This window comes from Poecilia reticulata, chromosome 4, assembly GCF_904066995.2.
Source record: "Poecilia reticulata chromosome 4, P_reticulata-male-v2, whole genome shotgun sequence".
NCBI lineage: Eukaryota > Metazoa > Chordata > Actinopteri > Cyprinodontiformes > Poeciliidae > Poecilia > Poecilia reticulata.
Window position 1 is genome coordinate 15,173,783 of NC_088833.1, and position 57,349 is coordinate 15,231,131.

Below are 57,349 nucleotides of genomic sequence, written 5' to 3' on the forward strand. Positions count from 1 at the left end.
ACTGCTTTTAGTTTTGGTCATTTACAAAACTAAATTATTACATCACATATGTATTATGAACATGAATAATTAATGCTTGTCACATAGTTTCACAGTGTAAATTTGTTAAAGAGATTTATTCATTTAAACAGCGACAACGCTCTTTGATATCCAGATGAAAATCAGTGAAGGAAAAACATTAAGTCAAGTCTGTCATCACGTACAAACCAAAGCTTATATATCAGGTCTTTGCTGTCAGAAAAAGGTGTGATCAACAGTATTAAAAACTCTGTGAAGATCTATAAATAGAAGGGCAGCAAAATTACCCCTCAAGTCGTGTGACTGATAAGCTGGCTGCTGGATTCTTACTTAAGTAGAACAGAGGCAGCTGATCAATTTCACTTTCATGCTGTTTATTCTGTTACTTCATCTTTTAAGAGTATTTATAAGTTTGATATTGTTCGCTGATTGTTCTAGTATTGTGAAATTTCTTGATCCTTGAGCCCCCTTCAATGTATTGAAATAGAGTTACTCCAGCATTTGAAGAAAATATGTGATGTTAAAAAATGTCTGGCTTATAAAAAAAAAAGAAAAAACATTGAAGTATTTTGTGTACAGATAAACGCATTCTAATTAAAATAGGTTTTAATTAGTTTATATTAATTGTAAGTTACTGTTTGAGTACCACAACTTTTAAGCATACCCAGAGATGAAGTTAACAAATACATTTCGTTTATTGTGCATTTTAGGAAATAAGAATACATTTCATAGTTCTAACTGACCTAAAGCAATAAAGATATAGTTCAAGACTTTGAAAAAAAGATATATGAAGATGTATGAAAAGTTAGGTTTCAACTGTACGTGTAACTTCAAAATCCAAGACAAAGCGACTAAAAGTAGGACTTTTTGTTTACCCGTGCATACCTCATACATACCTTATGTATGTATAAAGTACCTTATACATACATAAGGCATGTATAAGGTACCTTATACATACCTTATGTATGTATAAAGTACCTTATACATACATAAGGCATGTATAAGGTACCTTATACATGCCTTATGTATAAGGCATAAGGCATGTATGCCTTATGCCTTATTCCTTATACATAAGGTATGTATAAGGTATAAGGTACCTTATACATAAGGTATGTATAAGGTACCTTATACATACCTTATGAATGTATAAAGTACCTTATACATACCTTATGTATGTATAAGGTACCTTATGCATACCTTATGTATAAGGTATGTATTCATAAGGTATACCTTATGTATACATAAGGTATTCATAAAGTATATATACCTCATACCTTATGTATACCTTATGCATAAGGTATACATAAGGTATAAGGTACCTTATACCTTATACCTTATGTATAAGGTATACCTTATACCTTATGTATAAGGTATATGTAAGGTATACATATACCTTATACATAAGGTATATGTATATACATAAGTATATACATATACTTATGTATATACATATGTATATGTATATACATAAGGTATATACATATACCTTATGTATAAGGTATATGTAAGGTATATATACCTTATGTATGTATAAGGTACCTTATAAGGTAAGGTACCTTATACCTTATGTATGTATAAAGGTACCTTATACCCGTGCATACCTTATTAATCTCATTAGTAAATATAATGAGAAATCTCTAAACAATGGATTTACCTGCAAGCCACTACAACAGCATAGGCTGGATATAATCATATCATCAAATAACCAATATTATTCATACAGCATTTGGAATAGAAAGTAAACATTCACTGATTCAGCTGAGTTTGCAAATGTTTCACACAATGTAATTGTACTGGAGTCCATTTGTGCACATGGTCTTTGCATGATTTTTTCTTTTTTTTTTTTTTTGCTTAATGCTTACCTTAGTGAAGACAATTAGGGGGAAATACAATTAGCGACTCGTCCATTAATTGTGAACATTGACGCACAAAATAATTACAGCCGTCTAAATTTTTGTTTGTTTTGTGAGGTGATTTGATTAACTTGCATAATGTGTGGGAAACTGATATAACTGTGTGGGTGAGATTTTTGGTTTTTAGTGGGGTTAAGCCCCAGCAGTGAAAAATCATTTGATTGTTTTGCTCTCTGTAAATAATGCGTTTTTATCTATGCAAATATTTGCTTCTATTTTATGTATTTACCTGTCTAGAAAGGGATGAGGTGCTCTGTGAATAAGAAAACCAGATAATACTGGATTATTATGTACGTTAACCACTGCTGCAATTTGTGTATATTTGCAGCAAGTTTGCAGCTTAGGACTTGTGCTTTGAAGCACTACTGTAACTCATTGACTGCACATTAAAACAAGAAATCTGCTAATTCATTTCATCTATGAACATAAAAACAAGACCTTGAAAGCAAATTATACTCCCCAGATTATTTCCTAAAAAGAATTGTGATTTTACTGTGAGAACTACAGATCAGACTTGTGATCTTGTGAGTAAGCAATCACATACCCTATGGATCCAGTTGATAAAAATGTATGGATTTTTTTTTTTTAACTTTTCTAGGCAATACAAATTTGATACAAAAGAAAAACAGACAATGCTCACTTTAACTGCAGTTATGCTACAAGGAGTCAGTGTTATGCATAGTGTTTTATATACACTTTTATCTGAACACAGTTTATTACAGCTGTGGTTGAACACAGTTCATGTTACGGGTGACATTAAACAAAAGTCTATTCTTGATTTGATTGCTTTAACCTGAGTAATTGGGAGTTTAGCTATCACAGCATTTTTCCTGGCTGACCAGATCTGGTGTTCTGTGGTCTGCTGTGAGTGGGACTCATCCAAATGTTCCTATATTTGAGGGGACCTTCCCTTTGTTTTAAACCAACAATGACCACAGGAAAGAATCACCATCAAAACTGAAACAGTTACTTACCTCTGCATGCAACCTATGTGAACACAGTCCTAGTCCAGATCTGGTACTGTGTAGCCTTGCAGGAGAATACTGGAGATTTGTGGCGTTGTGGTTCATATATTTTCTTTTCTCTTAGTACCCTACAAGTAATTAAAACCTAATCAGCAGTGGAGACAGTATTTTCAAATTATGTAAATGTACAATTTGTTGACTAACACCATGCCTAAATGAAATTTAGCTTTTTAAAAAAGACAGTGACTATTGCTAATGAGCTGATCCAATGTTTACATTTTGATTTTCAGACTTAAAATGCAATCGGACAACACAAACAGAAAAATATGTAAGCGAGAGAAGCTTTTGTGTTACTGTGGCTATATTAAAATACGTTATTTGGAAACACAGAGACAGCGGGATAATTAAACGGACAGCCTCTCTTTCATTTTTTCCAAACCAAAAATGATTTTTGTCATTCTTGTAGATTTATTCAAATAGTAATGGCCATGCTCTGAATGTCATAGGAAAAATAGCTTGAGCCAAAGTAATATGTGAATGATGTCTAGTAACTAATGTCAAAACAGTTGGGTCTGAGTTTGTATGAAAAAGATTAAAGGGTCACAAAAGGCTAACTGGGACACATTCTTGTAATAGCAAATGTTTCCTGGGAAAAAAATACTCCTCTTGTTTACAAAGAAAAAAAAAGTCACATCTCTACTGTATTCATTTATTTTTTGCTGCTTCCAAGAAACTTACATTTCTGTTTTTTATACTTTGTGACCTTTACATTGAGCACCACTAAAAGTCTTTAAAACTAATAGAAATGGAAATACAATGCAAACATTTGATCACAGACACAAACAACTCAATATGTGACAATAATTGTGTCTTAGATATACATCTGAGCCTATTTTTCACCCACATCGTATTATTTATCTACATTTTCCAAGGGGAGGCCATCAATGTTGTCACAAGAAATTGTCAGCTTATGAAATTTTGAAGGTATCTGTTAGCCTGTATAAATTTGCATAAGGTTGCAAGAAATTAAACAGTCTCAAAGACCCCATTTGTTTTTCTGTATTTGCTTGACTGTCTAGTTGACTCTTTAAGCCCAGGCAGCAAGTTTTTGTTTGTATCAGCCAGCAATGTTTCTTCAGGTACAAACCCATATTTTTGTCAGCAATATGTGCTGTACATGTTGACTTTATTTGCCAATGACAAAAGTTAACCTTGTTTGAGTCATTAAAAAGTAGATACAAACAAAATGTGCTTTTCTAGCAGAGGAAAAAGTTTTGCTAACTTTGGCTAAAATAATATCCTTCCTCTGCCTGTCTGCAATATCAGTCTGAGCAAATTTTGCCCCACTCCTCAAGGCAAAATGATTTCAGTTGTCGATGTTTCATGGGTGTCTTGTGCAACTTGCTTCAAGCCAGCCAATGCCATCTCAAAAGTAGATGGTCTGACCTCCTAGAATGAGGTCAAGTTTTGACCTCATTCTAGGAGGTCAAAACTCCTAGAATGAGGTCAAAACTTGAATGAGGTCAAGTTCTGACCTCATTCTAGGACCTCTAATTTTTTTCGTTTTCAGTGCGACCTTTCTGGCTATACCTTTGTGTTTTGGATCTTTATCATAATGCAAGGTCTAGCTCTGCTTAAGTTTCATTTATTTATTTTACATTTTCAAAATTTCCTTGCCCACTCTCTCATATATGGTACATTTCAGGGTGGATTATGGTGACCATGCCAGTCCCTGCTTCAGAAAAATAATTTCCACCTTCACAGCTTGTATGAAATTATTTTCTTCAAATTATGTTTTTTTTTATCAAACGTGTCCTCTGTTCTGGTATCCAAATAATTCAATTTCACCCAAAAATTTTTTTCAAAACTCTTTATTTGCCTTCTCTTTGTTAAACATACCAACATAGCTCCACAGAAACTTGTCTTCTCTCTCAACTACATTGTCATACAGAAACAGACTATGAATAGATGGTATAAAATTACTTTAAGTCATGATCATTAAAGAAAATGTTAAACTTCCCAAAATGGGCATTAATTATTACATGATAAGTGCAAAAGGTAGTGTGACAGACATTGACTTTTAGGTACTCATAAGAAAACAGAGTGTAAAATGATGAAGGTAGGAAATAAACGGCAAGACAAAACCACAAGAAGAAAAACTCTATGGATCCTTGTTTTGACGAAATGTAATGTGAGGAAAATAGCTGCAAAGGCTTATCGTCGGACAATTTCACTCTCACTCAAAAAAAATACATCAAATTCTGATGAGAACTCCCATCCATTGATTATTGCCACCTGATGGGCTGGAGTGGAATTTCTTCAGCAGCTGAATCAAAACTAATGCTCTCAATCTGAATATGAAAACGGCCATGTGCATGTTAGCATGAATCCTGTTGATTTGCACTCTGAGACACGGGAAAGCAATTTAAGCACTTGAATCTCAGTGCACTAGACAACTTGTCAGTGGGACTGATTGGGATTTGAACTATGAATCTGTAAGAGACACATTCATGTTTATTACAGAATGTAGATGCTGCTTAGCTTTGTTTCTGCAAGAATGGAGATTATGAATACCATACAGGAAAACAAAACAACCTGATGGGATTAAAACAAAAAAATCAAGTGCTCACTGTCACACAGTTGATTGCCTCTTTTATATGCCTAAATGGTGTGCTCATTGTGCCTTTACATTGTGTAAGAATATAAATATATCTACGTGTCAAGAGGTTTAGGTGGGTGTTTGTTTTGCTGTTTTTTTAAAAGTTACCTTGGTGTGAGTATTTTTTTCAGTTCAAACCTATTTACGTCTGCGCTAGTGCCACAACAGTCAGCTTGTCAGGTTGTTGTCATGAGTGTTATTTTGCTGCTTCTTTAATCATTCTGCTTCACAGAGAGCAGACATGACAGCAGACCTGCGGTGAGATGCCAGCCACAGTTCAGATTAGACGCATCTTTCAGCGTGTCTAAAAATGTTTGCCAGCTACAAAATTGAAATTCCCTCATTTATTTTTTAAATGGGTGACACAATAATTTATGGTGCTGGTTCTCATTAACTCCGTGTCAAATGAAGCTGACTTGTAGAGCATATTTGTAGCATGTTTGCATCGCAATATTGTTTTGAAGGTTGTTGCTGTCTGAAAATGGCAAGCACACTGTATTTTGCCTGCGCTGTCAGCTCACATTTAAAATATTTATGAAGATTGTAAAAGAAAAAATGCAATCTGTAGCAACTCGAAAGGGCTGCCACCTGTCTTACCTGTGACGAAGAGTAAAACACTTCATATCTTCAAAGAGACGTCAGGTTTCAAGCTTGTGAGGCTAAAAATACTGTAATTTCTGTCAATTATGCCATATTGAACACCATTTTTTTCATTTTTGTGACAAGACTAAGGGCAAGAGTCCTTCTACAACTGCTATGTTAGCTGGGCTTCCTCTCAATGCAAGACTGAACAAGAAAGGAAATCGGCATTTGTTCTGAAAACCTTTCAGGAAGAAGGGTAAATACTCCATACAGGTCTCAAAATAAATACCTGAGTGTGTTTTCTGAGCCTCAATCTCACTCCATTAGCTGTGAGCTGAGCAGCTCAATTACTGCGAGATGAACTCAGGTGTCACACTGCGAATGCCCGTTATGCTTGTCATGCTTTTTCGGTGATTATTTATTTCTTTTGCCGTGTAGAAATGACAAGGAGCAGTCACACTAGTTATAGTGGAGTTTATACTAAAAGTAACTCCCACACAGAAAGGAAAATACACAACAGGGTGTGTTGTGTGTGTCTGAGAAATAGAAAGTGGGAATGCATTCGACATGCTAACAGAGAGCAGAATCGTATACATAGTCTTGTAAAGACGAGAGCTTGACAGAGTTTGGCTGTCTGTGTCCTCCTCCCCTTCTTCAGTGTGTTATTGCGTCTTACATATGCTTTATTTCTGGTTATTTGTATCTGTCTTCACCACAAGATTGTTGGATGCATGCTTGCAGATATAACACTATCTCCAGACTGGTTGTGGAAAAAAATTCAGCAACAGTTTTCATAAAGGGCTAGCAGACAAACCTTTGATGCATATGTGAGCATGTAGCATTTTTTCACACACTCGCTAATCCTGTACACATTGGAAGCACGTTTCTTATTGTCAGAGAAATAATACCCAACAGAATTATAAGAGAAATGTGTGTTGTTTTCGTTTCTTTGCTGCAGCAATTCTTCTTGGCAATAATTCATACATTATTGAAAACCATTTAATTGTTTCCCATTAAATGGTGCTTTATTTGTAAGAACATCTCATTTGTGGGCTTATTTATATGGTAGAGTATGTGGGCTGTACCCATGAAAACTTGCCAAATCCTTTTTTTTTTACTTGACAGTACCTTAAATAGAAACAGGTTTGTCATCACAAAAAGTAATTTCAATCCAGAGATGTTGAGATGCATAGCAATCCCACATCTCCTCTCTTAGGGATCCCACTCTGTTTTTTAAGATGCTAAGAATTTGGGAGTGGAGAGGCATAAATGACCTGAAGCAGTTCTGGCTTCAGCCACGTTAAATACTTTTGTCATCTATTATGATCCATAGCCAGTGTGAATTGGTTGCGCTTATTTGCTCCACACACACACACACGCATGCACGCGCACCCATACGCACACACACACTTCTGAGGGTCTTGTTTATCAAATGAATAGAATGCCAAAATGCCTTGCTTCTTTAAAACTAAATCATAAAATTCAATAAACAATACCAAACAAGAAAAAAAAATAGCCACAGTGAGATTTTTGGAATTGGCATCAAAGTTTTTAATGGGCAAAATATCAACCCTGAGCACATAAATAACATTTTCTTTGATAATTTCAAGAGAAATAAGTTTTGTAATAGTGTCAACTCCCAAAAAACCTTTATACAAAACATTAATATACCGGACTCAAAGTTCTTACTTTTTGTCTTAATCATTACTGGGCAAAACTCCACACAAAGCCTAGTAAAGCGTAGCAAGAAGACAGCAAATAGTCAAAGAGTTTTGCAGAAATACTTCAATTTTATTATTTCCTGTAGCAACTAGTTTTGCTGCAATTTTAACTTCTCCATAACAGAATGAAGAGAGATTAAGTTCAGTTCTTTTTTTTTTTTCCAATTCCCCTTTTGCCCTATTAGAGTTAGAATCTAATACTAATGTTTTTTTTTCTGCTGCTTGTGTGAATTTTCTGTTGAATTTATTTAGCTCCTTAGCCACCATAAATTGAACTCATAATCTGGAAGCACCACATGCCATGCTAATGGTGCATTTCCAGGGGAGATGGTGGTGATCAGCGATAGGTTCACCCCTTAATTGGTGGGTTGCTGGTTTGATGCCCTGCTCCGTCCATCTCTGTCATTGTGTCCTTACGCAAGATGCGTCATCTGCTGGTGGTGGTCAGAGGTCCCGGTGGTCCTGGTGTATGGCAGCCTCGTCTCTGTCGGACTGCCCCAGGATAGCTTTGACCACAATGTACCTCTCCACCATCAGCGTGTTAATGTGTGCACAAATGATTGAATGCCAGGTGAGCACTTTAGGGCCCTCTGAACTTGATAAAGCAGTGATTCCAAAACTTTTTTTTCTGTCCCCCCCGCCAGTGGTTTTCAAACATTTTCTGGGCCCCCCCTACGGATTAGAAATAGCTGTCTGGTTGAACAACGTGGGGGGGCGGGGGTAGGGGAGTCGACTTTTTTGGTGGCAAAATGAATGTAGCTGAGCATAGACAACAGCATCAGTAGCATACAGGCTACTTGTTAGGCTTAAGGTGATGTATTGATATTAGCTTGCTAGTCATCTTTTAACTAACTTTACCTGCATCCAGCAACTTTACTCAACTTAGTCGGTTAGTTTGGTGGAAAAACTGTGAAAAGTTATTTGCTTTTTGCTGGTTTGCTGCCATGATTCTAACACACACCTGTGCAGCTCTGCACAGCAGCAGTAGGTCTCCTTCACGGCGCACAGGTGTAAACCCAGCGCGAGCGTCGTAGCGCTCATGTTGCGTTTAAAGGCGGCTCGGAAAAACAGGTTGTTTACCACAAGTTAACGGATTAAACTGATTTAACTACTGATAAAAGTGACAGAGGACACAGATATGGGAAGTGCGGAAGCCCCTACTGTATCAAATTGACATAGGAATAACAGAGAGTTGGCCATTCTAAGGTAAAAACCCAGCGCATACAGCGTTCAGGTTTTGTTTTTTTCATCCAGACGGCTTCCCGCGCCCCCCCCTGCAATGGCACGGTGCCCCCCCCCCCCCCCCTCCCCTCCTAGGGGGCACGCCCCACAGTTTGGGAACCTCTGTGATAAAGCAACATACAAGTACCGGCCATCTTGCTATTTTTGTCACTTGCTTCAAATACAAATGCACATTTCATTAATAGTTGTGGCACTATGCTCCAATAACTACATAAGGAACTTTAAACAGAAAGATAAAACTTCTAGCCTGACTCAACTGTAGCTTTTATTAGATAAGACATTTGGTATAGCTGTTGTAGCAATTTAATGACCTTCTCTTGTTATGGTATGACTAAATGAAACACAACATTAGCTCTCTATAAGTTCTGATCTTCGCAGGAATCAGAGCCGTAAGCCTACACTCATAGCTAATCTCTAATCACCCTGTCGCTCTGCCATCTGCTCAACTCAGTATGTAAATGTTTACTCACTACAATATAAGCTCTTGGATAGAGTTGCTGATATATTTCAGGAATACAGTCATGTTTTCGTTTACCGTCTCACATGCTGAACAGAGAGAAAGGGTAAATCCATAATTTACAAAAAAATGTTTCTCCAAGCATTGCTGCTTGTCACCGTAGCCCACATCCTGTATGTGTGTGTGTGTGTTTGGAACATCAGTACGCTCTCTTTGCTGGTTTGATAAATTGTGAGGGTGCTATGGTAACCACTCCTCACAGTCACAGAGATCAGTGGCCTTCTTTTCCCGAAGACACTGAGCTAATAGAACTGGACTGAATGAATTGTTGTGTTCTTGGCGGCTAAAAGCTTAAAGCTTCTTAATTCACCTTTACTCTTTCACAGGCTTTTCTATTTCTGTTGCTCAGTTATCAGTTTATCTATGAACCTGTGTGTTTGCAGAGAGGGAAGGAAGATGTTGTAATTTTCATTTTTTTTCTGGAAAAAAAAATCAGTAAAACAGCTTTACAGGATTATCATACTGACTGATGCTCAAATGTATTCTTAGTTGAAATGAACACATCTTGCAGGGATTCTCTCTAGATTACTGATTAGTCACTGTTTAGGACTTTCTAAGACACTTGTTTCATCACGTATACACGCATTTGGTGGGTCAAACTGGTAAAAATGGAGAATGGCATTGTGTCTGGATTAAAGAGATTGTATTTTCACAAAAAGTAAAAATAGAAGAGAGGGCTGCTGGAGAATAGTGTTGCATCACTGCCAACATCAACAGTGCCCCCTCCTGGTCACTTGCACATTTAAATTGTCCAATCTATTTAAAGCCACCTTCTTTGAAATATTAAATTACCTTCTCAACATTTTTCCAGAAAGAGTAACATTTAAAAACAATATGCTTACACAAGGCTAAAGGGATTGTGGATTGAAAGTTAAAATCATTCAATAACTGCTAACTATAAAAAAAATCCTGCATTTTTATTTTTGAATTAAAGATACTCCAAAGAAATATGAGAACAATTCTGAATTCAGTGTCTGATGATGAGAAACTCAAACAAAATAACTTTAAACTAGCGTTGTTATGTGTTTTCCAGGCTCATAGTGCCATTTTATGGAGTCAAGATAAATTTCAGTAAGTGTTTGAATCCTCCCAGAAATGTACTGGTTTGAATTAAGAAACTCAGACAGCAGCTGTGTAGTGAATGAGAGCCTGAGAGAAGAAGTGGCAAGGAGGTCAAAAAGTAAACTCACAAATAACACTCTATATTTCATTTTCCACTCCAATTTTTCCTTTAGATTTAGTTGTACTTGTTGAATATTTTGTAATACTGCATTACTGACCTGAATTACCGCTGCCATTGTAGGGTCTTGAGAACATACTTACTATTTGAGAGCTTCAGTGTTTCTAATATGAATAGTGATCTGTCATCTAGTTATGTCTGAGGTGTCCATGGCTTCTTTTCTTTTGATATTACATGCTTTATGGATTTTCTCGTAGGAACTAATGTCGTTCTCTTCAAACTAGCTGCAAGGCACTTCAAAGTTAGCCTGACCACCGGGAGGGTTTTTAGAATCATGATCTTCTTTCTGGATAGCCGGGGATAATCCCAAACTATTACAGTAGCTAAAGCTTCCTTGGAAAAACTGTTTATGGATTTACTGCCTCTAGATAGGATTCAGAAGCCATTCACACAATAAAGTTGTTCAAAACTGCAAAAACACATTTTCTCAAAACTCACACCTTTTTCTCTGAACTGTAGGTTGAAAACATACAGTAACTGTCAAACTGCTCTCACAAAATCATTTCTTGGAAAATCAAAGTAAACTGCTTCAGAGCTCTTGAATCTGTTCACAAAATAAAAATAATGATCTTAGACTGCTCTAGCAAATTTTTAAGAAGGAAACACTCCTCCTGTCAGTACATCCATGTTTATCTCCTTCTAAGACTTTGACTAAATTTCTACATCTTGATGTTATTTAACTTTATCTAATTAAATTTAGGCATCTTTTTTTCCAGTCAGATGAGTGATTCAAAATATATACTAGGTGAAAATAATGCATAAAGAAAGTATAACTCTATTTTATTCTGGGTTTCTTAGAAAACTAATTACTGCAACAAAAAACACTGACAGTTCACAAAAAAAAACTGTGATTGTATTTTTAATATGGAACCAATTATATAATTTGTCATATTTGGTGTCTAAATAGAAAATGTACATTCCCTCTATTTTAACTATGAAAAACAAATTAGTTCAGTGTTCCTTAAGCTTCTTTTTTTATTGAGGATTTTATTGAAGGAGAAAATCTCTTTTTTTCACGGTCAATTTAAAAGGATGATTCATGTTTTTATTACATTCCAGTACAACTATTGTAACCATTGTGGTATCGGTGAGGTTTTCCTATTATTAATTAATCATGTAGTTAATCTAAAATGCTTCAGCTTGTCTTTTAACACATGCATTGTTGACATGCAATGTAATGGACAGGTTCATGTCAATCTGATTAAACTCCTGCATCTCTCTTATAACTTATATTTAATCTGTATTTATGTTCAGTTGTACCACAGGCCAGGCTGGTTCACAAGCTGCCTACAATTCTGCCACATTAGTTTTAGATCCATGTAAGCCACTGATTCAACAAAAATATATTTCAGAGTTCTAGATTTTCTTAGCTTGTCCATATGTTTTAATTGGACTCTAAAACTCTCAGTGTTACATTTAACATTCAACTATTCATGAGTCAAAAATAATCACTCAAAGAAAAAAAGGAAGGAAGCACAGTACAGGATTGGCCAGGATGGTTCACACACTTTGTGAACCATCCTGATATGGTTCACAAAGTTTATTATTAAAACAGTTTACTTGTAAACTGTTTTATTATTATTATCATTACTGTTAATTTTTGCAGTTGAATTAGATTCCAGTAAATGTTAAGCTGGTAAGATACAATGATGTAATGCACAAATCCAAATCAACCTTTGCGCTGCCTACAATCTCATAGCCTTTAGCACAAGATCTCACATTAAACTCACTTCTGTTGCCAACTCTGTTTATGTAAAAGCCCTAAAGAGGCTGCTTTATGAAATGAAAGCAGCAGCATAGTTGCCAAACAGCATAAAAGTGAGAATTGTGTCATTAACATGGTCATAAACATATAACATGTTCAGTTTCCTTCAAGGACCTGTGCGCTTTCTGAAGCTTTTCTCAGTTTGAATTTGCTTTTAATCTCCCCCTGAAAACATTGGGACATCTACTTCCCATTATTGTTGGGGAACATGGCAACAAACTCATTTTGTGAATGTGGCAGTAAAACTATTGAGGGAAATGATGTGCATGCAGAGAACGGCTCACAGCCGACTGTATTGGGTCAGTGTCAACTTCAGTTAGAATGTCAGTAATACTGGTAAAAATGAGAAAAAAACATATTACAGGTTATGTTATTTAATATTCTAAGTCATTACATTCTACATCATTATAAGGCAGATGTAATGTCGAAAAGTGTGTTATATATATATATGTGTGTATGTATAATTATTTTTTTCATGACTGCATTTGTTCAGACTGTGTCCTTTCACTAAAATCCACAGAGAGGAGCACTTTGAATATGCCAAGTCACATATTTATTTATTCTCAAAATGTCAACATCCTCAGCAGAGCCCTCTCTGTGAACTGTGAACAAATACTGATGGGATCCAAGCTCTCAACAACAGTGCCAGCTGTGTTTTAAGACTTGGAAACCAGCGCCCTCTAGTGTTTGTATTCTAAACCACACCCATATGTTCATGACTCAGATGCAGACTTAAGTAACGCAACAACAACAAAAACAAAGTCTTCATTAAATTGATGGGTATTTTAATGTAACGCTCGCTGTCCCCTATGATATGAAATCATTTGACAACATAATAAAAGCTTTGATTAATTTCTGTGCACAAAGCATGGAGCCGCAATTGGACTGAACATTTCCATTGTTCTCCTATCAGCTCCTCTCAGATGGGTTTTAATGTGGATCCTATAGTCAACCTAATGAGGCTTGCTACAATTACAGAGGGAGTGGCAGTAAAAAATAGAGGGGCAGTCAATCTCGCCTCCTCCAAATGACCAGATCAATCAGTCTCAGATGTTCTCCACCCGGCTGATGTTGCCTGCTGAAGTTTTATCAACGCAAGGTCAGGCTGCCATGATCTGTTACCTAACCACAAGGTGATGTGCATCTTGCCCTCGGCGCGACAGATTTCTCTGTCATCTTTATAGCCCTTTGGATATAAGAGATGAAGATAGGAACATATTGTTGTCGTTATAATTAGGCTCATCCCGTTCTGCTTTTGATGGCGATGCCTTTGCTTGCAATTCAACACCATCTGGCTAAGTCTGTGCAGTCGGGAGCTGGAAGCTGTTGGAACAACCAGTCTTCATTCAGAATGCAATCATTGGTTTTGGCACGTTGATATAACCCATTTGTTATGAGAGTGCCCAGTTAATGAGTTCCACTTAATGTTAATCTCATGTCATCTATTCCCAGAGTTATATGACTAGTTTTAGAAAAGACAAAAAAAAAAAAAAAAACATTCTGAAAATTATGCTGATATATGTAAGTCAAAATGTCCACTTTTTGTGTATTTGCAAAAGGTCAATATGCACCTTTGTTGGCAGTGAACTTTCAGGGTATCTGTATCTTGTTTGTTGTACTCCAACAAACAAACAGTCGTGTTGGGTCATCCTATCAGACAAACACGTTGGGTCATGGAGGCCTGGCAAACATTTAAACTGTTCTTTATGCAACCCTTCAGAAATTAGCCCTTAGGATTCATTTTGCAGATCCAAATTTCATTAATAACACATATTTAGATGAAAAGAGGACTTGATAACAAAATGTTTAAATCTGCTAAACTGGCAGGTAAAGTAGGAAAGCTAACAAAAAAAAACAACATTCAAATTGTTTTTTTTATTCATGTTGGTTTCATACAGATTGTTGTTCAGAGCTAGAATCTCATAAGGTTCATTATGTTTTGTAAACTGAGTATTATATAAATTGATTCCCTTTTCAATCAAAATAAAATATTTGAAAGGGTTGTGGCATATACTGTATGCAACATTTTAAGATTTCATCTTAGGTGTTTCCAACAATTTCATTATCTCCAGTGATCTTTGTTCAACTCTATATTGTTGTAAGACACTTGTTAACTAGTCTGCAGTGTAGTCCAGCCAGTGTAAAAGTTGGATTTCACTGATTTCGTAACCTTTGCAGAGTCAAATCACAAAATGATTGCAAAAGAAACAAAATTGTTGCAATACATTTAATAGTTAATTAATTAATTCTTCACATAATATGTTCAGTAACATGCTCTTACAAACTGATAATTTGGAAACTGACAACAGTCTGGTAATAGGCTTAGAATGCTGGTTTTGGCTGCAGTTGTTTGTCCACAATGGTACATCAGGCATCTGGCTCCCATCTGGGCTCTGCAGTTTTTCTGCAAGAAAAAGAGATTTCATAAGAAAAACAAAACATATTCTTGGGATTAATCTTTCCTCATCTGCTTTTAAGAGGAAACTCAGAGATACACATACAATTAATCAGGCACAATTTCATCAAAAAAGGTAAGAAAGGCTGTGAAAAGTGTTCACTGAAGGTTATCTAAGATTACTTACATGTTTTCATGCTTATATGAATTTAATATTCTGAGGGTCTTGTCATGTTACAATAAAGCCACTCGCTGTTCCATTGGGATGGACATGACATAGCTTTGTTGTACACTGTATACTTTACAAACACAAGAAAACATAATCCATGTAAATACATATGTAGATGTGATCTAAGGATGTACGTTTAATGAACACAAAGAGTTAAGTTGAAATATTTAATGGTACCTCTGGTAGTTTAATCTCCACATCAATGCTGTCTGTCCAGCCAGCAAGAACTGATGCAGACACTTCCTTCTCTGGATTTCTCTCATTTTTCTGGGAGAAGCCATAAAGTAATGCCACACCAGGGACGTAGCGTTCAATTCTAGAAAAGGCAGATTAAGCAAAAACAATTAGTTCCCTTATTCAGATGTGAAAAGTCGATATTCCTCAATAAATATTGTCACAATGGAAACATTGAAGTGAAATTTGTACCAGATGTAATCAGAGTAATCCACCCCCACAAATGACAGCAAATGAAACTAATAATGAAGACATGTGAATATCTTCATTATTAGAATCACACGGAAAATATTGTGCTGGAAAATGTATTTTGAAAGAGAAAAGGACATGATAAATCATTACAAAAGCACTGCATTGGCAGTGAAATTTCAAGATGGGAACATCACAATGTCAGGTTATTTTCTTAGCATATGGTAGAGACTGGTCTCCATATATCTGAATGGAAGAGGAATGATGAAATGTGCCAGTACTTTCTTGATGAGAATGCGAAGATGGAACATGTACTTGACAATGATATCAAGTACATAATCAATGAACTCTCAACTCAGAGGAAGAAAATAAAGCTGTGATAATGGCCCTGTCAATCCAGCAAAGATCAAATATGATGGTCAGAGTGAACACAAGATGGTTCCAGACCCTTCAAGAAGAAAATAAAATTTGTTTGGAAGAATGACCAAAAATCACACTAGAAAAATAAGTGTTAACATTTTTACTCTATATTCCTCAGATGCCATGAAGAAATTTTGCTTCATACAAATATCCTATAGATATCTGTGTAAGGCTCCGATGTCTATTGTCACATTATTCTAAATAATTTTTAAATCTGTTTTGACTTCTTTGTGTGGGTTGTTTGATTACTTACTTTGAAAGTGTATAGTGTGAATTTCATTCAGTACCCTCATTTTACATATATGTACTGAGAAACAGACTTTGTTCAATCCATTATTTTTCCTTCTCTGAGTCATACTGATTATGCATTCATCTTTACACAACATATTCTCTTTCTTTACTGATGCATTCCTTTAAAAATCACCTTTTGCCAAGCTCAGTCATGTACTCGGAAATCCTGCTCCATTTTACTTTGGCCTTGAGCTCGGGCTTGGAACCATTGACATATGTAGCAGCGGCTTCCATTGACATGTCATAGGCCTGACAATTATCGCCCCATGTGATGTGTGCCTACAACAAGGCAAGAAAGTGATAATGATAAAAAAATAATAAAAAAACTGCACAAACCAGGTAACATATTTTAAAATTTCAACAAATCAAAAGGTAAAAAGGATCCGTTTTTCTTTTTCTCTTACAAACCTTTGCCTTAGCATCCAGACTGGTATCAACACACATCTTCCAGTTGGTGTTTCCTTCAACTTGGGACACAATTAGTTGGGCATTTTTAATGTTTGCCTCAGGTGTATGGTACATAACTGCATCGTAACCCTCAGCCTTCTGGTTCTCACAAATGGCAAAAGCTTTGATGTTGAAGACGGCTTTAGTTGTTGAGTCCTGGGGATAAGAAATGAGTACAAAAACATGTAACTGCTGCTTGAGAGATGCAGAATATTCATCATTGTAAACACTAAAATTAACGTATGCTGCATGACACCTAGGCTGTGACATGTCATATAAATGCAAATAAAAAAGGTCAACCGAGGCCACTATTTTTTTAAATCATGGAGGAGGGAAAAGCACAGCTCAGATATTTTCCTTCATACGCTTTCTCAGCTTAAACATTAGAAGCCGTACTTCCAGAAGGATGGTGTGGTTTCTGTCTCTGTCTCTTTCAGATGAGTCTGAAGATAGATCAGTTTGCTGTGTTGCTTCCTGTAAACACAATTTTAGAACAGTTTGACAATTTGATGGGATCACCCACCAGAACAGGTGCTGGGATAATAACATCGCACGTGTTGCCAAATACCTTGGAAAGCCTCCTTACAGTCTCAAGCAGTTGGATTGCACTCATCGGATGTTTGCTGGGACCAACGTCAAGCTCAAAGTGGATTTTCTCAACAGCTTTTGTTGTCTGAGCTAATAGAAGTGCAGAGATTTCATTAGCATAGAGGGTTAAAAAATTGTCTCAAAATAACATAAATATAGTAGCACTAGATTTGTTTTCGTGGAGATGATAGCTTGGATGATAGCTTTGACAAATCCAGTAAGAATCTATTTTAAAGATAAAAGGAAAAGTCAAATATTGTTTTGATTGACGTATAGTTTGGTTGCTAAGGTGAAGCATGTTGCAAGCTGAGAGGAAGAGGAATAGGTCGTTTCCTGTGGAGAATATCAGGGTTTCTTTCATATTCAATCCAGAAAATGCTTTCAAGGGAAGACCCCAAGAACCCATGTTACCACATGCTTTACGTTATTCTAAGAATGTAGTTGCTGTTGTATTCTTGCACCAAAAGGCAAGGATGCTCAGAAGTCTTCTGTTTGAAGCCCAAGTCAAATCTTAAGTCTTTTGCTCAAGACAGTATCAAATCTAAAGTCTCTATGAATGATATTTTTTCAACAAATCCAATGATCTTCATTCAGGTCACTTTTTAGTTACCAAATTTAGTTGTAAGGCTCTAAATTCAAATAACCACCTCTTACAATGAAGGATAAGGAACGCCATTTCTGAACGTGGAACATGTTGAACCTTGAAGCAGCAGCAGAAGGCCACACTGGGTGTCTTTCCTGTCAGCTAAGAACAGAAGACTGAAATTTCAAGTCGCAGAGGCTCACCAAATTTACAGACACTGTTTTAAGTCGATCCACATTCTATGCTGAGTCAATCTTTACAGAGTTGTGAGGGTGCCAGAGGCTCCTTCCAGTGCTAAACCGGAGAGAAGCATGGTACGAACAACAGCGCTAACAGCTGTACCACTTCTTGTTGAATTTATACCACAGAGAAATAAAGCAGTTCTGTGGGCAGATTGGGGTTTATATGAAAGATGTGCCTACTGAAATGACCCGTGGTGTATATTACTACATAAAAACTTTTGATATAGTTTTACAAAGACATGCTCATCTTTTGTTTAACATCAACATTTTATTATTTGCTTAAGGGACTCTTAGTAAGGTTTCTATTAGCTGCAAAAATTAAATCATTGTTCTTCTTAGCAAGACCTATACTTAAAAATACTGAACATGCTAGATTCTATAATTGGCTGCACAGATGACTACCACATGACAAAAACTGGCAAATTGCTTATTAAACAACAATTCAAATATCAAACTTCTTGATTTCTAACTTTCTGGAGCTCCTAGCTTCTCTGGATTACCAAGCCTTGCTTGTGTGTAAACAAGAGTGTAGATTTTTTTCAGCTCCAACTTTTATTTCAGGTTTCCTCTATAATGTAATTACTTCAAAATAACTTATTGGCAGAGCCTCTGCCAACAAGTGTTCTTTGTTAATTCTTGTAAAATGTTTCTGATGATTTAAGCTTCTGCATCATTCCTCCTCCCACGGGGAGCAGAGTTGCATGAATGTGATACAATATTTTATCATTTGGAACATGAATACAGAGATCAAACAGAAAAACAAAAGAAGTGCATTATTTTATCTAGCTATTGATAAACATCAATGATGTTCCCCAAACTATATTTGTATTTTTAAAAACACTTACACACAACAAAAATCTTGCATACCTGGAATTATTCTGAATGCCATGCTGCTGCATCCAAGGAAATAGTACAGTGGGTACTCCTCGTGGTAATACTGCCGTTTTAAATCGTACTCCATGCAGAAACCCACTCCGTACATGTTGTATTCATAGCACATTTTGGAAGTAGGATGCCAGATGTAGGGTTTTAATACCTGCTAGAGCAAAAAATCAATCAATCAATCTGCACAACATGAATCTGTTTGTACTGATATGAATGATTCTTTTATCAATGAATGTATCTGCTGTGACTCAAAACCGTACGTCAGGACTGGGAACGTCAGAGGGGGACATCATCGGAGTCATTTTGCCTGCATCTGGCTCTTCAATGTTCCTGGACGCTGCATACAAATCTGATCTGTTTAAAACAATGTAAAAGATTTACTTCAGGATGGTGATAAAAAATGTTTTGGATAAGCAAATGTTGATTGAATTTCAAGTTTTGCATCGCAAGACAATTATAATGCAAAATATAACCAATGGAATTTGTAAATCAAGTCATAATTATGGTTTATAATAATAACCCCTGTGTAAAAAAAAAGTTATTTTGCTTACATTATTAAATTCAGTCAATAATTTTATCATCATGCAAAATTACCTAATTGAAAGAAGTTCAATTTCCTCTTTGCTAGGGGGGAAATCAAGCTCAAATTTCTTTTCTGGCATATTTATCTTGGCAGATAACTTCCATGGTACAGCTAAGGGCCTCTTAATCTTTAACTCTGAGCCACTCTGGAAGAACTTGGTGTTGGTCCCATAGAAAACCCAAAAGTCCTTGGTGGAACTGAAAAAAAAAAGACATTTAACATAACATAATGTAAGAATAAGTGTCAACAACTATAGCATTGTTTAATGTAAAAACAAAGTATGTACACCTTGACATGTCTGACATTAATGTGACCAAGACTGTCAAATTTTGGCTCACTAAAGCAGCTAATTATGGCTAACTTAAAGAAATGTTTCTATTTATTTAATATTAAATAGTTACAAACTTGTGCAATTTTCAGTTAATTCTACATGAATGTGCCATGAGGTCTGACTTTCAGCAGTAACAAGTCAGTTTTATTGTGTGTGAAACAGAAAACTTTAAGAGTGAGACGATTTGGCTTAAACAAGGAATTTCCGAGGTTTTCAGCAGCAGAGCTGACACCTGGAACAAGCTGAGAAAGTATTACAGAACAATTTATGATAGGATTCAATTTCACTTAGGATGTGCATTTACTTTTCAATTTGTTATGTAATGACCCTCGCTCCTAAAAAGTTAATAAGTACATAAATAAATAATGAACTGCTTGCCAAGGTGATATTTTGAATCCCCTTTGGGAATGTGAGAAAAGTTACTCAAAGTAATTATTGACTAGGGACGAAAAAAAAAAATCCCCAAATCCCACTAATTAATGTCTATAGGATCTAATATGAAGTCTATTACAGAATTTATGCTGAACATACATACATTCTGAGCATTTTTGTGAAAGTGTTTGTTTAGAAACACATTGACAACACACAGGTACAAGCATACCTCATATGAAGTGCTGCCATTTTTGTTTTACTTTAAGCATAATTACCCAGCGTATCCATCCGTTTCCACTGTAGTTTCAGAATTCAAGAGCTGCGCAATGCTTTCAGTGAGAGGGGGATTAACTGTGACTTTAGCTAGAAAAAAAAATAGGTTATTGGAAGTGTTAAGATTATTTTAAAATTCTAGTTATTTCTGTCATTCAAGCATCACATAATGGTTTTATCATTACTTTTATTTTCTCACCTTTAAAGTTGCATGCAGTGATTGTATTATAGTATTTGCTGATCTCCACCGGGAGGCCCAGGGATGTGGCTTCGAAGTAACGAGCCTCCAAGACCAAAAATGCCCGTGTGTAGTCCCATGAGATTCCTCTCTGTAAGCTCTCCATCAGAGCCCACAAAGGACTTGATTTTCCTGCAGCACGACTGAAGGCCTGAAACAACAAAAAGAATCGCAAGGCTTGTCGACTTCACCATCTATTAAATTTTTTTTCATAAATTACAACGAGACAAATTATGGGTCGGCTCTGTTTCTTACATTGATGATGTTTCGGAGGGTGTCTTTGCTCAAGTCAGCGAAGAACCACTCTTGCCCTGTAATACGTGAATAAACTGAAATGACTGGTTTATTATTGTCCAGCCTCTCCCACCGTTGAAGCTGAAAATGAAAAAGAGTATTGATTACCACATGTAAAAACACACACACACTTAAAATGTGATTTTTGAACTATCTGCCGCCAAAAATTGTAGAAAATTCTATCCTGCTAATTAAAAAAAACAACACAAACAACAAAGCTTGGCAAAAAAATTATATGCAGCCATATATTTGAATAGTTATTGATAGTGTCAAACTTGAATGGGATTGCTGTGTTTCACCTGCTGAAGTAATGACATGCTTAAAATGACAGGAGAATGGATGAAGCTGTTAATTAACAACACAATTAACTAGATAATTATTATGTCTTGTGTGACTGCTGTTATTTTCATTATCTGTGAAGTTCAGAAGAGGTTTTCTGATTGCAGAAGAAAAACCTTCGTACACAACCTCCTGACCTTGCCAGGTTCTTGGGAAGCAAATTAGCAGTGTTCAGAAAGGCGCTATGAGGCTGTTTGGTACCAGCAAAAACTCATGATTCTGATTTTCATTATAACTTCTTATTTCCCTCTTACATTCAAGTTAAATGATAGAACTTAGAATATATTTGAACCTACAGGTTCTTACTCACTTTCAGACCTAAATTCAGTTGAATAAGTACTTTAGCTGTTCTTTTACTTGCAAATTTTTACAGATATCATACTGAACAGGAAGTTTTTATTGTTCAGACTGATATTGAAAAGTACTGAGATTGATTTGTAAACAATAGTATACATTTACTATGTTGCTCTACTTCACTACTCTATCTAAGTGTGTGTTTCGTGGGAAACTGCCTGATATGTCACTCACCACTCTGTAAATAGCCATAAGGTCACTCATACTAAAGTCTCCTTTAAATCCAGGAATGCTATCTCCAAACAGTTCCTTTAATCCATCTGCACGGATACCCAACTACGTGACAGGAAAGACAGAAGATTGCTTTTTTTCTTTTGAGAGAAATGTCCAATCATAATGCATATATGTGCAGTTATGCTTAATACTTTACCTCCAGTAATTCAATAATTCGACCAATGATGTGAATTTTCTCACTTGACACAAGCTCTGAGGGAATGATGTTACTTGCATTTCTTAGCATGAATAATTCAGATGTCACCCCAGTTAGCCATCTATCTGGATTGAAAAAAAAAATATACATCTTCAGGAAAGGTTTTTGAAATGACTTTTTAACAAAAGTGTCACTGTCATTTTCCAACATACCATCGAACCAGTCTGCATGCTTTGCTTTGCTGCAAAAATAACTGAGACGGCCAAATCTGGGCGCAAGGATTTTCACAGCCAAGCTGGAGGCAATCGAACTATTGGAAAGATAAAAAAAAAAAAAAAACATTTAACATAAAATTTCCAATCAAACAACAAGCTTAATTTATTGATCAACTCACAGAAAGTGATTGTCTGGAGTCCTGGAGCTGGCGAGATCATGCAAGTAAGAGTACGCAAAACTTGCAACCTGCAGGTCTGTTTCTTCTAGCAGACGAGCTGTCACGGTGGACACAAGAGCCATCGAAGGCTTAGTCCTTAGAAGGATCTTGAAGGCATGCATGCGAACCTCAGATGGAACGTGCTTCTGCAGAAATATGGTCAGGGTGACGTCTTGGACCTGAAAGGAAAAATTACTTTTAAAATGAATTACTTAATGACAAAGCTACCACAAACTTATTAAGACAGAGAGTTTTTGTTCCATTGTTGTGTTAGGGATACTTTTAGTTTTGTTTTCATTGAGCAGTACATCAGGGGTCGGTACGATTCGACGTGCTGTTTTGTGCTCCAGAAAATTTCCAGATGCATATGGACTCTCACTGCGAAGGTGGGGATAAAATAAAACACCTACTGTGGCAACATACTGGTACGATGACAAATGTGATGCACTGGTATCTCTCATGCTTGTTGCAAGTGGAGACGTTTTCCCATTCCCCATTAAATAGACCTTGTGATGTGACACCAGTAGCTCCACCCTAACTATATTGTACCTTTGTCTTATGGAGAACTGATGGAGGCCCTGGAATGATGCGATTCAGGTCACATGAAATAAGTAGACTTTGCTATAATTTTTTATTTTTTTTCTTGGGATTTGGTATAATGCTTGTATCCAAGGTCTCTTTTTTTGTCATGATCCCAATGGGATCCTAATGGGAAGGCATTAATCGGAAGGGATTATGGGTTGGTTAATAAAGTTCATAGCTGTCATAAGAAAACTTTTTTAGCATGATTTTTGTGCACGATACTCTTTCCATTTTCAGATGACAGATTGAAAAGCATTCCATGAAATACTCAAAATTTAGAATTTTGTTTCATTACCAAACATAATTTCTGTCGCATTTGGTTTGTCGCTTGCTCTAAATACTTCACTAAATAAGTGTATTCATACTAAGATTAGATTACATTTTGAATCCATTTTGTAATTTCCTTTGGCCTGCAGGAAGATTTGTTGTCTAGACTGAAGATTAAAGCATTCTATTCTATTCTATTCTATTCTATTCTATTCTATTCTATTCTATTCTATTCTATTCTATACCATGTCACGCAGATGATTTTCTAAGGCATTTGGATTTCACCAGATATGTTATGTTATGTTATGTTATGTTATGTTCTTACACCGTGAGGGTCTCTGGTCGACATGAGTCTCATCGCCTGGACAGCTTCAGTCTGCACCCAAAGAGGCAGATCCACAGGAGTGACAGCCACTCCAGGAATGAAACGCATGATGGTTTTCATGCTCCCAGGGTGCCCTGCATTTCCCAGAGCTTTCAGAGCGAGAAGCATTTCTTCTTTGTTGCCACTCCTCAGAGCCTCTGTCGCCATGTCCATCAGGGGCTAGTGCAAATGTAACACACGATTGGCTTATGGTTTTCAGATGGTTATCATTCACTTTCAAATTTCAGAAAAAGAAAAGGTGCTAATGTTACTAATGTTGCTAAGCCTTAATGAAGCTCTCTTCACTTATCATAGGATAAATATTTGTATCTACTTATGATGTGTATTTCCAAATTAATTTTGATTCCTTATGCATTTTGTACCTGAGCAGCAGTAACTAGACATGGCACATAATATACACAGTACTTGTTCACCAGGGAGCCATAGGATAGTGCCACAGTGTGCCACAGATAGGTGTTAGATTTACTGAATGGCAGCTTAAGGAAGACCTGCAAAATAGAGAAAGAAGGACATTTTTACATGAACTTTTTCAGAATGTTTATAGTTGATTTAAAGAGTATTAAGTTCTAAGAACATTCTAACAGCTTTACTCACTTTAGCCATTTCAATAAGGTTAGGTGTGACCTGAAGATGATGAAAAGCCATTAAGATGGTATGCATGGCTTCAAAAGGAGTCAAATCGTTTGCTTTAAATCTGGTCTCCATGAAATTCAGAACTCTGACATCGGCAGCTTCAACGACTGAGTCCAAAAACCAACGCCTGGAAAGTACAATTATTATAATTTGAACAAGTCAATACTTACAGTGAAGTCTGACTTAAAATTGAGAATTTTTACATTAATTCATAAATGGAGAAAACTGTCCAACTTCATTTTAGTGTACGGATATGATACTGATATTTTGTTTGGATGACAAGACAAATGCATGGTGACAGGAAGCATACTGTTATCATAAAAATGGCGTAGAACAGGAAGTTTACTTTGAAGCCACTTTGGGCTTCAAAGGAAATCAAAAGTGGCTGTGATGTGAGTTTGATGTTATAAAATATTGTTGTGCATTAACTATTCACCTATCTTTTCCCTGTTTGGCTGTATATCCATAATTGGTTAGCAGAAAAAAAACTGATTCAACAGAGAAACCTAAACATCCTCTCCCCAGAGAAACTGAAGTATCCCAAGGTGTTCTGCCAGCAAGAATTTTAGGACCATCTATTGGTTATTTGGCCCTGAGTGAAACATGCACTAGATACATCCTAATTAGAACCATGAACTATCTCACGTTCCTTCCCTTTGATACAGAGAAACAGGAATTCTACTACAAGCCCCCTCTGAAGAAGCAGATCATATCTCTAATGCAGAAAGCAACCTTCTCATGGAGGAAGCTAATTTCTAATGCTTGTATCCAAGGTCTCTTTTTTTGTCATGATCCTAATTTCTAGACCATAGGTGAGGTTTAGAATGTGAACTGACTGGTAAATCAGGAGAGTTTATATTTAGCTGAGCTGTTCTGGATTACTCCAGACAAGTTCTCAAAAGGATAATCCATCGCCTGCTCCTTCTTGCCATTACATATGTACAAGACACCCATACACTTAATCTTTGAGGTTTAATAATCTTGATAAATAGCAGGCCATAAAGGCAGACAGATGTTACCGGGATTAGGAAGACTGGGATGCCCTCCTGAGGCCTAGTGGGAGAATTTGCTAGAGAGCGATTGATGATTGAGCCATGGCCACTGAGGTGCAGCCAGATTCTAGACACATGAGGGAAGTTCCCTCCAGGTGGGCTAACCATCCAGGAAGGAAGGTTCATGACTGAGTGTCATATGAGTTTGGTGGCAGACATGGGCCTAAGCATGTTGATTCTTGGCATCATACTCTGACTTTGGTGGAATTGTCTATTGCTGTTCTATAAAAGATTAAGCTTGTGCTTGTACAACATGCTCACCTATACTTGGGATTTTCAGCTAATTGCTTCCACATGTTTTCCAGTCCTTCATAGGGTATCACTCGCATGAGATGGTACAGCTTCATAGAGTCCTCAGTGGTGGCATTATCAACATGACCAGTATTTGCCTCACTCAAGCGCTTGATCAATTCCATAGCCTGTAAAAGGACATAGAAGTTATATTTTGTGCAGTTGATAAAAAAAAAAAAGCTGTAAAATGTGACTTTATTGACTTTGCATAATACAGAACCAAGCATATCACCTTTGGTACTGGGTTATCTAGGTTCTGCATCATCATTGGAATATTAATATTCACATCCTCAAACTTGTAGACAATGTTGCCTTTGATTTCCATTGGTCCATATGTTCTTGCTCTGTGTGTGTCGTTCACGCTAAGCAGCACCAAGTCCTTCCTGCCAGAGTAAATTTTTAGTACATTATATTTATATTGCAGATATTTTTAAAAAAATATCTCTCTGCACCTACATTGCTTCCATCTTAAAACTGCCACCCTTCACATTGAAAGCACTGAAGTGCTGTTCCTCAAACCCGTGAGCTGTGGTGATGAGACCTCCCTCTGGTGTTGGCTTGATGGTGTAATTATACTTCATGTTTGAAAAGACAGATTCTCCTCTCTAGATTGATGTAACAAAGAGAATCGAGCAGAGCTGACACAGACCCATTTGACTTACAACTGCAAAGAAGGTTAAAATGAGAAAACAATAAAAAAAACCTCTTTGGATAGTTGGTCCGCCTTAGCAGTTGCCATTCCTCTGTTCATTGCTGCCTTTTCCTTGCAGTTTGTCACATCCACAACCTTAGTGATGATCCAATCCTTGGTCTCCTCATTTTCTTCAATAGCATAGTTACTCTCACAATTGCCATGGATTCCAATCTGCACACAAAATCAAAATCTCTGACATCAATTAGACCATTACCCATCATCAGTTGAATAGAGTTAATCATTTCAAAATGGTTTACCTCTTTCAGCTCATAGATGTTCTGTGTAGTCTTCACAGTCAGCTGGAAAAAACTAAGTATACCTCTAATAATGTTGACGACAGTAGTGGAAACCTTAGCAGATGCACGGATGTCACTAACGTGTCCTTTGGTATACATAAACATGAACGGTTGGGCAAGCTCAGAAGTAAGACGTTTGGTAACTTTTGGGGAGGGTACAAAGTCATCTTTGCCTTCAAAGCCATTGTACTCAGCAAATGCCAACTCGGAAACCTTTGAACCAAAATCAAACAAGAAAGTCTGTTATGTTTGGATCACATGCATGAGCAACGACAACAAGAAAAGTGCCACTATGATAATATTGATGAGAAATCTGTAGCCTAAAATGTGAAATGGCATCCATCCATAACAAGAATAAACCTGAGCATCTTTCTAGTACATGCCCACAATCATCACACCATACATATTGCTGATTCAAACATAAAAAAGAAAAGCAATTTCTAAAATGACTATTGGGTTTCTAAAGAGGTATGGGAATTGGGAAGACCAGCAACCTAAACACAGACACGCATTCCCCTTAATTAGTCGACTAACTACTGCTTTTCAGAGAACATAAATCTCTGTAAAGCTATCCAAGCACTAGTAGCCTATTGTACGCTTTATTATTAACCACACTGCTATATCCTTGCTTAAGTTGGCTGTGCTATAGGCATCAAAATAAGCAAAAAAAAAGTCAAAAAGTAGCCAAAGTCCAAAGGAAGACAAATTACTTGAACTATTGTGAATTTAATATATTTAACTTAACATATCCATCCATCCATCCATCCATATATTGTATCACCCCACTTATCCAATACCAGACCATTACCTATGTTGTCTTTCTCTCTCACCTGAAGTAGGAATTGTTGTGGGGATGCACCGGTGATTGTGGCCTTGCAGGTAATTCTGACCCCAGACTCTGCCAGGTTTGTCTTCCCAAGTCCAAATTTTACCTCTCCTTCATATTTGTACTCATAGGTTTTCTTTGGGTCCAGGGAGATATCTGGAATATGTTTTATAACATTCTTATTCCTTAAACACTTTGTGAAATTTGTATAATACAATTTGATACAAAAAAAAAAAAGACTCACCGTATCGTAGGTTTTGGCTTGCTGAAAGGTTAAAATTGAAACAAACAAAATTTTAATTTTTGTAAAGAAAACTGTCACACAATGCTGATTTTAGGTCAGCATGCTGTGTACAATGAAAGAGCCTGAAGAATGAAGTGTTAGGGATTTGTCAAGTTATTTTCTACAGGATGCAAAAAATACATTGAATAAATACATATAATACTAAATACCTAAATGCATATCCCTTGAAGTAAAATCAGTATTAAATATTTATCTGCTTTAAATGATAAGGAATTTAGCCCTTCCTTACTTTATCTTCTACAAATATGTATTTTTTTTAGAAGTTTGAACTTGTCATTTAAATGAGGAAATTCTGAATTCATACTAAGCATAGGAATTACATGAAGAATTGACTATATTTTAGCTGTAACACCATCACATAAATTATCTGACAATCCAGCCACATTGTTTAAATTAGTGAATGAAAACCTACTAGCCAAAGCCGCAAGGCAGCAGAGAAGTAGACCTCGCATGGTGAGAGAGGAGTGGAGACCGTTTCACCTGGCTCTTTAAATAAGTGCAGCAGTTTCATTGCACATTCAGCCTTGAGGACAGATCACATGCATGGATAACCGACTTTGGGTAAACATTTGTTTTCTGATGTTAGGTCACATCGGCCTGTGACATTGTCAGAGTGACACGAACAGCAGATCAAAGACTGTGGTCACCGAACTTTCTTTTTTTTTTTTTTTTTTTACAAGGTAATAACTATTCCAAAGGTAACATAGAATTAAATAAATTGCACATCTGGGGGGGAGATTAATAGCAGCTAGCACTCAAACCATCACAAGGTTTCCAAAGTAAAGCTCTCTCTGCAAAACAGTAACAATTTTCAAAAGTCAAAGGGCAATGCTTTCTTATTCCATAAAGTAAAAATCTTTTGTTAGATTAATGCGGTGATCACATGCTTTACAGAAAATGACAAAAAAAAAAGCCTTTCACCTACTTTTAGTACATGTCTTAATCAAAAATCCTCTTTCAAAACTATTTCATCAAACAAGCAATGCTGTGGCTCTTTTCTCTTAATGCCGGCTTTGAAAACCTTGGCTTCAAGAGCTCCCAAAAATGCACCTCAATAAAATTTATTTTCAGGGTGATGAAATCAAGCAGCAATCATGACAAATGTTTAGTCTTGCTCACTTTCAGAATGGCATTCTGTCAAAGCAACACTATTGTGTAATCATGTTCAAACAACTACCTGGGTTATCAAAGCCTTTTCTTTCTCAGGCATCCTTTTAAGTCATCAACTTGTGTCACGTTCTATTTTAACCCTTCCTGTTATGTTCGTTTCTGAGGTACAGCATTAATGTTCGTGGGTCAATTTGACCCGTGGAGTGTTTAATCATGCAGTAGAGTCAGAAATCAAAAAAGTCTTCCACAACATTTTTGTATCTGATAATTAACTCCAATACTAACCATTTAAATCAAATATTTGTGCAATGATGTTTTTTTTTTATTTTTTTATTTCTCGCAAATAAAGAATCAATGACGACAACTTACTCATTTGGACATAAAAAATGGAATTTAAATTCTTTTAGAATAATTTCTTTGAAATTGATCTTTTGTAAATTTCTTTATGTTACATTATGATTTTTTTTTTTAATGGGTGATCTTTATAATTGAACTTGAGACACATATACTGTTCAGGGTCAAATTGACCTGCTGATTAAAATCAAGATAAATGAGTCATACAGAGAGTATTTATGTTTTCCCTCCACTTCTGCTGAGTGTCCACTCAGTGTGGGTGGAGTTTAGCCTCGGGAACAGAAAAGATTCCCGTCAAAAATTGTCTGAACATCTTTTCTCGCAGTTTCCTAATGAAGTAAAGAGAATAGTGAGAAAGTGGGTTTGTGTGTGTGTATGTGTGTATGTGTGTGTGTTTGGTGAAATATGGTCCATAGCTGCAAGGAAACATATAGAATTGGACGTTTTTTGATCTTCACCTGGTCAAATTGACCCGGACAGTATCTATGTAATATGTAGACGCAGGGTGGGTTACAAATGTGTAAAATGAATACATTTTCAATTTATATGTAGAGTGCTCCTATTAAGACAAATAGAAAAAGTTTCATGCCAAAAATAAAATACTTCCAACTTTTTTAAAAAAAAATTTAAACTTTAAAACGAGCCAATTTGACCTGCAACATAACAGGAGGGTTAATATTAGCCAGAAGAGGGCGCTGAGAGCAGATTTTTGACGCATGTAGACTGAGAACCAAGAAGAGCATGTATATTATTTAACTTTGCTTTAGTGACAAATGACACTTCAATGCATCATACCAAAAGATACCCTTATAAAAAAAAGAGAACACACAGATTAAGATGAACCCGAAAATTAAAGCTCTTCTGAGCCTCTATATTCTTATAGATGGTAGTTTAATGATGCTCAAGTGTGACAGAAATGACATGATTGAAGCTTACAATATATGTATATTAGCTTCAATCATTTCTGATCACTCGGGAAGGATTAACTCAGTTTCACAATGTATTATAACTCTGACCAAGGATTTCTAGTTGGAGGTTTTTCTGTCATAACTCTAATAGCTTTAAACACTCAACCCCATAATTGTATGCAAAAAAGAATTAGTCCATGTTGTGTACTTAATTGTGGTAATAAAGTGATTATATCTACTTCTGGATTTTATTGGCTCCGATAGGTGTGTGAGAAGTCAGTTAATTTTGACTAAACAAAACAAAAAAGAAATAAAGAAAATCTATACATGAAGCGTTTTGTGGTCCTGCTGCAGTGGCAGAAAATGATTTTTAAATTTGTATCACATTTTACTCCATCTAAATGAATAACTAACATTAAGGTGAGGAGGAAAACATTGACCAAAGTCTTCTTAAAGAACTCTGTACTTAATTTGGCAGTATGTTCAGAGTTACTGTTTATCTGGAAGAACCGTTTGCATATTTTCTTCACTGAAGTCCTGAGGACTTCATTGCTTTTACATATACTTTATGTTCAATGTGTTTGAGGTGTAACCAATATTTATTTGTTTTTGTTGTTTTTATGTAAAAAGACAGATTATGTTGATCTTGACTGATTTGTAAAATGACTAAAAAGGTCAAACTTCCAATTTATTTATACAGTTCAAGGCACATCATTTATAAGACTGCTTTTTAAACGTTTTTATTTATTCTTAATTTGAAAAAAAAGTTTTTTATAAAAAAAATATTATTCTCAAGCATACAGCTTATGACAGTTAAAAAATTCTAATAATTTGTGACTCAAAATACGAGTTATGATCCATTCGAGGTTTCTCATCATGTCCAGTAGAGGGAGCTATTGGCCAATAAAATCAGAACAATGCTATGCTTTGACGGCGTTTGGCAGCAATGTGTACATTGACACATTTCTCTATATGATGTACTAATTAATTATAAAAATTAGCAATAAAAAAATTACTTTCAGAAGTAAAGGTGAAAACATGTCTAAGAAAAAACTTAATAAAAAAGTACAGCCACTTATCTTTTAAAACATGGTTTTGAAAAGAAAAAGCTAAAAAAAAAACAACTTGTTTAACTGCACTGAATTAAGATTGTGATGTGATCAGATAAAAGCATATATATCATTAGTATTTATACACAAAACCAAGAATATTTTGAATCTGCAAATGCTACATTCATCAGACATTTGTATTTTCTTCCCAATGATAAAAAAAACAAAAAAAACACAAGATATCACGGATCTGTACTGTCAAATATTATTGTTAAATTTCAGACGCTTGAGCTTTAGCTGACAGGTTTTATCTTAGGCATTCAAAACAGCAGGGAACATTTTTGAAAAGTCTGTAGTATTCCTCCTGAATCTGAAAGAAAAGCAGAAAAAGGTTTACATCAATACAACATGTTGACTTAAACCCAGAGTTTTGATATGACTCTCACTGAAAAAGAAAGACAGAAGAAAGAAAAGAAAAAAAAAAACAAAGAACGGCCGGAAGAACCTTACCTTTCTGGACAGCACACAAAGGAAGATGAAGATAAACATCCCTTGGAAAGCGTTGGTTATGGTAAACAGATAAGCCGTCAGTGTGGTTTCATGGAGAATATGCAGTACTCCAAAAGTCCAGGTGGCGCCGAGCACAAACAGCAGAGCCATAGCGCCACGGGCACAGGACCTGCCGGGAACATTACTGATTTAACTGGCCTGCGCACAGCGCTCAAAGCTTCCTTTTTTTAAAGTGAAAAAATAACCTATTTATAATACATCATTGTAACAGAGCAATGCATCCTACTAATCCATCAGCTAAGAACTCTATTTAAGTTTTTTTGCTGCTGTTGTTGTTTTTGACCTACATAAAAATAAATATTCCTACCTGATGTTTTCATAGTGGCTGATTTCAGGCTTTTTCACAGCGGTGTGCCGGTACACCTTGTAGATAATTACTCCAAAGGCCAAAAGATTAACCTTTAGTTTGAAACAAGGCAAACACAACAAACATGAAATGAGTCCAATGAATATTTATCAGAGAAACAACTTCTGTTTGTGGAATTAATGCTTCGACATATTCAGTTTATTGCTGATACATCTCTTTCATATTTTTACCAGAATAATTAAACATGCAGGACCAATGAAGCTCCACACAAAGTGATTTTCTGTACTCAGCCAACACCTGAAAAACAAGGTTTGAGAAAATAATATTGGTGCTTTTTAAAAATAGCAACAACAAATTGTTTACTGTTTGTATTTTTATAATTATTAGTATTTAGGTTAAAAACAATAGTACAGAAAGAGAAACTTCTAAAATTAAAAAAAAAAAAACAATAATCTGCTTTTATTTTTAAGTATCTTTGTTGTGATTTGCATACATACATACATACATACATATTTGACACGACTGTCTAATGTCTATTGTTAGCCTTGTCTACCAGATCTAATTTTGGTTACTTGTCATCTAATAATTTTATGTATTTACAGTGCTATAAAAACAAATCTACATCATTTACAAAGAGCAAATTGCAAGTTTGTTATTTGTTTCTCCACAAATTTGGTGAAAAAAAAACACAAAAATTATTTATTGCTGCTTACACTCTGTCTGTGCCGTAATACTTTGAGCCGAGTGTCGCTGAAATTGCCACCACGACTGCAGGGCTCCCATAGCCGAAGATGTAAAAGTTCCGATGCAGAAAGCCTTTGTTGTAGATGACACCGACGACTATTAAATACAGATGAATGCCCTCAATGCACATCCAGGCGAAGGCTGCAAGAAAGAAATAGTGCAGCATCCCTGCAATCACAGAGCAGAACAGCTGCAAGGAAAAGAGACAAGAGACAGAGAGATATTTTACAAGTACTGAATGAGGGAGATTTATAAATCTGCAACACACTTCCAACATCTAATTTGTGTTTTTATGTGTAGATAAAAAAAAATAAATAGATAAATAAAATGCAGATGTTATTGCAGGATCGTCAGACAGATGACTATCTCTGCTCTTCAAGTGCCTTCACACCTTGTGTGAGTTCATGTTGATCCCCACAAGGAAGATGAACTCAGCCATAAACAGGCTGCAGCACAGGTTCTTGTGTATGGTGGTTCTGGTGCTCTGGATCTCGCTGAAGAACCAGAAGGTGAAGATGCACAAGGACAAACAGATGAGGGAGATGATCATCCCCAGCTGGGTGATCCGGGTCAGGATGGTATTGTGGACTGCCAGCTGGGAAGCAAATGGAAAGGGAGGTGTTTCATTCGCAGTTTCATGGTATGCTGTTGTATTTTCTGCCTGGAATCGCTTCATATAACATAGATGTAGGCAGAGGTTACCCCGATATGCCAGCTTGTAGACATGTTGGGTTTATATTGGTTTTAAAAAATCAGGAAAAAAAAAAAAGCTCTGTTGAATTATTCATTTGAGTTTAAATGCCCTGATTTTGCTTAGTCCGTGTTTCCAAAGAATGTACTTTGTCACAAATTTATGTTCACATCTGCAATTAAAACTACAGTTATAATAATTATGAAAACCCCTTACTGGTCTAAGACTCCACAGAGTGCAGTAAAACAGTATTGCCTTTGGAAAAATAGCAAGCGTCTTCGTTTTTAGTTAAATTTCTCAATGTTTTAATGTTTCAGCTTTAAGAAGGGCGTGTTTTAGAAAAGCTAATCTGCAGAACAAAAAACACTGTACACAAATAATCATACTTAACAAAAATAATTAAAAAAATCCTCACCCTAACGAGTCTGAGAAACTCGTAGGGTTAGGTATATATCAAATCAGGCTTCTTAAAGGAAAGGAACTGCCTCTTCAAATATTTCAAACATTGACGGCTCAACAAAGTAAGAATGAGAAACATAATTTCAAGCTGCACTAAACTTAACACGTTGAGGACAAATTAAACAGGGAAACCTTTAGTCGTGTATTGAAGAACAACATTACTCACATTAGCTCTTCCAGATGACATGAGGATTGCAAAGTGTGTGAGATGATTGCAGGAGCAGTCGGTTGCGTTGCTGCCAACGTGGAGAGTCTTGCAGCCTTCAGTGGACCAGTGACCCTGCAGGCTGCCCACTTCATACTCCCAGAATGCGCACTTTGTCACATCAACTTTGGTGTTGATGGGCTTTGGGGACAGAGGAGAAGCAGAGCAGGTGTTATCACTCTGGAAGAGGCTGTTTTTATTAGTTTTACCACTGCGGTGCGTGGTGATGCCACATAAAAACTGATTGTGCAGGTCTCATCAAAATGGCATTGCAGATGACTGCTTCAGTCATTTGACTGAGTGACTCAGTTTTATGACAATGCACCACCCGAGTTTTACAGATAATTTCAATGCGTAGCTTTTGGCTTCGATGATTTTATTTTAAATATTACCTCTTTCATTTTTTTCTCAGCAATATACATTTTGTTAGATTAATATCTAATAAAAAATGTAAATGAGTAAAAATTTGGAACACGTTAATTTCTTTTGTATTTCTGTGTAAAATACCAAACAAGGAAGGAATGTCACTGAAATTATTGGTTGTTCATCTTTAAAGGCAATTTAAATATAATTTTCCCTCTTCAGCATAAATCAACACCACCTTCATTGGGTTTAAACCTCTAGGGGCCAACAAAAATAATGATATTACATTTTCATACATTTTAATTATCTAAAAAGAAAATAGAAGAACATTAACTTTCAGGGTAATTTATCTCATTACACCCAGTTTTTTCACCTTTGTTTGTGTTTTACAAGAAAGATGGTCTAAGATGCTAAGTTGAGGTTAAATTTGACTTTAACGTAAATCTTGAGGCCAAAAAAGACTGGAGGATGAAAAATGCAGCCCAATATTAATGTGAGATAAGAACTGACTAAAACAAGATTAATTTACCTTTCATAAATGTCCAACTGACACAAAAATGATAGCTTCAAGTTGCAGAAGTGAAATGTAATGATTTATTTTTTTTCACAGGTAAAGTAACACATCACAGGCCTTGAACCACTTAAATAAAAATGTAGGAGAGCGTCTCTGACAGAGTGGCAAGTCTGAAAAAAGTTACACTTTGCCTCTCTTGTATTATCAATTCTTTTCTCATTTTGTATGTGTTTCTGGTTGTTTGCTATATCTTGTTAATTATTTGCACCCGTCAATCACTTGCTGTGTCTCTCCTTGCTTTCTTTGTCTCTTTTTGTTCTTCTTTTGATTTCCTTTGTAGCCGATTTTGATTTTCTTTGTGGTAGTGGTTCATCTTTTTGTTGCCGTTTGTTGTTGACATTTTGTATTATTCTCTAGCACTTTTGTGGTCTATTTTTGTAAATGTTTCACTTTGATTTCTAGTATTTTTTTGTTATCATTTTGTCATCTTGTTTCAACATTTCACATCCATTTTTAGTTTTTGTTTCATTTCGAGATGCAGCACTGTAGCCTTTGTCGATGCAGCTTGTAAAGCTTTCTTGTCTCTGTAGTATTTGCCTTTGTACATGTAATCTCTGTTAAAAATGTTTCATTTTTATTATTTTGGCAGGTTTTAATTCTTTGTTTTCTTTGTTTGTTTTAGTTTACATTTTAATACAGCTCTGAATCTTTAACACATTACAGGTTTTATTTTAATTTAGCACTATAAGGCGTACCTTCAAAGAATGGCCTATTTTAAAACTTTTTTCATATATAAGGCGCACCGCATTATAAGGCGCATAGAATAGACAGTACAGTTAAGGTTGCCACCCGTCCCATACAAATGTGGATGTGTAATAATAAAGAAGTGGTCCCCGAGTACTTTATATAGTAGGCTGCCCCAGTCATTGTTTCACTCACGGTGTTGGGGTTGCGATATTGTGCCCAAATGCTTTCTGGGTAAAACAGACCAACCGACACGCTGCCGCCGCAGTCTTTGTCTCTCTTCCCCGCCTCCCCACCTCCTCGGTCGGCAAGGAGAGTCTTCCGCAACTGGGCTGGTGCGTGGCCGGACAATGGTCACCCTTCTCCATTCGTGCACAGCATGTTCGTGGAGAACGTGGTGCTAAATGATCTGCAGACGACCTGATTATCAGGTCGGTAGGTAGATGGGTCAGTCAAACTTTATTAACAAACCAGCATTCTGACAACTATCCCAGCATGCACCGCGCGCTTCTTCTTCTACGGACGAAATGAAATCCACGGCTGCTTACCGTAGTTGCTAGACCTGTTGTGGCTCAGTATTGGTCCAGATATAAGGCGGACCGGATTATAAGGAGCACTGTCGGTTGTTGAGGGAATTGAAGGTTTTTAGGTGCGCCTTATAGTGCGGAAAATACGTTCATGCGATCTTGAACGAGTTTGTCTCCGAACCCTTTTTTATGAAGAATAACAAAAACCAGCAAGTCAACATTTTTAGGAAAAAGAGACTCCTCTGTGGCATTCGCTTCATTACTCACAAACTCCACTGGAGTACATTTTAAAAGGACAGCAGGATATGAGAGGACGGAAATAACAATGTAACTGGCATCAGCACTCTGCTCGATTTTTTTTACCTCGTTGTGCCTTAGAGTGAAGGTGACATGGTCAAGTTGGTAAACGTCAGCAGGTTTGACTGCTGCTGCCATGACTTGGGAGTTGACAGTGATTTCCCCAGTTCCTGCGTAGCGCGAGTAGTCAGTGACACCTGGGTCGCTGCTCGGCTTCAGGATGTCACTGATGCTGTCATATCGCACAAACACCACTGACACGCTTCCTGATGGACAAAACAAGCAGAAAAAAGACAAGACGGAGTGAAACTTACTGTACTGCTCGTCAAACTTTTAGCTAGGTGAAGAAAGCCAGTCAGCACCTATAGTTTTATAGTAGAAAATTGTCTCATCACTCAAGGCTCTCTGGGATAAACTGTGAGAATGACTTTTTTAATGTGGATCCATGATATGCCTTTTCAATGATATTTTTAATATTTTGATTTTAGTTGCCACATTCCAATGAACTCCTGGGACAGGGACCTTCTGATCTGCATGGCAGTGTTTCCTTGTTAGTAAAAGTGGCTCTAGTGTAAAGGCACTCTAAGTTTAGGTCTAAGTAGTAAGAAACTTTATATGCTCAGTTCATTAACCACTTATCAATCTGGAAATGGTAAAAAATAAATTTTTAGGCTTTTAGACCACAGCAAATCACACTGAGAGCCATTATCTACAAATGAACAAAACATTTAACAAGAATGACGGTGACAAAAAAACAAAACAAAAACAGAAGAAGCTTGTAAGAGGGAAAGTATTTGTTCATGACAGAGTGACTTTCTGCTTCATACGGTGAAAGTTAGCATCTTTACCGCTTATTTTCTCTGGTTTCGTCTTTTGGTTCAGGGTTATGCGATCTCCTCCCAATGAAACAGAAAGTGTAGACTTTGTTTGAGAAGCATCAAAGGTGAAGAGTTTCAGTTCTGCAGAGGACAAAAAGAATAATAATAATAATAAAAAAAAAAGAGTCAGTAATATCTAAATATACACCTGAGGATTAACAGTTTCGTATAAGTGAGAGCATTTTGAGACTCTCTGCAGTCACAGTTGCCTCACCCAATTCAGATGCTTTGATTTGGAGCTCAGTTGGAGTTTTGTGGTTGGAGCCCAACGACAGAGCGCTTTCTTCAACAACATGCAGCAGCTTGGTGATGGTGTGTTCACGCCGCTCCTCTTTCATTCTGTTCCAAGCCACCAGTTCATCCTTCTCCACCAGATTGTTCACTGCTTTCACTAATTTCTGTTTGACAAGAATTTTTATGATATGAGGATGTAATGTTTGTTTGTGCTGCGATGTAATTTTTGTTGCGGTTTAAACGCAACAGCCATCTTTATTTTGATTATAGCTATAAAGAGAGGCAATAAAAAAAAACAGTTTAAAAAATGGGGCCTCCAGGTGTTTCTGTATTACATTATGCAATGCAAAGGTATTCCTTAAATTTCCCACATTCTTTTAGTGACACAAACATAACAATGTGCAGTGGAAGAAAATGGATGCATGGTTTACAAAATAAAAGTCTGAAAAGTGTGGCATGTATTTGCATCAAAGGCCTGTCTGTCAATACATGGCAGAACCACACACATTTTGGTAAATATACCCATGCAGATCATTTGAGATATGTTTCTACAGGCTTTGCACATAATAAAGACTGAAGTTTGCGGCCTGTTCAAGGTCAGCAAAACTGGAGGGAGAAAATGTGTAAACATATTTCTTCAGGTCTTGCCACACCCGGCCATTATATTACTTCAACCCTCATCACAACTCTTCTGTGGCGCTCCCTTTGTATCCCTGTCAGCTGTTTTTCTTTGCTGAAGAAAAACAGCCTCACAGTATTAAACTACCACTACCATGTATTAGGGTGAAAATAGTGTGTATAAGGTGATCTATAATGCTGCTTTTCCCCAATATAAAGCTATTTTCATATAGACCAGAAAGTAGAATCTTGCTCTCATTTCAATGTGGAAGAGCGCCCTCTTCCACATTTGCTGTGTACTTAACTTGGCTTCTGGCAAACAGCATATGCGACTGACAGCCCATTTACTAAATATGTGACTTCTGAAGGCAATAGGCTTAACTGGATGAGAGTAAAGGGAGCTGAATGCAAATGCACACTTCACAATTTAGATTTTCTTCCCAAAAACAGAAATACTGAAAACTATTAAACTTTTACCTTCTGCACCAAAATCAGGCACTACATTTAGCTGATTTTCCACACAAAGGTGCTTGTTTCCTTCGTGATTATTGTCAGTACAGATAACTACCACAAAAAATATGTTGACGCTTGTGGCTGTAACACAGCAAAATGCGAAAGTTCAAGGGGTTATAAACACCTTTGCAACGTCTCACTTGCAGTCTCAAATCATCCAGTGATTTGAGACTGCAAGTCTTCATAGAGGGCACATGTAGCAGAAGTTGTTCTTTTAAACCAGTTCAAAACGCGGCTGCTATTTCGGCAAAGCTCCAAGTGTTGACTGAGAAACAACAATGGTAAACAGAGCCTACTGAAAGAGTGGAGTTGACGGCAGATGGTTTGACAGTGTAATCCTTCTCCACAGCAGCCAGTGTTGATGCGGATCGACTCAAGGCCTCAACATATGCGATCACTTCCACTGAGGTAAGTTCACCAGACGTCCTGTTGGCAATTTCTCTCAGCAGGCTTTGTGGCTCCGTGAGGTTCCTCATCTAAAGTGGGAGAGAGGTGCTTTTTGACATCTGAATGCCGTTAAACTTTCAATGACTTCCAATCTTTTCAGTATGTTGAAACTTGCAGATAGCTCGGTAATATATATGTACAAATTTCTGCCGGAGGCTTCTTCGTGAATATCTTTACATTATATTGCACCGGTGGGTGAAGTGTGATTTAAACTTGAAAGAATTTTTAACTTATTTTTGTTATCTATAAAATAGCTTGGTTGGTTTCTGGGAACAAGAAGCAGCTTATTTTTGCGTTATTTGTGATGAATTTGTATATTCCAAATTGATTTAAAATATGTGAATTAGTACACATAAAACAAACATACACAGGTATCTATAATTAACACATTTACTGATTCAAATGTAGATTGTATAAATTTTGATAGTCACACATACTAAAGTTATTGATCCCATAGCCAGTAATCCTGCGGTAAGAATATAAAGATGCTTTAGTGCAGCTGAAATCTGATCTAAATGTGAGAATTTAATTATGTTAATTTTTAAAACCAAATTTCAATTTAAATGATCAGTTTCCCATACATTAGCCCTATTTCTTGCAAAACAGTTCATTTGTTCCTTTCACTATACTTGCAGTCAGCCACAATTCAACTGAAGCTGTCTTTGGAATGTGATTTCATGTTTCCAAATGGATGCAGTGTTATTTCTAAAGCACAACCAAGGGTTGAGAGCTGCAGGTTGGAATCGCAGATCATTTTTGCATCCCAGAGTCTGATGATGCACATTGCAGTACATAACGTGGCTTTAATTTGTTCTGCCTTGTGTTACTCCTCAGTCTCTCCAACAGGGGGCAGCTTTATCATGTCTAGTTTTACTGTCCCTGTACAGAGGGGTACTTACATTTTCGAGTGTTTTGTTAACAGCCTGTGTCATGCATCCAATGTTGTCATGGCAATCTTTTTGAGGATGTTCTGAAAACAACAATTTTACTTATGAAAAAATAAGGTTTCAGAAAGCATAGTATCACATTCCTCAGTTTGCACTGATGAAACCTGAAATTTTTACGATCCGTCAATATGTTACACAGCAAATCATCAAAGAAAGTTAAAATTGTGTTGAAGAAACTAAGAAATAGGATGAAAGAAGATACATATCAAAGGACTGCTGCTGCATGCTTTTGTGCGAGTTCTTGAATTCTCATACCAACCTTTACATCTTGCACCTTTTGCTGGATGAAAGTGTTTATCGCCTGAAGTTGAGATGTAATCACGGTTACAGGAGCAATAGAAAGATCCATTTGTATTATGGCAACGTGAGTTTGGGCCACAGACCAGTTCTGACTCACATTCATCAACATCTAAAGGATGCAAATAAGACAGAGAGCTTTAATCAAACCACAATATAAGCAACACCACCGTAGAATAAAACCTGCTTCTAGATCATTTATTTTACATTTTTGTCAGTGACCGATAAACCTCGAAGCAGTAAACTCTTGTAAGCATCTTTTGCAGCTAGATATTCAGAACTCGTCTGCAGCATGTTTCCCTGACATCCGGTTGAGTTTCTGCAGGAATTCTTCAGTCTGCAGCTTAACAATAAAGGTGCTGATTTTTTTCCTGGTGCAAAATAAACAAAACATCTCAGATGGTTTCTCGGGGCAGCAGATGGGAAAGAAGTAGCAAGAGGCTGAAGAGGAAAAAAAAAAAAAATCTCCTCCAACATATTTATCTTCCTCTCTCCAGTGAGAAAGAAAACAGTTCACACATTCATGCAGACCTCACGTCCTCGCAGCTGTGAGGTAACCGCACATTCGTGTTGGGTTCTTGTACTGAGGTCCTCTGAGAGTACGGGTTAGTTTAAGCTACAGATCCCTGTGTAAGATTTTTTGTTTTTTTTATTTGTTTTTACACATTTACAAACTTCCCGTGAGATTACCTGTGCATCCAGTGCCATCATTGGGCTGGAACTGGTCATCTCCAGTCGATTTGTATCCAGGGATGCATGTGCAGTAGTAGCTACCCTCTGTGTTTGTGCACTGGCCCCTGTCCCCGCAGATGTTTGTCACATTCTGACATTCATTGTCATCTGAGGTGAGAAGACAGAGTAGACAATTGGATAATTAGAATAATTTACAATTACACAACGGATTTGTAGGAGGAATGGCAGTGAAATATTTTGGTAGGTTTACAAAGCAGTTTAAAACTGTTTAAGTTCCAAGTGCTTTTCTTTTTTTTTTTTTTTTTTTTGCATTTTTTCCACATCATAATCTCTCATTTTCAAGTATTGCATTGCAGCTTTACAGTACATAATAACACAAAGAGGTGCACAATTTTGAAATGGAAAAAATAAAAAGGTTTTCAAAATTATTTTTTGTAAATTAAAATCTAAAACAAGTAAACAGCACCCCTTTATTCTGTCACTCATTATTAATGATGTTATTTCTACAATAATAACATAATTATTGTCATTATTGCACATTATAATAACAATAATTTTAATATTGTTATTATTATACACATTATAAAAGTACATAATTAAAATAATGTGCTTTTAGAAGTCAAGTGATATAGTACATAGTTGTGTAATTTAATCCCATGTGAACTATGGAGAAGCTGGAGAAAAGTATCGCTCAGGTGGAATAATCTGTTAATAAGACAGCTATTAGTCCAAATCTCCATAAATCGGACTTTCATAGAAGAATAGGAAGAAGAACGTTACTGTCTAAAAAAATCTTGAAGATATTTGATTTCAATTTTGTCTCAAGCTATGCAGGAGTGAAAGAAGGTGTTTTGGTCAAAAGAGCTTGAAATGAAACTTTCTCTCACCCACACATTTTACTTTATATGACATAAAACCAGCACAACAGCTTATCTTTAACACACCACCCTCTCTGTTAAACATGGTGGTTGTACCTCAGGCTGTGGGAATACTTGTCTTCAACTTGAAACTGTTCAGAATTTATTGGACAATGAAAACAGCTAAATACCGGGCAATCCCAGCTATAAAATCTATATGAGGGAGCAAGAATGCTCTAGCAGGACAATGACGCTAAAAATAATCCGAGCTGCAGTGCAATGGGGAAACTGTTCAGTCTCCAAATGTCAAAAGCTGATAGTGACACATTATAAAAAGATCAAGAGTGGGAGGCAGCTTGACAAATCATTTTGTCAGGATGGTTGAACACAAATGTACACCAACCTTCTCAGATTTGTAAAACAAAAAGAAAATCAAGTATCAGTAATAAACCGCTTTATTTCCCACTGGATGTGTCAGCATCTGTACATGTCACATCGCCGCTAAGTTTTTCTCGGCTTCATATTGTAACCAGTAATAATATGGCCAATATGCAGCCTTATCGCGCACTTGTCTTTTTCCTCATTAAAAAGCAGTTTGTTTTGACGTAGGATTTGCATTTTACTCTGCTGAGATATCCAAATCTTGTTTCTGCCTCTTCCACAGTAAATTAATATCTTACTGACTGCTGAGCTTTAATGCAACATGACCAGCCTATTACAGTGTGCCTGCTTTTTGACAACAAAAAAAGTGATGGTAATCATTAGGAACTCACAAAAAGCAGCTCATTTTGAGATTACTGTTTCAAGTCCAAAAATAGCACCATAAATTACAAGCAAAGAATTGTCCTACACAAGTATTCAGCCTTTTAAAAGACTTGAACCTCCAATTAGTCTTAGTTTGAAATGAAGTTGTTGGCTGGCAGCAATATTTCCTATTTTTATCTGTGGAATCTTATGATTTATTCAATTCCAGTTGACTCAAATGACTTCCAAGCATTCGTATTTCTGTTCAGGTGTAAAAAGCAGCCGATGGGCAGCTTGCTGTGGATGTGGTGGCTGCTCACTCATTAGAGAAAGTGCTGTTTCAGCCTTATTTTCAAACACATCATCCTTGTTGCGCTCCACAGTTTATTGTAAAATGACCTACTGGGACCTGTGCTTTGCCTGGATGTGATGAATACTCTGCTCTTCCACTTCCCTGTACCTTTTGCACAAAACATGTCCGGTAAAGGAAATCCTCTATTCCTCTAAAGGAGGTGACCAACACAAAGATGTCACATGATTTTTGACTCACCCTGATGTGATCACCCCGATGCGAACTGTGTTCATATTCCTTCAACTTTTTAACATTTAGTCAGGATATGAACCTGAATCTTCAATGTACTTTATTGGGATTTTGTGTTGTAGAGATACAGTGATACATAATTATGGAATTTAAGGAAAGGGATTTTTATTTGCCAAGAAGTTGGCAAATAAAAATCCAAAAAGATTTTTTTTTTTTTTTCATAAAATATGAAAACCATTTCATTCCACTTTCCAACTGTGCACCATACTTTATGTGAGTCTATCACATACAATCCCCCAAAACACACTTTTAAGATGCAATGTGAAAAAAGGCAAAATTTTGATTAATTTTCAATACATCCTGTTAATTTTTCATAAATTCCCTTACCATCTTGAAAAGGATAACTGTACTGGCAGCTTGATCTTAGTTTTAAAATGTGTTCCCTGAGGGAATATAAATCGTGAATTGCCTGGTTGGTAAAGAATTCAGAAGCCCATCACTCTACGTACACTGTGCTCGTGCTTTTGATTTGGTCAGGAAACAGGGCGGAAAAAGTTCCAGCAATTATAAACAGCTCAGAAACATAACAGGAAGAACAATGTCAACCAAAAGGCAGAGCCAGCGATACATATTTGACCAATAAAGCTGCTTCATGGAGATTGCGTCTCTCCTAGCTGTGCTCAGTCTCTCAAAATTTAAATATGGTATCAAAAATGCATAAAATATAATAGAGTATAATATATTCTGAAGGTTTGCTAAACTACATTTATATTCTATACATATTCAAATTCTAATTACCACCTTAATAGCAGGAAAATATATGGAGTTATAGCAACCTTTTATTTCTGACAGTTAATTAAAATGACCATTTTTCTTGTATTTTCTAATTTTTTTTACAGATTGTGTTTATCCCTTTCCACAATATCAGTTTACACACAATGGGTTTTCGATACCTTTACACAATTTAATGATGATGATATAATTTCTTCTCTAAGCTTTTGTTGGGTTATTTTAAAATATTTAATTTAAATAGAAACAGCCTTGTAAACCACATCTCAAACACACTGCTTCTTGGTGTGACACCAAAACAACTTTTACCGATAAATCAAATAAGATAATTCTGGACTGGCTTGGTTCACCTTGGATTACAAGTTGTATTGATCTCAAAACAAAAGTAAAAGACCTTGTGAATATTTTTGGCAGAACCTGACAGGAAACTGTCTTTGTCTACCATGAAACAAACCCCACGTAGACATGTGGTGAAGAAGAAATCATCACTGCAAAAACAGAACAAGCCAAATTACAATTTGTAAATACACTCAGGGTCTGATGATACTGAAATGTAAGTGTTCACTATACTGATTATTGTCACATTTGGAGGAAAATTGGGGAACTTGCAAATATGAGAACACCATTCTAAAATACAACAATGTGTGATCTGTTGGACTTCAAATGGAAATAACATGTAGAAAGCAAAATTGTGAGAATTTTTAAATATTTTAATAGGTCAGCTAGGAAGTTAAGTTGTCGACACATTGTTTTTGTTCTTTACAATGTTAAGATCATGTTTTTGTTTTTTGTTTTTTTCTCAAGTGCATGCGCATCATAATTTGGCCTGAGTTGCTTTTTCAAAAAAAAGAAACTAACTCCAGTGGATATAGGTGGAGGTCTCAACAATCACCTGGGTCACTGAGTACTTGACAGACAGACCACAATTTTTGAGACAGAAAGAGTGTGTGTCTAATCAGGTGCCCAGCAGTGCAGGAGCACCACAGGGGACGGTACTCTGACCATTTCTTTTCACTCTGTACACTTCAGATTTCCAGTAGAGGTCAGACTCCAGACATTTGCAGAAGGAAAAGAAAATAAAGATTTGGTTAAACTACATTTCCATCATGGGAGAATGTGGTTGAGGGATATAAAAACATTGGTGTTCATCTGGAGAACAGAACTGGAGATGCAACAGTAAGACCATCTACAAGAAAGCGCAGAGCAGACTGTACTTCTCAGGTCTGTAAGTCCATCCAAGTTTAATCTCTTCAGAAATAATTTGTTGGCAGAGCAGCATCAGAGCCAGGTACTCTAAAAAGACTCAACAACCTGATAAAGAAGTCTGGTTCTATTTTGGGAATGACTGTGGAACCACTGGAGGATGAGGTGCAAACACAAAATCAAGTCCATTATGGACAACCATGAGCATCATCTTCATGAGACTGCTTTATAACAACAAACTGTCTTCAGTCAGAGGCCGCTTCAGAGTCACTGTAATACAGACAGCTACAGGGGGTCCTCCCTGCCCCCAGCCACAAGAGTCAACAACAACCCTTTGAAGAACCTTGGACAACATGAGTTACAACAACAATTTTCCCTTTAAGATATCTAAAGAATTTGAATTGAATTTGAATTCAAATGGACATTGATTCTGGGCACACCATAAAAATGAGTAAGAATGCAACCGCAGGGCAACAAAGATGACATTTTGGAGAGGCCATTATAACACTCCGATAATTTGTGGGCGTTATAATGTGAGACAGGAAGTCTACAAACCTGAGTAAGTTACCAGTTCTGTCAGAAAGAATAGACCAAAAACTTGCACTAGCAGCTTGTGGAAAGACAGCAAAACATTTGAGCAAAACCATACAGTTAAACAAGCAATTCTACTAAGGAAATCTGTGTAAAACAATCTCAACAATTCTGACATTTAGAAAGTAGAAATAACTTTGTTCATCTTAACTGACACAAAACAGAAAATGTTTAGCTTTGCCTAATTTTCTATATATGTTACGTGTCCTTTTATGAAATGTATGCAAATAAAATGTTTTAACTACACAAGTTAGTATTAAAAATGTTAGATTTTTCTCTGGTTTAAGATGCTCAAAATAAATAACGAATGCAGATTTTTGTACATTTTTACAGGTTAAAATTAATCACCAACTTGAGTTTCAGCAACTGTGATGAAAAGTAATTGTTAAATTAAACCACATGTGTGCAAACTGAAAGACTTTTCTGGTATGAACAAAAAAAAAATGTGCTGACTTCCGAGCCACATATCCGCAACAGATTTACTTGAAAACAACATTTTAAACCCCCTCAAATAAATGGGTGAATGTGTGTGAGTGTGTTCACCTTTGCAAGTTCTTATTCCATCTCCTGTATATCCATAGTTACATATGCAGGCTTTGCTTAATCCATCCTGAGTCTTACATGTAGCTTTTGAGTGACAAGAGTCACAAATATCAGAGAGGCTTCCAGTGTCCATTAGACTCCAGAGCCATGCTGTGAAGAGAAATATACAAAAAGACAATTAACAATTTAAACTCACAAGATTTCTAATCCTTTAGTAATAAAGGATGATGGTTTTTATCTAAAGATGTTTATCTCCAGTGTAACAGAAATTAATTTCTAATGTCTTTTGTGTGGCATTGATTGTCAGTTTACATGGAAGCATAATTATCTATCATCAATTTTAAAGGAAAATGCTAACATTTATTATTAGTAAGCTCAAGTACAAGTCACTACTAAAACTACTTATGAGTAACATAATGACTTAGTTATTGAAGCTTTGTTTTAGATCTATATTATGCTACAAAACAAGGAAGCTCACTTACCTGCGAAAAGTAGAAGTTTCATTGGGGACTTGAGCAGAGACTCCATACTTGACTTTGGGACTGGGTTATTCTTCAGTCCAGAAGGCAGCGGCCCGCCTGGTGACGTATAGACTGTTTCCTTGCATCAGTTTTCCTGTTTCCCTAAACCTGGCCCTTCCTGTCCTGATCTTTAATCTGCTTTCAAAAACAAGCATCCTGACCCCTTTTACCAACCGGTTGACTACAAAGACTGTTTCACGACTTTACGTTACCCTACAAATAAGCAGAAAACATTCTCCTGACACTTAATCGCATTTTTGTGGAGTTATTTGCAGCTCGACTTTGCATTGCCATTTTGGTACCTTCCTTCTCATTGTTCTCATTGGAACACATACAGAAGGCTATGTAAACATGGGTCAAAACAACACAGACTGGGTTCACTGAAGGACGACCCCCCCTCCCTTCCGCAAAAAGACGGTTTACAAATTTACACACGCACACATTCCAGCGCGTCCAGAGTGTCTTTCAGTGTCTGTTTCAGTGTTTCTTAGACAAAGGATTGGACATCTGCCTTTCTTTTAGCCTCTTACTGCTGAAGCAAGCTATAAAAAAAAAAGAAGAAAAAAAACAAAAAACAAACAGCGACCGAATTTTCAGCTCCTATTTTCAGTTTTATAGGGTTATTGTTGGGCTGATAAAAAGAAAACAAATTGAAAAGGAGATACTGATTGGGGCAAGTCTGGACTTATCGCTGGTCAAATTCTAATTTATATTCAAAGACTTTTTCTTTGACGGTTTTTCTTTTAAAAGGTCTGGCCTTTTAACACATTTCTCTTTAAAACAGCAATCCATTGAAGAAGCTGTGTTCTATTAATGAAGCCATTTGACGACTATGCAGTGTGCCGCATTCACATTTACAAACACACTGCCTTAAAACGTGATTTATTCCTATGACCAAGGCCCGAGTAATTGTGGGATTGTATAAAATGGCAATATAAACAGAATTTTCAGACCCTTTGTGCTGTGGTCACATTCAGAGTGTGTCTTTGAAGATAAGTGATAAAGCACTGCTTTCTATTTTTGCCTCTTTGACATCTGTCATGGACTAATGACTCTTTTCTCTGTCAAGAAAATGAGCAGGGCTCTGTGCTATTTAGTTCTGGTAGACTTCTGACCCATCAGAACAAAGTTTTCTCCTCAACAGTAAAAGGTTTTTTCTATGGCAAATATTTCCAATTCTGTAATTCCAGTCAATCCATCAATACTGTAAATTGCTGTTTCAGTGGAGAATCCAACTGGCACAGCAGATACAAAACAGGTAAAAATTAACAAAATGTGAGAAAGTGACAGCCATCAAATAGGAAGAGTAGCCATTCAGGCCTAGCTGAGGGTCTTTTCAAAGCGCCTTCTTCTCTTTGGCGTACAAACACATTCATTGATGAATAGTTTCACTTCAAAGATAAGTTCTTTACTGACTGTATTGCAATCTCTGGAGGTGGTTTGAATTGCTTAGGCAAGGCGTTCAGTTTATTGCTGAGAAAGGCAGCTGCTTTGAATGGCACCATTAGAATTGCTCCACATTAGTGTCCTGGGAAAGTGCTGGGTGAAAACCACATTTGAATGTCTCGCTCTGACACACTCCTGGCAGTAAGGAAGGAAGTGATGCTGCCTAGAACAAACCTGGACTGATTGCACCCTTCCTCCTCCGCTGTTTTTTGTCTCGGAAAATCTCTCATTTAGCGAGGAATCTGTGAAGCCTACAGGAGCGTGCTCGCTCCACAATAACATTGTAAGACATCTAACAGAAAAGATTGCTTCAAAAGTCTGCAGGCAGCCTTGTGTAAATGTTTCCTCTTTTCCTTTCCTCTCTCGTGGATATGGAAATTTTGGATCCTACAGGTGCAGGCCTTTCTGCGTTTGCGAGTGTTTAAGCAAAGGAGAAGAGTTGTTTATGCTATTCAGGCAATATTGAGATTTGCCATACAGAGTAGAGCGGAGAATCTATTTTGACACTTTTCACACATATTTGTTCTGATGTTGGCCTTATGCGCTGCCATGATAGGAGAACTGAACTCAGGGGCGCAGATGGCAGCAACTGTCTCATAAACAACCAACTCTTGAATATTTCAATACGCAAGCATGGAGAAACAAACTATCCTTCCTGCTCGGGTTCACACACACACACGCCAATTGCTGTGCATGTGTGTGTGGGAAGAGGGGAATCTAGTAACATAGTCACTTCAAGTAAAGAGCCCGCACCTATTTAAATAGGAAATACCCATTTAAAACCTAAAGCAACCTCTGCCTTGGATTACTAAAAGAGGATGACTGTGATTTGAATTACTACTGGGATTCATACATTTTTCTTAGTCTGTGTTTGTGTTCATTGACAGACAAGAGAATAAAGAATATTCTCTCATAGACGTCCACATTTACTTTGGCATTTAAAGGCCATGTGTTTGACCTTGCGCAAGTAATTTTTTTTTTGTCAGTTTAGATGTTCACAAGACTGTACTTTTGGGCACCAATTGGTCATGAAATATGTTTATGTATATTATTTTTGTTTCAAACAACGGGTGTACAAAAACAGCACAAAAAAAATTAAACGTCCACAGTGGAAACTCCAGATTATGAGCGCTCTTAACAAAACAACTGTGTAAACATCAAAGGTTTCTACATATATAAATAAATGTGAATTTTTGACTTTGATAATACAACATTAACATTATAACATGATTTAGAGCTCAAAAAAGTCAATTTTACAAAATATTGGCCCTTTAAATTTACTCAGTTATTTATGTGTTTAATATTAAAACTCCAGATTTTTCAGCAGGAATCATTTGTATTCTACAGGTGACTCATATTGTAGAGTTAGAATAAAACTTAGAGTTTTGTTCTTCTGTACCAAACTACCCTGTGTTTTGCACAGTGATATCAGGATTTGAGGTTTTAAAGTAACTTGAGTTTACAGAAACATAAACATGAAGCTGACAGATGCATCAGATTATAAATAGCTTTGAGACATTTAGGTTTGAATACCAGTAAAGAGGCCAGAATGAACTGGGACTCCAGACAGGACACGCATTCACACGGAGATAAGTGTGAAGCAAAACAAGCATCAAAAATGCACCATGAAAATTACCGGTAGCATTAAAAAGTAAAACAGTGAATATTTACAGATAAATTGAGAACTGGCACTAGTTTAAAGAATAATTAAAATTAAAAAACCTTTAAGATGCGGTTTTTGATAAACTGAGACATTCCACTCTAAGAACATGGGATTTGAATGAGTGGAAGGGAAACTCATGAGAAGGAGTCAAAGTGTTTGTCAGATAAATACCATGCACTTCATCTGTGCTACTTTTACAGGAAGCAGTAATGTGCTCCACATTTGAAGCTTTAGGATTTCATGTCTTCCAACACAATGTTGCAACAAAGTTTGATTTTTTTTTTAAGAGTATATTTTTTGTTGCTTTCAAATGTTGCTCATGATATTAATATTTTTTTTTTAATGGTCAATGATTTTGAGTATGTTATAAAATAGCTTGTTTTCTAGCAAATGTATAGAAAAAAGGAAAATAGGGATCTCAGTTCAAGCAGCCAGCCAGTTTTCAAGATCTGATTTTCTAATATATGAACAAAATATTAGAGTAACAGGCAGTTATTTCATGTTTTTTTTTCTTCTCATAGCCTTTTTAATTGCATGGAGCTATAATTTTTTGCAAAAATTGTAAAAGAAAAAACTAAACAGAACAAAAAAAAACTAATGTCAATTAAAGAAGGATAAATAATGTCACAAAAGAGGTAAATTGACTTTATGTTTATTTCCACAAATGTCTGTGGAGGTTTAACTTCTAAAATAAATACGCAATGTGGGAAATATAGGAAGGTTAATTGTCTTGCTCTTTAAGCTTTGAAATCTCAATAGCTGGACTAAAATGCATTTTAAGGTCTTTCTTACATGTATGGCTAGAAGAATATTTTAAAGTTAAAGGTGCTGTTTATTTCTGGACTATTTCTAAAATTACTTCCTTAGAATGGGTAACACACTTTATTGTTATGGCTTTTGCAATTAGCTGTTATCAGTTTAAAAACACAAACGCAACGTCAAAGGGGCACTTTTGAGTTTAAACAACAAAGTTAAGGCTGCAGATTGCCTTTTGCATTTGCTACTCCGTTTCATCACGGCATTTCAAACAGTGTAATTTTAAGCTCTTGCAAAAAAAAATTTTTTATTGTTAAAATATTCTTTCAGTGGGATAAGAACTGTGACTATTGTGAATGTTGAAATGTAGATTTATGATTTGAGATGCAATGCTGCTAGAAAGAAATGGAGCAAATATCCCTCTTGTTACCTGTGGGAAAAGAATCCGTGCATTACAACTTTCTCCCTAAGGTTCATCATTAATATGTAAAACCTTTTAAAAGGTAATCATTTAAGCTCAAAATCTAGCCATACTCACCTGAGAGGAGGACTTTTCAATAGAGGGCCATTTTGAATCTGGAGGAGGAAAAACATAGGTGAACATATATCGTTAAATACAATGCTTATAAGGAAGAATAATTTAGCCAGTAATGTCTTTAAAAGGGATATCAATACCACTTTTATTAATTTTTCCTTCTTTGTTGGTCATTTGTTTTCTAATGAAATATCAATAAAGCTAATCAAGAGCTGTGTCCTTGGGTGTTATGTACTCATCCCAATTAGTCGCACAACTACATTTGCTTCTGGGGATTGGGATCATTTTGCATATTTGTTGTCAGTTGTTGCCTTACTACATCCATGATCATGTCAACTTAATTTAAAAAAGCCCCAGTGTGCAAAAGAAGAAAAAGGATGGAAGGCCCTTGAACTGCTTCTGCAGTGCTCAAGTTAAAGTGGATGCTCAGTAATAATCAGGAAAAAGCAGAGAGTAATATTTAATGCTATGGATTTAATTGGCAAAAAAAGGTTTAGATTTTTCATTTATTGCACAAATGATAAATACCACAATACACTTCACTCAAATGACATGAGTGAAACAGCCTTTGTTTTGTGTCAATTCTGTGTCAAGACTTGACTTTGAAAAAAAAAGAGCAATTCCTCCAAAGATGGGGTGCAATTTACAAATGAATTTCCTTCATGCTTGACTGCTTCATAAAAGCATTTGTCCTGACTCAGATTGAACACACTTGAGTGATCCTATCCATATTCCCGACTTCTTTACCAGACAATGTTTTCCATTTTCACAGAGAAAGAAGTAGGACATTTCCATGTTCTCAGGTGCAACAAGTGTTACTGATTGGAGCTTTTTTTTCTGCCACCAACCTCTTGTTAGGTTACCAACTGGAACAAAGTGACACTGGAAAGAGCTTGTGCTCTTTCAAGGATAAAGGGGATCCTACAGAGGTGACAAAGCTTTGGGCTACCATTTTTTCAGCATTGCACAAAAACACAATTAGGAATATTGCTATTACATGAAGCATTCATTCTAAATTCAACTCAAATTTTTGCAAAAACATACCTGCTTGAAGGAAACATGGCTGTACTTTTTTTAATCAAAAGAAGTAGCTTGATTAAGTTTCAAAAAATATTTTAGCGTTATTAAAGCCATCAGTGTTAGGAACTCAAAACAATTTTCTATGATGGATGCTTGTCATTTTCATGGAGTAATCTCTTAAAAACAAGAACTAAATAAAGTCTTGCAAAACCGACGAGTGTAGTCATTTAAGAAACCTAAAATATAAACGATCTATTTGTATAGTCACACTGTCAGAGTTGTGGATGTTTCAAACATGTGTAATAAGTATTTAATTAAATAAAAGACAAGGACACAACACATCTGACATGACTAAAGATTGATATTTTTAATATTATTTTAATGTAAAATTTAAAAGATGTAAAATTTTAATACTTATAGAAAGTACCCATATTTACAAGCATTCAGAGAAACCTTTGTTCAGACAGTGGGTTTTGTAAAGATCATTTTGACTAAACCTATGGTCAAGCAAGAATATTTTGAAGTAACCTGAAGACTTGTCATAGTTGAAAAGTTAATTCTGAAGTAAGGAGCCATGATATATCCTATTTGCTACTACATTTGGAAGTGAACATATAAAAGCAAAGAAAATTATTTTGATTGGTTAAATTTTTCCTACAAGTGTTTCTGTCATTTTGGTTTTTCTTGTATTTTTATTTTTATTTATGCTTACCCTATATCTCATTAATTCACTCTTGTTTTCTACTTAGTTAATTCTTATTAATTTATGTTTTGTACTTAGCTTAGTTCTTGTTGCTCATATTATTAGATCAGTGTTTTTTCCATGGTCATTTCTTATTTTCCTGGTAAGTTTTTTTTCTTCTTTTCTGCTCCTCTTATGCCATTACTCTCTCTCTCCCTCAGTCTGCCTGCCTGTTCTACACTTACAGCTGCAGCTTGTTCCCAATTAGTCACCTGTTTCTCATCCTGTAATCAACTTCCCCGAATACAAGCTCATCACTTTCATTCACTTCCTGCTGGATTCTGCTGTTTTGCCCTGTTTTGCCCTGCTTGAAACTCTTTTGTTTCCCCCCTCAGTTGTTTTTGAGTTTGCATTGATTCTCTTTAAAACTTTTCTTCAAACTGTCTCTGCTTCCAGGTCCAGCTGCAACCATCATTAGCCATTACATAACTTACATGAAATGTTTCATTTCTTACAAATTCATACTATAATCACACAGACGTAAGAGTTAAATGCCTCAATTACACACACAGCTGTCTGAAGTCAATTCAGCTTAATCAAATGACATTGACAATGACATGTGAGGCTGATGTAATAGATTATTGAACTTTGCTTTTTTTGGTTGTACATATATGTAACTGATCCTGAAAAGTCTGTAAAGCTGATCAAATTGTAAATAAAATAAGTGAGAATGTTAAAATGTCATAATTATTGCAACATGTTTTGCACCATGAGTGTGGACTGAAACAGATGTAGTTACACAAAGACATATTTTCTCACAGATGACCTCATACATCTGCCATTCACACTCCCAAAATGACTGTGTGTTATGATGTTAAAAACGGCATTGATAGGCCCTGGCATGATGTTATGATCTAACCTTTGGTGCAATTGATTTATTCAGAGCTAAAGGTGAAGCCATTAGTTTCTGCTTCGAGACCCCTCTGTGAGACCGGTTCTGAATTTATAAAATTTCAAGGAGCTCTGATAATTTAATTTGGAGTGCCCTTTTATAGGTTAGGTCACCTGCAGCGAGCCCTGCAAATTGAATAAAGAAGAGTAATAGAAAATAGCATGTCAGGTGGGCTCCCTGCTTATAAAATCATTAACAACAGTGTGTCTTTTCTCATAAAGGAACCCATTTATTTTGAGGGGGAAATATTATGAAAGTGTAGGGAGCAACTCAATTTATTTTTCATTAGGAATTAACTCTGGAGAATCACTGAGAGGGTTAATAGCTGCTGGTGTACATCAGCAGTGTGAACTAATAGCTTTTCAAAAAGGCTGTTCTGAGGACTGTTGTGCATTTTTGAAATATTGCCTGCTTTTAAATTAACGTGCCTTTCCAGTAAGTTTGTGTCAGCACATGTAGCATCAGGGAAGCTGTGCTGAGAGCAAATAAAGACCTTATATGACAAGCATTTATCTGTTTTATAATGTAATTTTACTTTCACAGTGTGGAAGAATGTGTGGAAGGTGGTTTCTTTCGCATGTTTCATGTAGATTAAATCCCTTTAAAAAAATCTATCAAGTTGCTCAAACATGGTGTAAATACAGCGCTGTGAAAAAAAAGTAATCCCCCCTCCACTTACATATTTATTTTGTTCTCACTTTATTCCCCACACTTCCACGTTTTAGCTGCTGAAATACATTTTAATATTGCAAAGACATTCGGAGTAAATACAACTTGCAATTTTTAAACGATGATTTTATTTCCATCCATCCATCTATTTTCTTCCGCTTATCCGGGGTCGGGTCGTGGGGGCAGCAGCTTCAGAAGGGAGGCCCAGACTTCCCTCTCCTCAGCCACTTCTTCCAGCTCCTCCGGGGGAACCCCAAGGCGTTCCCAGGTCAGCCGAGAGACATAGTCCCTCCAGCGTGTCCTGGGTCTTCCCCGAGGCCTCCTCCCGGTGGGACGTGCCTGGAACACCTCACCAGGGAGGCGTACAGGAGGCATCCTGACCAGATGCCCGAGCCACCTCAACTGGCTCCTCTCGACGTGGAGGAGCAGCGGCTCTACTCTGAGTCCCTCCCGGATGACCGAGCTTCTCACCCTATCTCTAAGGGAGAGCCCAGCCACCGTGCGGAGGAAGCCCATTTCGGCCGCTTGTATCCGTGATCTTGTTCTTTCGGTCATGACCCAAAGCTCATGACCATAGATGAGGGTGGGAACGTAGATCGACCGGTAAATCGAGAGCTTCGCTTTTTGACTCAGCTCTCCCTTCACCACGACGGACCGGTACAGCGCCCGCTTCACGGCAGACGCTGCCCCAATCCGCCTGTCGATCTCCCGTTCCCTTCTTCCCTCATTCGTGAACAAGATCCTCAGATACTTAAACTCCTCCACTTGAGGCAGGACGACCCCCCTGACCCGGAGAAGGCACTCTACCCTTTTCTGGCTCCAGACCATGGCCTCGGATTTGGAGGCACTAAGCCTCATCCCGGCCGCTTCACACTCGGCCGCGATTTTATTTATTGAGACAAAAAAATCCAAAAGTTATTAAACTCTCATTGAATCATATATTCAATGAGATTTGAATATACATATTCAACTCAGATATATAGAGAGTTGAATATACATATTCAACTCTCCCCTGCCTTCTCCCTATGGACAAGCAATCAGAGCCAGAAGGAGGGTCTTAGCGCTGTCAATCAACTTTGTGGCCATGCTGCTCACAACCTCCGCCTTGCTCTCTGCTATCTGCTATGCTAATAGAGGTTCACCACAACAGAACCTGTCATGAATGTCAGTCTAGTTAGCGTGGCCACCGATCATAGCGTATACATTGTTTTTCTTAAACAGTAAGTTGTTTCCCTGACATTAGCACTTTTAGCAACACATGCATGAGGATGATAGACAGCACTAAGACACTCCTCCTGCCTGTGATTGGTTGACCAGGAGTGGTGAAATTCTTCAGATGGCAATATTTTTTTAAAAGCTGCCAGTTTAAAAATATTGTCACAAGTCTAAATGCAAAGAACTTTTAATGTTATTTTCGGAGGCATTGGACTTTCATTAACTGTAAGTTATAATCATGAAAATTAGAAAAAACAAAAACTTTGAATACTTCACTTTGTGTAATACTGTTGATAATGTGAGTTCCACTTTCTGAAATGACTGACAAATCCTCAAACCTCTTTAACGTCTTAAAAGAATGCACACATATAGGTTAGACATGATTAAAAACCCAGGGTGCACAAGGATCTGTTTGACTGACATGGTATGGCAAAAAAAAATAGTAAAGTGGTACAAAATATGAAAGGAGGCTCACTGGAAAGAATATCAATGTATGGTCCCCATATCTTGCTCAGTGGAAACAGTTCCTTGAGTCAGGAACCAAAGCATTGATCATTCTGACAGATGCTGTGCTTATGTAGGATGAGATGGAGATTTACGTCGGAAAGGATGAGACAGAGTTATGATCCAACGGAGCTGGTCTCCTGTGATGGAGACGAACAAAAAGAGAGGCCCACTCAGAAATCAAATGCAAACATATCAAAGCATAAGCATGCAGAGGATTTGATGGTAATTCTCAAAGATGAAGGATCTGAAGAGACAGTAAATAGATAATTGATTATGAAAAGTCTCTTTAACATAAGATACTTCAAAATACCAGTTAAAAGTATATCCATCATTCTCCCAGCCCACTTTAAATCAAGAAAGCATATATTTAAAATTACATTATGAGAAAACTAACACTTGGAGAGAATCAGAAACTAACTGAGCATTTTGTTTTTAAATAGTGTGAGACATCTACATTCATAATTTATTTTACATTAAGATTAGCATTAGGATATGTGTAGAAAGGGGTGCTATTGCTAGAATGCTACTTACTCAAGAGAATAGTCAATTAAAACATTTTACATTGTCATTTAAAATACTATGGTACAATTTTACTTTTATGATA

General features: G+C 36.5%; 2 protein-coding genes across 2 annotated transcripts; both read right to left on the minus strand.

The window, feature by feature from the left end:
• Nucleotides 1–15,204: 15,204 nt before the first annotated feature.
• On the minus strand, nt 15,205–28,655 carry vtg3 (vitellogenin 3, phosvitinless). Its single transcript, XM_008408102.2, has 27 exons — nt 28,455–28,655; nt 27,983–28,003; nt 27,743–27,894; nt 26,874–27,125; nt 26,626–26,787; nt 26,379–26,527; nt 26,155–26,305; nt 25,893–26,050; nt 24,541–24,706; nt 24,309–24,434; nt 23,887–24,105; nt 22,674–22,891; nt 22,492–22,589; nt 22,280–22,404; nt 22,084–22,185; nt 21,178–21,297; nt 20,884–21,073; nt 20,687–20,774; nt 19,720–19,905; nt 19,386–19,479; nt 19,108–19,276; nt 17,396–17,505; nt 17,224–17,301; nt 16,789–16,983; nt 16,514–16,659; nt 15,424–15,562; nt 15,205–15,316 (listed from the first exon to the last, which is right to left on the minus strand). Exons 1-27 carry the CDS (start codon nt 28,492–28,494, stop codon nt 15,227–15,229), a joined length of 3,744 nt encoding a protein of 1,247 aa, XP_008406324.1. The 5' UTR covers nt 28,495–28,655; the 3' UTR covers nt 15,205–15,226.
• Nucleotides 28,656–31,138: 2,483 nt separating this feature from the next.
• On the minus strand, nt 31,139–47,697 carry adgrl4 (adhesion G protein-coupled receptor L4). Its single transcript, XM_008408101.3, has 16 exons — nt 47,262–47,697; nt 46,780–46,929; nt 41,509–41,658; nt 40,781–40,930; nt 40,474–40,544; nt 39,424–39,603; nt 37,977–38,160; nt 37,733–37,843; nt 36,951–37,150; nt 34,401–34,580; nt 33,476–33,679; nt 33,054–33,274; nt 32,571–32,637; nt 32,341–32,432; nt 31,974–32,142; nt 31,139–31,833 (listed from the first exon to the last, which is right to left on the minus strand). Exons 1-16 carry the CDS (start codon nt 47,305–47,307, stop codon nt 31,771–31,773), a joined length of 2,238 nt encoding a protein of 745 aa, XP_008406323.3. The 5' UTR covers nt 47,308–47,697; the 3' UTR covers nt 31,139–31,770.
• Between the last annotated feature and the right edge of the window lie 9,652 nt (nt 47,698–57,349).

Excerpts from the sequence above, each read along its gene's own strand:
- vtg3 (XM_008408102.2), bottom strand. The coding sequence starts at position 28,494 with ATGCGAGGTCTACTTCTCTGCTGCCTTGCGGCTTTGGCTA. Across the intron at positions 22,405-22,491 it reads GCATGCAGACTGGTTCGATG|ATAGATGGCTAACTGGGGTG; the intron begins GTATGTTGGAAA and ends TTTTCAATCCAG. Across the intron at positions 19,277-19,385 it reads CTGACGTTCCCAGTCCTGAC|GTATTAAAACCCTACATCTG; the intron begins GTACGGTTTTGA and ends TTGCTCTAGCAG.
- adgrl4 (XM_008408101.3), bottom strand. The coding sequence starts at position 47,307 with ATGGAGTCTCTGCTCAAGTCCCCAATGAAACTTCTACTTTTCGCAG. Across the intron at positions 37,844-37,976 it reads AATCAAAGCATCTGAATTGG|AACTGAAACTCTTCACCTTT; the intron begins GTGAGGCAACTG and ends TGTCCTCTGCAG. Across the intron at positions 32,433-32,570 it reads CTGCATGTTTAATTATTCTG|GTTAATCTTTTGGCCTTTGG; the intron begins GTAAAAATATGA and ends TTCAAACTAAAG.